The sequence below is a fragment of the Aphelocoma coerulescens genome, chromosome 1A (assembly GCF_041296385.1).
Source record: "Aphelocoma coerulescens isolate FSJ_1873_10779 chromosome 1A, UR_Acoe_1.0, whole genome shotgun sequence".
Lineage (NCBI taxonomy): Eukaryota > Metazoa > Chordata > Aves > Passeriformes > Corvidae > Aphelocoma > Aphelocoma coerulescens.
In genome coordinates, this window is record NC_091014.1 from 26,726,421 (window position 1) to 26,798,509 (window position 72,089).

The 72,089-nt window shown below is 36.9% G+C and overlaps 1 protein-coding gene across 6 annotated transcripts; it reads right to left on the minus strand.

Moving 5' to 3' along the window:
- Positions 1–1,681: 1,681 nt before the first annotated feature.
- On the minus strand, positions 1,682–53,892 carry MDFIC (MyoD family inhibitor domain containing). 6 transcript variants are annotated; one of them, XM_068997194.1, is made up of 5 exons: positions 53,876–53,892; positions 53,578–53,659; positions 51,323–51,478; positions 17,598–17,873; positions 1,682–5,172 (listed from the first exon to the last, which is right to left on the minus strand). In XM_068997194.1, the coding sequence occupies exons 3-5, from the start codon at positions 51,411–51,413 to the stop codon at positions 4,925–4,927; spliced, it is 615 nt and encodes a 204-aa protein (XP_068853295.1). In that variant the 5' UTR covers positions 51,414–51,478; positions 53,578–53,659; positions 53,876–53,892; the 3' UTR covers positions 1,682–4,924. The 6 variants fall into 6 exon arrangements, with proteins under 6 accessions (XP_068853295.1, XP_068853259.1, XP_068853286.1 ...); XM_068997158.1 differs by lacking the exon at positions 53,876–53,892 and adding an exon at positions 39,953–40,084; XM_068997185.1 differs by lacking the exons at positions 53,578–53,659; positions 53,876–53,892 and adding exons at positions 39,953–40,084; positions 53,130–53,288.
- Between the last annotated feature and the right edge of the window lie 18,197 nt (positions 53,893–72,089).

Here is a 72,089-nt window from a genome sequence, read left to right on the forward strand (position 1 = left end):
TAGTTGAAGTTGTCCCTGCCCATGGCAAGCGGGTTAAGGTCCCTCCCAACCCAAGCCATTCTATGAACCTTTGGTTAAAACCCATAAAAACATTAAGAACTTCTAATCAAATTCAACAGCTGCCTGTTTGGCAGAATGGTAATTCAGAGAACATTCTCTTTCCAACTATACCAGAAACAGCCCAGCATATTAAAGATTTCTGTGGGAGAGAAAACCCATCCTTTTATGACACTAGCACCAAATCACTGCTAAATAGCATAAGCAAGTGTTTAAGAAAAAGCTAAACTTTGTACAAGCAACCAACTTCCCATTCAAGTGCACTGAGCACACTCAGCAAGTGCTTCTTGGAAGTGAGTGCAGAGTATTATTTTTACTGAATTTCTTTCAATGTTAAAATTGAGTTAAGGTCTCCCTGCTCTCTTTGGAAGTGCGAAGAACTGACAAAAGGTTTGGAAGGTAGGGAAAAAAGTAAGGTTAATGTCTGTAGGATTCTAGAGTTACTACTGTCACCATCAACACCACGTGGGGTTTTCCAGTACATAGTGTATGCACTCAATTAAAGACTAAGAATAGGGCAGTATTTCTGTAATATTTTAATAATCTGTTTAACTTAATTTTGGTGCCAAGAGTAAGATTTCAGCTACGTGATTCATTCTATGATCTATCTGTTGCCTTTAAGAAAGTTACAAGACTGGAGACAATAGGAGCTTTATCATGGACATACATCAATACAATTGGCATTGTTCTCCAAGAACATACATCAAATATTGCAACCATTAAGATAATGTGAAAAAAGCCTAAATGTGTGAAGAGCTCAGAAAAGTTTCTCATTTAGAATATTATAAAATCAGTGATTCATCAAAGTCAACAGTTTTTAACATGAGGACTATGGCTGAAATAGAGCCATCATTCAATCCAAAAGCTCCTGAATGTTCCTGATCCTTCTTCACAGGGGCCATTTTTTCTAGAAATATGTATTATGGATACTGGCTAAACCAACTAAAATAGGTGTCAAATGGTGCTATTTGTCTGTGTTTATCAGTTCTTTACTAAAACAATTATTTTCATGCACAGTCTCAATGCAAGACTTCATGATACACACTCAAACACAATTTCTGCCGGTTTTAATATCTTTCCTCTGTAATGGCCAGAAAAGCAATTTTATTTTACCCTCTACAGGGGTATAGATGTAGAAAAATTAGTGTGAAAGACGGCAGACATGCAGTTTTGGCAGTTGTAAAGTAGTATAAGGATTCATACTTAGCTTAGGCAAACATGAAAAAAAAAAATTTGAATACTAAAAGCCAATTACACTCTTGGATCAGCTTGTTTTTAGTAAACTGAAGACTTGCTGTGGATATATTAAAATAATTTTCATATTGATAAAATTTAATCATTACTGGAATTTCACCTAATTAATCCAATTTCACCAAGGAACGGATTTGCCCTCTTAATGACAAACTTTTACTGCTGGAGGTTCATGCTAGCACAGCTTCTAGTGCCCAAACTGGCTTAGCTCTATCTGTAAGACAACCTGGTACACTGTTTCACCCTCTGTGTAAATCACCCAAAGGCCAACACCTTTCGGAATTGTTAAAGAAGAAGAAAAAACACAAAAAGACATGAAATTATTCTTCAGAGGAGTAATAGGGCAAGACTAGAAGACAATGATATCCCAAAGTTTCAAAATAAAGATCTTTATTTCAAAATAGTGTTCGCAAGTAGCACATCCAGTTGATATAAAATACAAACAGCATGTTTTTTAAATGGGCCAGTTTGCAGAACTATAAACTGAAACACTGTACAAGTTCAGAACTATTATAAAATAGACAGTTAAGCTCTAATGTTTTAATTTCATTTAAACTCTATTTTCACATTTGACTTCTAATTCTGCTTGTTTTCATTACACAAGGTGCTTACAAGATTGCTTATAGAGTGAAAATTACAAAACAGAATTTAAGAATATAAATATAAAAAGGAATTCCTTAAACTACATGCTAATATTCTCTGCTACAAAGATACATTTTTCAAAGTGCTAATATCTCTATGTCAAACAGTAGCAGATTACATTTAAATGTCAAACAAAATACACAAGTTTTTATTTTTTCAATTGTCTGTAATACTTTGATACATCTAATCAATATGAGGTTTAATAACACTATTTTCACTTCTTAGTATTTCACAAATAAAGAGGGAAAAGACATACCTGTGTGTCCATGTGTGTGAGAAAAGGTATATACACATATGCATATATGCATGAACAAAGTTCTTGTAATTATTGTTTCCATAATTTCAATAAATCAAAAACCCACTGAGTTCCAGTAAGTAGAAACAAGGGCTTGCACAGGGCAAACTGTATAGATAACTTTTACACAGGAAGAAAACTCCCTAGATCGGTTTTTTGTTTTAGTTGGTTTTTTTTAAAACCATATCAACCTGTGGCAAAAGTAATTTTTAGTAAGATCTAGCATTCACTAAAAGCATGATATATAAATGTGCAGTTTTCCAAGCACAGAACTGGAACTGTTCCAGCAGGGCGTGGATATTGGGGCAGGACAAGAGACTGAAAGTCATCTTCTCTGTCCCAAAAGCACAGTCAGATAAGAAACAGCCATAATTCACCTCTCTGTGACCAGAAGGACATGAGGAAAGACAGTTCATGGTGCTGTCTAGCCCCAGAGAACATGTTCCCACAACCATGGTGTCAACCATAGACCCACAATGGACAAAGCACTGTCTAGACTTTTTCCAAGGTGCATTGAGTCCCAATGCTCAGTGTGATGCCCCCAGTTTCCCCAGAGGCATTATGCCTTACAAAGACAAAATGCCTCCAGGCAATGCCACTCAACCAAGGCACTTCTTCCCCCTTCCCAATGTGGTTCAGCCTTTTAGGAGTCATAATTGAGCCCCATGGGCCTGATTCTGAGCACTGGGAATTTATCATTTTAACTATATGATTCCTTATTAACCTGCCTATTACCATAATATTTTTGTGCTCTCTAACTGGAAATTAACCAAAGAAAAATTCTGACATGAATGGAAACGCACTCAGTTGACGCAACACAGATCAGAATCTGGCCCAATTTATGGAAAAAAACCCCATAATAATACTTGTAGCAACTACCGAAAAACAGATTAGGAAACCCTCTGAGGGTCAATCTGCATTGCATCAGAATACACCACAATATTGCATATGTTAAAGCAAAACACTTCCCAGCTCCTATAGTTAAGTATTTGGCTTCAGTGATAACTTGCAGTAGTAGGCACTACTAATCAGTGTTCACAAGAAGAAGCTTTGGTTAATATCACACCATTTGTTGACTTAGCTTCACACTCCTGTGATCTTTAGCTTGTCACATTTGCATAAACTGAATTCACTGTAGTAGAAAGAGACATTTATGGCCAAGTCACTCAACACATGCTATTGGCTATTGATGACTTGTAACAAGGACTAGATTTAGGAGATCTACAAATGTACAATCTACAAATGGGACATCCTGTGTAAACAGGAAAGTTTAAGTATGTGAGATCAAGATGTGTAGGTGGTTTACACAGAAAAGTTCATGAGCTACAGACATGGAGGGGAGAAATTAGCACATGGTAAAGAAGAAAATGGGTACTTTGATTCCCTAAATCTGGGAATGCCATAAACCCCTATGTGTTCCACAATTACAATTACAAAAGAGAGGTATTTCTTGGAAAACCTTAATGGCGTAACAGGGAATACAGTTAGGTCCAACAGATCCTAACTGTATTTTTCAAACATTTTAAACCCCAATCCTTTTATTTTTAAAGCATATCATATACTTTTTAAATGATCTTTTTTTACATAGTTATTTAAAAATAACACTTAAAATGTATCTGAGAATAAACATTTTTTCATTTACTTTTTGCATTTAATGACAGAATTCCTTGATCAAGTCAGTTCTAATTTGGTTTTTATACCCTGTTTAAATTCTGCTACCCTCTGCAGATCTTTCTCACACTGTAAAGAAACAAATTCTAGGTTATGTGGCACTGGCTCTGCCACATAACACTGACAAGACCACTTAATGTACAGGTTTAGATTCTTGAGTAAACTTCTAATAATTTTCCTGTTATAGACAAACTTTGAAGATTTGTTAAGTCTATCAGTTTGTTACTCTAAGGATATATTTCATGTCTACACAGATTTCCAACGTCTCTTTCTGAGACAAAGCATTTCAAGTAATAATAGTACTGAAGTAAAATGCTAAGTTCTCTATTCTGTCTTGATTGATAACAAAGAAATCCTGGTACTCTTCTAGTCCAGGGCAAAACTTATATTTCACTTTAGTTTGTCAGATAATCTCAGCAATGGAATATCAGGAATTGCTCTCTAATCAATTACATATATAAAACAAAGGACATATTGCCAACATGACCACTGTAGCAAAACCAACGGTAGATTTCTGATGCTGGCTTTTGAATTAAGTTTAAAACAATAGAGCAAAGTTGCTTTCAACCCAAAGAGAGAGAAATAAAGACATTTTGATTTTCAGAATGCCTGTAAATGCGTGCAGGCATTTGAGTGTTTAAACATTAAAGTAGGTAAAGGCAAATACTTAAGGCTTTGCCTTGCAGTCTGTTCTCTGACCAAAACCTACCACTTGATTCAAACAGCAATTTTGCCTTCATACGGCCTGCAGTATCAGGCCTATAATTCACTTTCAATAAACTCTTCCATTTGCAAAGCCAAAAGGAAGGTGGAATGTAGCTTTAGTCTCACATACAAAACTATACATTTTGTGTTAGAATACAGATTTGAGGATTGCTTTTTAAAAAAATATTTATATAAAGGGAATTAACAGTGCAAGTGTGAAAATCTTACCTTGTCTTTCTTCAAATGTATTTAAAGAAAAGCTCTCCAGTTTTATAAAGAATAAAATAGAAAGGGATAAATATTTCATGATGGGAAGCAGATCCCACAGCATTCCATGCAGATCTCCAAGCAATCTGAAGATTCACAACATGCGTCCATTATGCCACAGTCCATATCACACGGGCAGTTACAGTCATCCCCCATCTCGTCCCCGCAGCAACAGCAGCAGGCTTCTGACGTGCAGATGCCACAGGATGCTTGTCCCAGAACAATGTTACAGAGGGTGAGAAATTCACAGAACAAGCAAGCCAGGATACAGTGAACACAGCAATCTTCATATGTAATAGTTCAGTAGCATGTCAGGAACAAACAAAACAAAAAAAAAAAGCAAAGAAAAAAAGAGAAAATCATTAATGTGTCATTCTAAATCCAGATATATCACAATGGCAAATAAGTACCTAGATGAAAATGGTTCAGAGTTGACATAATCTACCACAAAAAATGTGTTTCCCATCTTCACAGTCACTTCTGCAGCTTAACTCATCTCCAACTCAGTGCAAGTTTCCTGTCACCACTTCATGCAAATCCTAAGTACTAACTGTTCAGATCTGCTTAGATCAATCTCCTCAGTCATTTATTATGCAAAATATCCATATATATTATTTTCAGTTATACATTCCTACACAAACTGATTAAAAAAAAACCAAACAAACAACTAATCAGGGAAATTACCTAAAATTATTTCCAGCCTTTCCCAATTCATCTCACCTTTTTGAATCTGTTCTGTTGGCTTGATACTTATGAAGAAAAGTAAAGGAGTTGCCTCAGCATTGTTGCTTTCTTTATTGTTTTATGCACATGTTAAAACCAGCTTAACAGCATGTTATATGCATTTCTTACTTTCAACAATATGTAAGATATTCAGTCAAAACACAGATTTTTTCCACCGCTTTTCTACACAAATCTATGGGCAATCCTTTTAATGTACCACTTCAATCTTCAAGAGAGTTCGTAACTACACCTGAACATCAATATCCAGCTTTTAGAAGTACTATTAAATTATATGAGATAATTAAGGTGTCGCACAAACTATCTGCAAAAAATATGGCACCCGAAGAGTATATGGAAGTTATATGGAATAACTTCAAACAATTAATACATCCATGAGACATGACAGGAGAACAAAGATTGGAACTAAACATGTGCCAGTGAAAAGGAGGCTACAGGAGTGAGGGATATACTCAATTGTACATAATATGTATAAACATATTTAATTTGTAAGAGGCAGTGAATAGTCATTCAGAAACAAAATGAAAACTTAAAAATACAAGAAGGGTTCAGGATAGAGAAATATTTTTCTTTCCTAGCCCCAGCTTTCTTTCTTTTTACTGCTTGCAAACTTTGAACTCTTGAGCCACAGACAGGTGAAGATAGGGAAAATGTTCTGGGGAAAATATCCGCACAACCTCACCCTTTCCCTCTCGCTACAGTCTATCACAAGTATCTTCTATGAGAGGCTGCTAGGAATGACAGGATATTGAGCTATATGGACAACTGATCTGACCACCTACAGACATTATGTTCTATACATGTTATGTTCTTACAGTTCACAGGCTGAAGTCTGTTTTCATAGGGAAAAATTTGCAATTACTTGCAACAGTAATACTATTATCAGGCTTTCTAAACAAATTTATAAATGTAAAAAATTATGCAGTAGCCATGGCAAGTATCTTGATTGATTCCAAATACCTCTACCATTGCAGAAACTCTGACTGCATGATAGTGCAGCAATGACTTACACAAGCAAGAGTGAATACTTACAGCAGTGCAGTGACAGAAGCTCAGACCTGCCAAATCTGTTCCAAGAAGCCAAGGAATTACTTGAACTCTTAGCCCATTCCTACTTACTACAGTACTTAGACACAAACTTAGCATGCACATTCCTGTACTGAAATGTGGCCACAGTCATAATGTACTAATGAACCCTTATGCCTAAAAGGAAAAAATGGAAACATCAGGAAAAGTAAGATAGGGGAAAAAAATCCCCAAACCCTAACTTTAAAATTTCCCTACTACTGTGCAGGAAGCAAAACTGAGAGGAAACCACAGGTACATTTAGGGTGCTTTAAAGAAAGTTGTTTCTTGTATTAAAAGGTTTCTTTTCCCAACGACATAACGTCGCTAAATAAATGACCTTCATAGAAAACACAGAAGGTATGTGAAAAAAAGCTGGGGAGTATCAATTCACTGAAGAGGACCAAAGCCAGACTGATAGCGATTAATTAGCTGGTTGTCATGGAGATGGTGTTAAATATGCTCAGGTAAAATCTCCTTTCAGATTTTCTTTTAATATGAAGGAAAAAGATAAAGAAGCTAAGAGTTTCATCTAAGAAACCTTCATATTTGAGGAACTAAGGTTTTAGTATATTGCATCTTTAAAATACAGCTTGAAGAAGCTAATACGACAACAAATGTTGTTCTACAATTTTTTTTTAGTACAAAACATAATAAAACTTTGTGTGCATAGGTATTGTGAGTAAGATGTTCAAAAAGTCTTTCCTGCTTCATGCAGGGATATGTAAAACTGCAGGGAGAGAAATAGACATTCAGAGACATTATAATATATTTTTATTCATGGGCAAGGAACAGAGTTCATAGGTTAAAAAAAAGGAACTGTACTCAGAAAGCATTTTCTGGACCCACAAAAGAACTTTCCCCTCCTAATCTAAAAAACCCACCAAATCAAGACTTAAAAGAAGAGGCTGTGTTGGTTTAAATAAAGGTATTTCAAAGGTAAAAGCTATCAAAAATGGTCCAAGACACTGTAATAAATTTTGGCCATTAGTGTTATTATGGAAACTCTGCAGAGGGTCTTTCTTTTCATCTCTTCTTCCTTGACTGAAACACTAAAAGGATTTATTTACCTACTCTTTATTTTTATTTCCTTCTCCCCAGATGGCAAACCTAATACTAGATTCAGAAAATCTTTATATAACAAATTTACTTAACCTCCACAAACAATTAACAGAAAGTAGAGATACCCTTTAGTGCTCTGTTCATTCTTGCAATGACTCATTTGTACAATGAACACATACTTTGATCCACATTTCAAGGACAAACCTGAAATAATCATGCTTTTATGTTCTTCATGTTATTGACTTTTAATAGCTATCCAGGTAGCAATTATTCAACACATGACAAAGCATGCTGTTACCTAGTCCTACCTAACTTGCTGAATTCAGAATCATGACTCTAAAAGGCTGTAATACATTTCAATAGAACAGGTGGAAGAATAATTTCTTCCATGTATGACCCCCATTTCCTGGCTTCTTATCTACAGATGCAATTATAGGAAAAAGATAGTTACACTGTATTTTTGTAGTAATAACAAACCTACATGCCACACAAAACTCATCCTTCTCCAGCATCTACATTCCTACAGCAACCTGCCTATTCCACAGAAAACATTATACAGCTAAAACTGACTTCCTTTGACTGCTGTTACAATCAGTGGAATGCAGCCATGAAGGTGCTATACAAAGCTCACTCCAAAAGAGAGGACCACAAGTTTTTCATTACCATGTTGGAGACCACTACAATATATTTCATTGCTTGCACAAGACACCCCAGTAATTTTTTCCTGCTTATAAGATCAAGGAGACTATTTTAAGTTACATATTATTCTAAATTTCAAAACTTTTTAGTATATTAAGAATAAAGACTATACTTAACCTCCACTCTTTAACCTTACCCCATCAAAAGCCTAATTTTTTTTTTTCAGATGATTGAGGAGTGGAACACTTTAATCCAACTAGAACTAAACATATTTTATGTATTTGTAAAGTTGGTGATTTTAATGTCTGATAATGTGTTTTCTGGCAACTTTAAGTATATTCTAGTCTTTTCTAATAGGGAAATGATACGGTAATACCAGTTATGACACTGGCTCTTTTTTGTTTGTTTGTTTTTGTTTGAGAATTAGAGGTTCTCATTCTTCTTTTTCCATTAGATACATTAATGCAATCAAGAATTAGGGGCATGTCTTTATTGTGGACAAAACTCCATCAGCCTTGACGTTCATGATGCAGTACTGTTGATAGTAAGTTAACTCCCAAGTTCCTTGAGGTTTACGTTTTCACTAAACTAATTTCCCTCTCTGTGGAAGTATTTAAGTCTCATCACACAGGCAAATCATTAATGAAGATAAACTTTTTCTTAGGACTTCTATACTACTCCATACCAATCTCAAATTTCCATTGTTTTTCAATTCTTGTATTACACACTTCTCTAATTGAAAAATGCTGCAGTAGAGACTGTCACTATATAAAAGTGAGGATGTGAGGTACAAACATCCTCTAGAGGCATACTTTAAAAGAAAAAATAAATATTCCAAACCAGTACATCTACCTTAGTTCTTTTACCAAATGCTCCTGATTTCACTGAAGCACTATATCACATTTGTTGACTGGATCCAAGTTCCCATAAGCTAGGCTGAGTGGCATAAATTACAACAGTCTTGGTCTGTCAGCAGTGCTAGTACATTTTATTAGACCAACTCGCATTTGGGGAAAAAAGATGAACTTTCAGATATTCAAGCTTATCTTCAATTATTCTCTCATTTTGTCTGGGATGAAAGTTAGACCTCAAGTAAAAAGGGTCATTCCATCTGACATTTTTTAAAACCAATGTAAGTAAAGGTGTTTCCTTAATCCTTTGGCACATCCCCAAAAGGCACAGATTTGTTACGGAACTTCATCAAAACTGTTAAACAATGCCAAGGCAAATAGAACCCAACCAACACGTTCAAGTTTTTGCTGCTTTATATCACACACACCCCCCTCCCCCACTATGTGCTGATTTAACCAAAGAGTGTGTACAGTACATGTAACATCTACTTTAACTGGGTTCTAAATGTTACCACAGACAATATCCAGACAAGAAATAGGCTTAAGATCCCTTCAAACTGTTTACACACTGTTATTCAAAGCCCAGAAGGCCCCCCTTCTAACTTACCACAGTTATAACAGCTATGCTCATTAAAGGAAAAGAAACAATATCAACAATAAAACTCTTTTTAATGTTTGTCCATGTCTTTAAACATCTGCATGTGCTCACTACTTTTTACTTCTAAAAGCTCTGCATACAGATATTACCATGGTATCCAATTCCTTTCAAATACTGAAATATATATTTATTTTATTTCAATTTCCCTTGTATTATCTCCTCTTCATTTTTATGAAAAGGTGCCACTCTACTTAAGAAACAGATTTTTAAGAGAACTATAAACCATCAAAACTGTACAGGAAATGCAGAAGGTGAACTGAAAAATGTACAGAGAAATGCATGTGTAGGCTGGTATGTCCTGCTTTTATAATGTTTGACACTAACCTGTCACAAACTGACTCAAAAAGCTTTCATACCAAGCAGGCAGGTCATATATGATAAAAGTTTTTCATGTCTGCAGTGGTAAATAAGCTCACTTACAGGACGGTGACCTTGGTCAGCTTCTTACTAACTATATTCACCAAGTTCAGACAACTCGAAACACATCTCCAGGCACTCTGCTGTCTCACAGAGAGAATCAAAAAGGGCAAACCCACAATCAAAGTGACAGCTGAGGTCTTCAGCAGGGGTTTACTGCAGGCCCCCGCAGAGCCCTGAACAGAAGCCCCAGCAGGTGCTACAGGCGTCCCGCAGCCCGGCAGCGCGGGCTGGCAGCAGCAGGAATGAACACACAGCGCCAGCGGCTGAGAGCCCACAGCCAGAGCAGCACAGCACCAGCCAGAAGTCACCCCAGCACCCCAGCACAAGGTTCTTAAATGGCTGCAGAGGCAAGGAGCAAAATTCCCAAGCAGAGGCACAGACGCCATCACACCTCCCACCGCTCTGCAACGCACGGGGCCCATGGGCGGCCTCTGTGACCCATCCCCTTTCTTTTGAGAAAACCCACTGCACCCAGGAAAATGCTCACAGGAAAATAAGAAAAGGCAGAAAGAACAAACTGACATGTTGCATGGAGTATGGTTATTTCTAAATAATGGAGATAAACATTTATTTGGAGGGGGGAAAACATAGTTACAAAGCCTAGCATATGTGATATTTCACCATTTAAAAAATAAAACTATTATCTCTATTGAACAAGAAAATTAAAATGTTGCCTGCACAGGCAAATCACACTGAACACATGGAAACTTTCATCAAAGCTTATATTCTAAGCTCTCAATACCGATATAACCTCAGAGTAAAATGATCCCTTTCAAACATACAGATATACTAAGAAATATGCTAATTTCCAATACCTAAGACTTCCTTAGAATATGAAGCCTTCATTGCCACTGCTCATCATTGCAAACACGGAGACAAGTTAGCTGCTAGTTAGCCCATGTCCTTATAAAACAGATGCTGTTGGAAGGCCCTTATTTTTGTTATAGGCCCTGCTTTCCACTCAATCCAGTTAAAGAACATGTAAATTACCTGTCAAGACTTCTGTGCAGAAAACAATGTAAACCATGCTTAAAACACATCATGCTTCAAAATGCTTTCTTAAAAAGCACACATTTGACCATATGATAGTTATTTGCCCACTGCCTGATTGACAACTGTGTTCTGATACAACCTTGTCTAACAAAACCCCCTGTTTAGCACTTCATGCTCAGACACAAATCCACTTTGAACCAATTTCTAAAACATAACAAATAAAATGTTGGCTAAAGTAGAAAGATTGCAGGATATTAACAAGTAGCTGCCTAAATACTACCTAACACTAGGGGATGGATTTCAGAAGTGTATGTACGCTTAAAAAAAAACAACCCTGGTTGAGAGATGGCAAACATATTTCTGCAGTGTTAGTCTATTGATGCACACTCTTACTAAATTTCAGGAAATAATACTGATCAAGTGACTGAATAGTATACAAAAGAAAACTTACTGCTGCTCTGGTGTCCCTCAAGAGGAAAAAAACCCAACACAATCCTATTGAAAATCATGTACACTAAAGGAAAGTTTCCTGGAAACCATTTTCTATATATAAAGTTATATAAACCGAAGTAAAACACTCCTACTTTAAACAGAAGTCTGCTAGCATGCTAAGACAACTACTCACTCACTATTTTCCATGTATATATGCACCTAGTGGCTCTTAAGACCCTGGCTTAACACAAAGGCTATTTGTTGGACTTGCTTTGTCTTCAGTTAAGCCATCAGTATCACTTGGGATATTCTAATAAATTAATGTAGTCAGCAGCATGAGTTAAATAGTGTCCACCAACCCCATGCATTGACTCAAAATCTAGAACAGATGAAGTTGCATTATACTAAAAAGGGGGAGGGGAAGAGGGATATCTCATTTAAATGCACCCTGAAATGTTAAATTCAAACACTGAATTTAAAAGAACACCCACACTTTGGGTGAAATAGTTCATCGCATCTCTAAGCTCAGTACCACAAGAAGCACAGTCCAGAAAGCTGAGGAAGGTTGCTTCAGGCTTTGCTTCTGGAAAAGCATGAGTGGTAACCTAAATGTGGTGGCAAGTCTGCACTGACTGTCCTTCCCCAGAGTCTTGTCCCCATGCCGCAGGCTTTCCTTATCTAGCTCATTGCTGCATCTAGCCTTCCTACACTTCCTAAAGACCTCTCCTGAAAGAAACCCATTGAAAAAACATGCCTTTCTGGTTTAGAGAGCCTGGGAAGGAAGGAATAAAGAGTAGATCTCACTGTCCATACAGGAGGCAGGCTCATGATCTGTTCACCATATTGACTGTTTCCAAATGAATACAGCAATTGTGTATGCTCAAAGCCTTTTGAGTATGTGAAGTACCACATTAAACTCAAATTATCGAGTCATTGGAGTTGTGGGAACTTCCCTGCCAAACACAGTAACTTCTGAGGTCACAACAACTTGACCAGAAGCAAGAGCTCCATGTTAAAAATTAACTAAAACCTGTATTCCCTCTCTCCATCCTTAACTTTTCATAAATGATTGCTTTGATTCAAAAAATGCATAACATCAAGCTTCATAAGGATTTGGTAGGAAAACTTGGTTTGTATTTTAGAAAATAACAAGCACATACCTTGGCCCTTCACTCCCTTAATTAAATTCCTCTTCCACCCTTCCCCCTGTCCAACTTCTTTCCTTTCCTCCTCCAACTCTGCAGGTCATTATTATTTACCTTCCACCACTCTGATACACGTATGCATGCATGTATGTATGTATGTATGTATGTATGTATGTATTCAGTTACTCATCTGTCTTCATTTCCTGACATCTAGATCTACTGATCTGCTGCCTCACTGCTGTCTCCCTTAGACCTCCTCTCTTAAGTTGCTCTGGATAGGTACCAATGCATCTGATCACAGCAGCTAGACTGCCTTCCTTTTTACTCATTTACATTGCTTTTCCATGTTTCCAAGGTGTTTTTCTCCACTGCTCATAACAAACAGGTGCAAGACAGTAACAATTCTCTTTGCTAGTGGCCTACCAACCAGAGTTTTGGAAGTACTGTGACACCTCTGGCATAAATAATTCAAAATATTATTAAAATTTCTTTGAGCTAAAAAATTTTTTATTCCCAATATTCACTGAAACCTATCCAATCCCTTTGAAAAATCTTTAGAACTGAAACAGTGTTTAAAAACTGCTTTTTAGGAGTGACACTCCAACTATTTCATAATTCCTTTGGTTTTTTGTAGTGTAAGTTGTGGAGCTGAGTAAGATTTCTTCAGGGACAATATGGATTAATAATAGATGTGGAGGAAAAGCAGAACTGGTGAGTGCACTCACACCCTCCTAAGTCTCACTGGATGTGAAAGTATTTCTAACCAGCATATTCGGGAATGCTGACACGACTACATGTACTACAGACTCATTTAAAAAAGAAGTTTTTAAAGCTTTTATACTACTGCTACCAAAATGTCTGTTACATTTTAAGCTTTTCCTACACATATTCAGTTCCGAAAGCTCACAAGGTGTGACCCACAGAAAAAGTGAAATTTGCTGCTGGAACAATTGATAGAAGAGTTCTTAACTGTGGTGGGTGGATTTTTGAGAGGTGGAAGACTGGGAGGCTTCATAGCTTGTGTTAGGATTGCCTAGTACCTTGGAGCAGTACTGACCTTCATGGGAAGACATGTTACCCAGGGTAAAGTAACACTGAGCTTCACTTAGCTTTCTATTAAATATACTGAAATCTGCTGTATATGAAGCAGCATGCTACATTTCAAATAAGCATGAGCATGAATATATTCTGGGGCAGGATGGGGGGCAAGCCCATCATGTTTCTTGATTCTATCCTGCTTCAAGGCTTTCCAGGCTCTCTGTTCTGTCAACAGATACAATATTCTAGAGCAAATTACCAGACCTGAACAAACTTTGCATTACAACCACGTGTGGTGCTCCAAATATTCACATCTTGTCTTTTAGGAAGAATCAAGAAGAATGCAGCTTTTAGGAGGGCGTAAGAAAAAAATGAAAAATATTTTCTCTTTTCTGTAGTTTAAACTCAGCTTGACAGCCAGAATTTTCACTTCTCTTCCTTTTTTCTTTTCTCTGGCCACTTTCCTTCACTTAAATCAGCTAGTCTCCTGACTGACAAAAGAACAGAACACTTAAGGAGGAAGACAAGGCAGATGAAGTAAAAATACAAGGTGTGTATTTTCAGTCTTGAAAAAACAAACAAGGCTAGCAACTAGATTATAAAATCCAAGGTACTACATAAGGAATAGCAAAATTAAAGTGAATTGAAATATCTGAAAGTGTACAAGTTTACCTTATTTCTGTCTACTAAAACTTTCTGGATGCTATAGTAAACAAAGTAGGTGAGTTAATTCAGGTGATTCATTACTCACAGTACAAAATAAATATAGTTTGTCTCTTTCTGCATAAGGCCCTTTAAAAAACTGCCTAGAATTCATATTAGTACACTACATAGATGTGCCTAAATACAAATACACATCTTCAAGTAAATTCAAACCCAGCCATTCTCCAGCAGTAACTACTGGCTTATGAGGTTAACATGGTACAAGTTAAAGCAAAGCCAAGTAGTTGAGCAATGTTGCAAATAATTTTCAATGGTTTCATATCTTTTCCATCTTCCTGTAAGTCTTGTCAATAGCCTCTACAGAAATGTCATTGAATCAGAAGAGGCAACTGCTCAGAAAAACACCTCCTCGCCCTAAAATGTTCATTATACAAAGAAGCTGTAGAAGTTAGGTTCAAATCAAACTGTGTATACCATTTTGAAAGTGTATATGCAATCCTCAGTCACTGAACTTATTAATATACTCTTCTGACAGTATAGGTAGATGTATTTATCAAGCGCATATATATATATATATATATATATATATATGCATATATATGCATATATTCCTGATTTAAATGCAATTACAGTCCTTTGAACAAGTAACTGGGCTAATTTTATCAGGTTTTTATACTGCAGCCTTCCAGAAGCAGTCATAAGGGGTTAACATAACTTGTAGTAATAACACAATTATTTTTAAGTTATCAGCAAATCATTTTTCCCTTAAATAGAGAGCTCTTCATTGTGTTAATTTAGATATTTCAAGTGACTGTTGCCAGACTTTCTGATTGTGCATCTTCCAAAAAACTGGGCTGATAGAACAAATAAAGTATGTATTGATACTTCCTGAAAGGCAACAGCTTGATAAGAATACTACTTATAGTTTATAGTTCTGTCATGCAGCCCCATAGGGTACCTTGCTGAAATCTGAAGAAGCTGTCAGAAGGCTTGTACATGTGTGCATGTAGATGTGTTTACACAAATATAAAACATCTGTCAGAAAACTGTAAAGCAAAATAAATTTCAAAACCAGAAAATCACTTTTACAAACAAATACTCCCTTACGGGCATATTCCAATACACCAGACATACTTTAATCACTGCACGATAAAACCTGTGCTTCACTGGGACTGGGTAACAGGAAACTGCAGAGCTGCAGACATTTGCAAAACGGGACACACTCTTCAGAGCATATATCCAAGTTCTCACATTCAACATTACAATGTAGCAGATGTACAATGTTGACTATATTTAACCTTAGCTATTAGGTGACTGGAGAAACGGCATGTGACAATAGGACTAGCCTGTATTTCTGTGCTTTGAAAGAATGCAAGTTATACAATGTGACAACACTATTTAATTATCTATATTCTAATCAGACATGCATTTAAGAATAATAACATTTCTGACTGTATATAAAAATATTATATAATGGCAGTTTCAGGCTACTAACAAGTGTCTTGGATATTAAAATCAGACATTAGAATTTAAAGTTAAATCTGAAGGTATCATTAATTTTCTCCTCAATCATTTAGTCATTTGACATAATTATATTCAGTTATTAAACAAAAAAAACCTCAACAACTGTATTTATTACAGGATAATTTTAGAAGAAAAAGGAAATGTTTGCCATAATTAATGGTATAGTGGAATGAACAGGGCAGGCACTGCCTCTTTGAAACTACAATTTTTTTTTATTCAGATGTTGAATTTTTTAAAATTCAGAGGCCTGCACTTTCCTTCAGTAACATGAACAGATCTAAGACTTCAGATAGAGTCTTGCCAAAGTGCACTAAGGAGAACCATATAAGAATATTTCACGTAACAGAAGAGGGAATACAGGAAGTATGAAGTTGTGATTTTGGAAAGAAATGTTAGAGGACTAAAAGTGCAACAGAAAAGTAACAGTAGGTTCTTGAAGACAAATATGAAAATAAACAATAGCAAGGGGGACCAGCCCATGGAAGGGTCTGAGTGAAGCTGTTCTTGATATTACTACACATACTCACTGAGTAAGTTTGACTAAAGTAGTTGAAGTCAAAAGGAGTCACTCCACTGACATCAGTAGTCTTCGTTCAGGCCGCTACACGCGGTCCTTCTGATCCCTCTTCCTTTCATCTAGACTGACAATCCTCCCCATTTCATTGAACACTACTGTCTCCCATTTCTCTAAGAATCTGTCTGTCCCCTCCCTCTGGAGGTGTTTTTTTAACCAGTCACATCTATGCCTGCCTCAAACCAATAAAATTTCTGGTGCCTCTACACTCTTCTTGTTAAGGGCAGTAGCAAAATCCATTGAGTATATTAGTGCTAATGGGAAGGCCATGGAGCTGTGGAACCCTGAGTGTAAATGCAAGCAATGAGAGCGCAGAGACACAGCTAAAACATAAGAGAAATTATTTACTTTTGCTTATTTAAGCTATGCAGAAGGAGTATGAAGCTTTTTCATGCACATTATCTACATCCCAAATATAGCATAAGGCACACTGAAGCACAGGTCGATGTTTTATTATCTAGTGTCCAGACCTCACGGCTAAAAAGGATATCAGCTAACAGAACATTTCAAAAGCAAAGCCTACCCTCACAGAGCCTGCCATTACTGGATTTAAATATTTACTATGCTTTGAACTAGTAGTACTTTAATGTTTTTTTTCTGGTGCATGTGCGACAATGTTGACAGGAGTTTCTATCAGTTCAGGATACTAAGTACAGAGACTAAAACATTATCAGATCATGTTGACCAAACATTTGAAAGCAAGAACTCTCCCATTCCTTCCCTTTCCTTCAAATACTTAACATTTTTCTTTGGGAAAGAAGCTTGTCTTTTATCTTAATAACTTCTATTTGCTTCTGGAGCATGAATCATGCTTTTCAATTATTTTCAGTTGACTGTATAATTTTTACTGAGGTTTGGTTGGTCTTTATTCAGTTTGGGTTTTTTAATAAGAATATCAGCTTACCTTCTGGTGAAGTACCTGGCTTTTGAGAAAATGCAGAGCTTATTTTACTCTTCTTGCTGCTGTTGCTGTTGACAGACAAGGTGGACTGAATTTTCCTGTGCATTTTTTCTGAAACGGGAGCCGAAAGCTTTCTGTTGTCTGCAGGCATGTGCTTGACCCCGTTGTGAATTCCACTTCCATTACTCAGACCCACATGGCCATTTTGGATTTTGCCACTTTCTTCCTCACTCCTTTCCAGTGCTGAAGTATTTGGTTGAGGCAAACGCTGAGGTTGTGCTTAAAGTGCAAGAAAGAAAGAGTTAATTTAAATTGTAAATTGATAACTGAACACTTTAGGCTAGACTGGGAATGCAACTTTCCTGGCTCTTATTGATCTAAAAACAGACTGACAATTTAACCTTCCCTTATTAAGACGACAAAGAAAAAAAATATCTCTAGATTAACAAGAACTATTAGGTATTCAAAAAGCACCTCACGTCTGCATGAGGCCTAGATTGCCCATTCAGCGGTGCAAGGAAAGGCTTGCAAGGCTCTGTGAACTACACAGAGTGAATAATGCAAGCAATTTTAAGAAAGGGAAAAAGTCAAGAGTGGGAACAAATGTAACAAAACTGAGATAAACTTGTATTGAGGGAATCAAATGAATACTGTGTGAAAAATACTCAAATGAGAGAAAAAGTGTAGGAGTAAACATGCATACCAGTAACAGGCTAAGATGCAGGCTGGCCAACCTTCCAGCCTTCAGAAAATAACCCAAGTGATGTGGTAGGGGTCCCCCTGACACTCAGCAGTCACAGACCAGTATATTAGAGAAGAAGAGGAATATCTAATAATAAACTAACAAGTTTGAGCTTAAATTCATAAAGATCATGGATTACTGAGAAGTACAAAACCAATCAAAATGTGGTTTTGTGGAGGAAGTAACCAGAAGGAACATGCATTCAAACACCACGGAGCTATGGCAAGCCAGAGTCCCCCCTCCATATTCTTCAACTCAGAACCACAGTTTTAGAAATGGCTGTAATGGGCAAGTTAGGGATTAATGGCAATGCTAAAATGGTCAAACGAAAAAGAAAACCCAACCCCATCAAGGTAAGAATCTGCAGTGATCTGACTAAGTCCCTGAGAGCACATGTTATAAACTCATTCTAATGAGTAAGCATGAAACTTGACCATTGTGTTGAGCTACTGTATCATAAAGGAGAATATTAGTAACAACATGGAAAAGGGATTTCCCATGTATTCTTTAGTCTGTAACTAAAGAAAAGATGCATGATTTTTTAATGTAAAGCTTTGTAATAAAAAAGTGGTCTCAATTTAACAATTCTTATTTAGAAAAAAAAAATGCAGATTTTGTGGGGGAAAGCTAATTAAACTGTACACACAGTAACACAACAGGATTTCACAATCAAAAAGCATCAGCCCAATCACCTCTCCTAATCAAAACACTACTGCATCATGCTTGGACAAAAAGAGGTTTTCAGACAGTCCAATCTTCAACTGTTTGTAAATTTTATGTCAAAGAAAAAGTTCAGATTCTATTAGATACTCAATGGACAAGAAATTAGCCCCAGCAGTAAGGAAAAACAATGCTGCAGTTCATTCTCTTTTCAGATGGCTCATATCAATTTTCTGATGATTTCACAGTATAGATTCACATATAGATTACACTGTTTACAAGGTAAAAATACACATAGATAATTATGGTTAGCTTGCTCTAAAAGAAACATCTCCTCTGATCACTTCAGGTGCAAGTTAACAAATTTTCCAATAAATACTACTGGGACACACAGACCAACATGGTCTCTAAAAGGACTCAGTTTTAAATTTGCCTAACGAATCCTCAATGCTTTCCTTTTATTCAGAACACTAACACCATTCTCAGACTGCTTTCTCCACTATCATAAACTTTTCCAGATTAAACTTCACACAAATCTTAAACTTTATATCCTGGTCACGCTCACAGGCAACAAAGGATTCTTCTTCGTAATAGTTTAAATGTGAACTGGTTCATGCTTTTCTTGCCACTTGATATTTTAGTCACTGCCACTAAGGTTTTTGGAAGACAGCCTTGACTGCCCACACCTATCTAGGTCAGAGTAACCCTGCTTGAACCTACTTGACCAAAGTGGTAATTTTCTGTTGCAGGAAAGAAAGGACAGGTTGGGGGAAACATTTGTTTTAGACTCCCCAAAGATGTTACAGGGAAGAGAAAGATCAAAGATCATTCCCTTCCATTACCAGTAGTAACTGCTCAGAAACCTCCAAGCCAAGAAAATGGGAGCAAATTATCTGAGACCTGAAAAACTAACTGTTGCCCAAAGACTTTTTTATTGACAATGCTGAAACTGCTTCTCCTTCAATTTTGTATTAGTGTTTGCAAAATCTGAGAACAGAAGCATAAGCAAGGCCCTTTCTTCACTTTGGAATTCAATTTGTGCTATGCATTTCGTTAACATTTCCAAACTCTCATAAAGGTCTCAAAACAAATTTTTAGTGAACTCTCTCCTATCTGAATAAGTATTATTAAAAGTATATTACCAGGAACCCTTTGCGTAGATTTGCTTTCCATGTATGTGCAAAATTAATTTCATTAAAAATCAAGAAATTCCTTCCATTTTAAAAATAGTCAATGTAGACGTAACCACAGTCAAAAATCTTTGCCACTGTCAGAAATTAAAATTTACTCTCTAAAAATTCAGTGTTTATGTCCACAGCACCCCATAGTTTTATCTTCATTAGCCCACTTAAATGTACATTTTGTAATTAAGGAACAGTGTTTTTCACGTTTCATGTAATAAAGTTTCCTCACTCTGCACTGCCTATGATTCCCTGATGTGGAGTAGTGCAGTTGTACCAATGAACTAGAATTGCTGGGGAGCAGTTAACCTTCCTCAATAAACACAAGCAATAGACTATTAAAAAATTCTCTATGTCTGGATGCCAGTTTATAAAATTGACAGTTATGACCTTTTCTAAGCCAGTTAAATTGGTGGTGGCAGATTACAAATTGTTTGTATATTTTTGGGGCTTTGCTACAATAGAGTAACTTGATAAAATATCCAAAATTCAGTTTTCAAAATTAGGTGTGTTTCTGTCAAACTAGGGGTAAATGGAAAGTCTTGGAAATCTAAACAAGATGTTTATGTTTTTGCTTTTATTATTATTTTTACTAAGCGTTTAGGGACTTTTCTATGGTTTTTTAATTTTAATTTTTTATTAAGTAATCCTGTTCCCAAAGTACTCTTACTTGAGTCTTTTAGCATTAACATACAACTTTTTAGCTGACTGGCTTTACAGTATTCACATGTGATACCCAGGTCAAATCAAAATGGAATAAAACCCCAAATGGATTAGTTATCTCAATTTAAATTTATTTTAACTTTATTGATAATATTGCACTAGGGAGACTTGAATCTTATAGTTAAAACACACTTGAAACCAATTAGGAACCATATGACCGCATTCTAGCATAAAGAACAAAAGCAATTGACAGTTACAAGATTAAACCACAACCACTCAGTTTGTAACAGAAATATTTTTACCTTATTTTTTAAAGGTTGTGTATATCTTAAAAAAAAAAAAAAAAAAAGGTGTAATATGGAGAACGACACAATGCTTCTTAAAACACAGTGATACCCAGGGACTCTCACTCTCTCTTTAATGATCCACTGCTCTCATTCAGCTGTCTTTCTTTTTTCAAATCTTTACATATGTGACAGCTCTCAAAAGTAGACCATAGACCATCTGGCATTTTCCGAGGTGTAACTTGTGCAAATTCAGCTCTACTGGGAACACAATGCTATCTTCTGCCTGCGTTATAAAAGATACAATAGAATGTAGAACTTATGAGTTGTTTTGAATTATTCATTTTTTGCCTGTATATTCAAGAAATTTTACAAACTCTGCATTTTGTACTACATAATCACATGCGTTAAAGGTACAAAGAAACTTTTTGACACCTCTTTTCTACAGAAAGATGGCATTTTGTTTGATATGTGAACATTCAGCGCCTGTTATATCATTCTAAACAGGCCATGTGCTGCTACAAAAGATCCCATTTTACACTCTATGTATGAGCAAAAATGTTATTCTTGATATTCACTAACTAATGCAATGCACATCAAAATTTCAAATGTGTGTTGGATGAACATTCAGCATCATCAAATCAGGATGGTACTGGTCACTTACTATATGTTAAAGATTTAAGAAAAAAATCATTCCTCAGACAACATAGAAAAACTGTCATTTCAAACATCTACAATGAGTAGTTTCAAAATGTCCTAAGAAATACCATGCTTTTCAGGTTAATATGTTTTTAATCTTTAGCAAAACCAGTAGATTTAAGTCAATATTTTATACAGTGCTAACACTAGTGGATTTTCAATAAGAATGATAAATATTAGATTAATGATTCAATAGACTGAATCTTTTTTGATAGAAAACTAGCAGATAATATAGGTAGTAATAACTGCACATGAATCTGCTGCCTGTGGAAAAGCAATAAAAAGGCAATATATTGCTATAGCATATAATCTATTAGTGTGTTTCACACTTCCTTGTAGTTGGTTTCCCTGCAAAGTGGGCCTTAATACAATAACTTCTGCTGCTATTTAACTGACTTTACACAATAATTTAATTGTAAGGTTACTATCTGGTGAATTCAAGTAGTAAATATTTATTATGGTTTTTGATGGTTTTGAAGTAACTATGCACATTCTCTTTCAGGCTGTAAAAGCCTTAGCACACTTTAAACGAATATGCACGTATACATGCACTCCGACCATACACTGTTTTTACACCTTGCAAAGTCCTAGCTATTCTTAAAAGAAAAATCCTGACGCATGCATTTAGCAGAAAAATGTATGTCAACAGAGGGAAACTCTCAACCAAAAGAGGACAGTCTAAGCTATCATTAGGGATTTTAGACAAAACACAAAACCAAACATACACTGAATGCAGACTCCTCTGAGTCAAAGTGAATCAAAAGAAAACATCAGGAGGGAGAGAAGAATTGAGACAGTTAATTAGTAGCCTAATCACATCAAAAGCAATTCCAAGGCAGCTGATACAGACACCCGTGGAGTTCGCTAGTTTGGCCAATGAGAGTGATGGAAAAAATACTTTCCAGTTTACAGCCTGGGTTATCTGACTACACACCCAGAGAGGAAAGAACTATTTTTTTCTTTATGTACGACACAATAGTTTATGATGACACAGGCCACAGTAACAGTATTTTTGCAGGTGGATGTGGGAAGAATAAAATGCAGAACTCCTGGTAGTAAAAACTGTAATGGTATTTTCAAATATTGAGAAAATGCAACATATTGTTTCACTTGACAGTATTCTTAACACTTCTCTCTTCCCAAAACAGTTGCAAATACAATAAGATGAGCTTTTTCGGAAATACAGAGGTCCTGATCAGGTCCTCTAACACTGAAAGCCAAGATTTACACGGTGATTTGAGCAGGAAGAACTGTTTGATCTCAGTGGTCGCTGCTCCTACTCCCTCTGCATGGATCACATGGACCATATCTAAGGAGGGTAAGAATCAGGTCTCCGGTTCGTAACAACGATTTAAGCTTAAGGGAGAAGATAAAGCAGATGACAGTCAAGAATTGCACAGTAAAGCCAGGGGCTGCCTGAATTCTAGAGTAAAATTAAGGCAATTCTAAATTACTTCTGGAGAAAACATAAATTCTTTAGATATAAAAGGCAACATTTCCCACTGACTAGCAAAAAATCTTAACTTTTCAAAGATATTATATATTGTATGTGTTATACCCTCAATAAGAGTAACATTTTAGTGAAACTGGGAGAACTCAAGTATCTCAATCCTCCTCCATCCCCACTTTCTAACTAAAATCCTGACTAGTCTCTAATACGATCTTACAACTACATCAATCGTTTTCTCTGTCTAGCTATCCAGAATATTAACATTCAGATTACAAGGTGTACCTCTGAGTCAACCTGTGAAGTGGCTTTTGTCAGCAATTATTTTTGAATATTTTCTGGGACATAAATAGCATATACTGCAGCTACCATATCACAGAAGGCATACATTAACTAAATAACAAGGTACCATCAAGACACCATCTATCTTTTAAAATCATTTTTTTACACTGAATTTTTTATACCATGCTGACTTTACAAGGAAAACAAAGTATCAACTAACAGCATCAACCACCTTTTTAGAATTGCTTCTTGTAAGAAGTGAGGACATCTTCAAAATGAATACAATACATTATTATGAAACAGGATGTCCTTTGTAATGAAAATACTGTAGTGAAATTGCTGGTACGAGTTTTACAGGATCCACACTGAGAACACTTTGTTAGAATACATCTGCGAGCACATCCAGGGAACACCTGGTATAACAGAAATGAGGCTGCCAGGGGACAAAAGGAAAAGACATTTTATCCTGTCAGCTTTTACTTGGTGAAGGGTGGACAAGAATGGCAAACACATGTGTGCATGTGTGGTAATGGGTTGAGAAGCAACAAAAGTGAACAAGACAGTGCCCAAAGTACTCTTACACTTGTGCAAAGACACCTGCAGTGCCTTCCTTCGGAAGCACTGCAGGGCTTTACACACTGTTTGAAGGGTTGCAGGAATTGTACAAAGATGTCTTTGACATACCCAGAAAGACGCAGTTACCACAGGGAAGCATGAAAACGGCTGGTAGCCAGGGTTTACAGAGTTGATAACCATTCCATCTGAAAATATGGAGTGAATTTCTCTATTTACAAATCCTTTTTCCTGATATGATTTTGGAAAATGAACAAATGCCCACTGATTTTCTTTAACAATCACAACAGCAAGTTTTAAGTCTTTGCTAAACTGAGTAAATCCCTAACATTTTTAGTTACCTATCTTGTAACAATTATCTCGGAATCAAAATACCCTTTGGCTTCTAATTACCATTAGACTGTCTGTAAATTATTCTTCTTTATCAAACACACATCTTGTGACATTAGCGATGTTTTTTCTGAGAATGCAAACATTGTCATCTATGATAAACTTTGCAGATGATCTGGGAATTCTTGGTAGATCACAATATAATTAAAAATAAAGATAATTCACATAATGCAATGATTGTTCAACTACACCTACATAAAGTTGAATATAGTTCTTACTGTAGCATAGTTTGTCACTTCTTGAGAATGGACACTTCTTGGTACACTAAATACCAAGAGCCAAACACAAACCAGGGCATTCTAGGTAACAGACACCCATACACCTGGGGAATAAATCCCTACATAAAATTGCATTCAAAAGCAGGAAATTTTACTGCAAGCTTTCCACTTACAACATTTCTGTATCCATTTTTCTTCTCACACATTCTGCTAGGACGAGAATTGTACTGTATTTGCTCTTATGTTTCATAGCGTTACAACTATGTAATGCAGTGGCAACAGTGGCACAGACATGGAACGGCAGGTTTCCTCATGGTCATCATTCCAACACTCCTAGGGCATATTTATGGAATTTAATAGATTCATTAATTACTACTGCAGCTAGTTTGTTGTTTGGTGGGTCAGTGGTTTTTTTGGTTGTTTTTGGTTGCTTGTTCAGTTTTTGGGTTTTTTTTAAGATTTTTTTTTTTACTTAAGGTGAGATGTTTAGTTATTTTGTCCTGTGTTTTCTACAGAGGTAATTTATTAAGAGGCATCTTCATCTACTTGGGTTTTTTTTTTGTTTGATTGATTGTTTATTGTTAATTTTTCCTTTATAAGGCACAGTGGCTTGTAAAAATTGGGTCTGAGAACTAAACAATCAATGCATTAAGAATCAGAGAATTCGCTTTTTAATCATTCTTTAAGTAATGAAACCAATCTATTTCTTCAATACAAATAATTAGCAATTTCCTAAATGTGAAGACAGTCCCTGAAACGATGAAGGGCACTAGGAGTGCAATACAGTCCATCTCACTGAGGAACAGAATGCTTTGCTTCTGGAGCTCCAATTTCAAAAGGAAGTTTATCAACCACTAAAGATAATTCAAGCTGCTGGCATGACATTACAGTAGTTATGCTATTCATACCTGCTACAACATATAGTTATACCAATGCATAAAGACACACTGGTGTCCCATGGAATTTGAGACATTAAGTTTCAAATATTTGAAACAGTTTTGATGCCCCTCACCATTGTGTTACTTGCTCCCAAATAAAATAAAAAAACATCAAAGAGAAGCTACAAACAACAGGACATCGCTTGCTGGGTATCGCCTCATAAGCGGCACAGCAGGATGCACCAGACAGGAGAGATAACCTCAATGTCATTAAAAGCCGTAACCTGAGCAAGTGCACAAACAGGTCCTCCTGCCTCCAGCACCTCCCGCCCCCTTCCTCAAAACCCCAGCAACCACTGACAAACTAGACTCTTGTTTCACTGCAGGAAAGAATGTGGGATGGTGAGGCAACAGCTTCTCAGCCAAGCCAATTCAGCATTCACCTCTCAGTGAGAAGATATTCGGAGGTCAGGTTTATTTTCCACTGATCATATATAACAAGTGTCCAGATGTCAAGATTACAGTGGTGTCTTGGGGTAACTTTATGATGTATATCTCATATCGCTGCCCTGTGCCCAGAAATTAAACTAAACTCAGCTAAACTCATACAAAAAAATGTATACAAACTGGCTGTACTTGGTTTTAAAAAGAACTTGAAGGGAAATGCTTGGAATGAGCAATTCCATTAATGTTCACTGCTCCCTTGATTTCTAGCCCTCAACTCATGTGACAGAATTTCAGAAGCTTCTAGAAAGTATTCCACCTCAAATGTGATTGCCTGCTGTCAGTGCACTATCTTTTGTAATCTCTACCATTTTAAGTAATAACCAATTACTTAACTACTATTAACAATACTAACTAATTGCAGAAATCAAAAATAGGAGTGAAAACATAGTAACAGCAATAAAGAGGATTATTTAAAAAGATGGCTGGGAAACAGAGAACATGAGCATAAATATAGTAATATATACATTGATAACCCAAGTTTTTGATTCCATTGCTGCACTTACTTTCTCTCTGCTATTCTTTCTCGCAACCTATAGCTGATGCTAAGTTTGGCATCAGCTGATATGAAGTACCCCAGAAAACCAAAGAAAAAAAGAAAAAAAGCACAGCTGCTGCAAGAAAAATGTAACAGAGGAAGCAAACGGACAGTAACTACAAATAACAAGCTAAAACTTGGGATTTTACATTATTAAAACAATAGCAGGGCAAAAACATCAAAAGAAAAAGGAGCAGATAGGAACCGCCCAGAAGAAGACAGCACTGGAGGGGAAGGAGACAAAGAGAAAAAATACATAGTGAGCTGAGCCACTTCACTTCTGTGAGGGCAGAAAAGAGTATGGGAGAAGAAACAAAAAAATTCACAAGTAAAATCCCAGTAGATCTGAAGTATTTGCTACAGATTTTACAAGTAAGAAAAGGATTAAATGATAGATTATTAGTTGAAAATCAGTGAAATATAACAAAGATAAACACTTCATACTTATACAGTGATCTAGCACTGAAGCAATAGCTCCCCTTCTGCTCTAGGTCAGAGACGATCCTGGAGCCCAGGCCAAAAATCAGCCATTTCAGTAACAGCAGCATAATGGAAAATGGAAATTCTGTGTCAGAAAGCAGGGTGAGGGCTTGAGGTCCACAACAATAACTCTTCATGACCCAGCTTTTCATAACTGCAGACTGCATAGTTAACAGAGAGATTGCCAGTAGGAGAACAAAGATGTGTAAACGTGGTAGAGAGAGCAGCAAATGTCCACCTATTTCCTGATCCTGAAAAAGCAAGGCGTGAGGAGAAAGAGAAGCAGCATCTATCTGCACAGACAACACTAAACACACTGAGAAGACTTAGTCTCTGTTATGGATGTTCTTCAGCTGCAAGAATTCCCTTATAGCAGGCAGGGTCTAGCAGATGGGTACAGGACCAATCCACCTGGCTCCCATGCCCATGGGCTGGATGAGTGGGGCTTCCCCACCCCAAAGCACTCTAGGTACCCCAGGTCACTCCAGGTCACACACAGAACGTCCAGGCAGAGCTACCATCACCAGTGCTGTCTCATGGGCTGCTGTATGCCACTAATGGACCAGCTTGACATCAGGACGACCCAGAAATAAGAGCTCTTTTTCCTCTTTTGAACTAACTGTTTTGCTGTGCCTTGAAGTGATAAGGCACCATCTGACCCAAAATGTTTTTGTGCAAGCTGTACAAGTAACATTCTTGAGCATATGCTTTGAAAAGTGTTCTTATCAGAGTCCTTGAAAAAGCTAAATTCTCTTTTTTTCTTCGCTAGATTCAAAGCCACAAGGAACCATGGACTAAAAGGCTGAACCTCTGTATTAGAACTGTCTTTTCCCTTCCTCACCCCACCCCACCAGCAGTTTAACTTTGACTCAAAAATGGTTGTTTTATATGCTAAGGGAAAAGGAATATTTCAGAATATAAATCTTTTTCAACCGAGAAGTTTGTGTGTTAAATTCAAAACTGAATGTACTCAACATGCAATCATTGTCACCAATACTAAGCAAAAAAGGCAAATATTTTTTACTTAACTGCTTATTTACCATATTCTACCAAAATTATCTAGGAAGACCTCTTTCTGACTTGGCTGGAAAAACCCACACACCCTGGCCAAGTTTTCATAATGACCTCCATTACATGAATTCAACATAGTTATAAAAAAAAAGCTACATGAACTTTTGCCTGTTGCTCATGGGTACATCCCATAGAGTAGCACAAAAGTCAGACTGCTGACCATGCCCTGAAGACCGAACTTCCTGTAAAAATGGTGCACTTGGTTTCCTGAAAGGAAGCAAAGCATAAGCTGCTCAAACAATAGACAAGAAAGCTCTGATATCTGAGTGACACAGTTACAAATCTGTCCTGTTAGAAAAATACAGTGCCACATCATTGACCAACAACTACAGGCACAAAAATTCAGAAAAACAAATGCACTAACTCAAAGGAGAAAGCACCAGATTAGCTGAAGAAATAGATAAATTGTCTTAATGGGATGAAATTACCTGTAAAACATTTTTCTTTCATTCCACAACTGAGCTAAAATTCTGATTCTCCACTTTGTTCATGAAGCAAGATATAATTCCCTATGAAACTGTTGCATCCAAACGATATTAACAGTAAAATACTAGTTTTTATCTCTAACATGCAGATAGGGATTATTCTCATTCCAACATGTTTAAAAGCATTCAACATTACCTATGGAATTACTTTCATTCTCTATTAAAAATATTTCTTTCAACTTACAAAACTATGCAATTTGACCCACTGAAGCTTATTTGGTTCACCTTTTGTTTAAAAATATTTTTAAGTAGCATTTAAATTAGAATTAGCTCCATGCTTTGAACTGGTGCTTCTTGCAACACAGATTTTTTTTTTTAAAAAAACCATTTGTTTTGTCTTATTTAGAAGGCATACTTCTCTTTATTCACAGAAAAAAAAAATCCTTCTGCCCACTAATAACAGTTACTTTTTTAATGGAGTGCAGAGACAGCAGTGAAATCTGTGCTATGTCAGTATTATTCACAATACTGAAAAATGCCCATTTATTCATTTTAAAAACATTTTGTTACAAGGTTTTGCAACAAGCTGAAGGATTTCACAGAAAAGAAACAGCATTTTAAGTGAAATCATTAGAATTTATCTACTTTTTTTTGCCCTTTTACAGTTCAGGAGATTAAAAAGTCACAGCTGAGACAGCAAGCTTCTTTTACCCAAAAAGATCCACCATACAGCATAGCACAGATAGCAACTACATCAAACACAATCCTTGCTGCTTATGCAAGCCTTCAGCCACACAAAAGCACTCATGGCATCGGCAGCAACAGCAGCACCTGACCAGGCTGGTGATGGGTGAGCCACACTGCTGCCTCCACCCCTCTGTGCTGTGCAGCTACTCCCTGCAGGATAAACATCTTGGCCTCACTTCTTACATTTCTTGGCCCCAAACAAAAACACTTAGGAAACCTAACCACTCAAACAACAGCTACAGGGACAGAACCACACTGTTTTTAATACTACCTTATCCACTCTGCTGAAAAGTCTGCCAATCTGCCATTTTATTTGCCATTTGGAGTTAATTCCAGCACCCTCTTCTGTCATGTTCCTTCAGTATAACTAGCTACATTTTACTGTGCCATAATGTTTTCTGAGGCTGCTAGAACTAACAACTCACAATGGGAATATTTCCCTACCACCTTTTATTTAATTAGCATTATGATAATCTAGTCAGAATTCCCTGTTTCTGTACAGTGAGGTACTGAGTAGCCAGACTACTTGAAAATCATCAATATTTTATTTTTAAATACATCCTTTTTATTGGCATTCCCAATTTTCAGTCTTTAACTTTTTGCTTTTGTCAGTAGCTACAAACTAACACAGGTTAATTTTTTTTATTTTATGAAAATTTAAATCACATAATCACATGGCTCTAGAAGCTGATTTTCATAGTGTGTTGTAAAATTTAACAGCTGGGGTTTTTCCCTGAATTGCACAGTATCTTTACAAAATGCTTAATTCACTGTTAATTCTCCAATAGTCAGATTACTCATGCTAACAAGAAGGTTCATTGCTACTTAAAAACCAGCTTAAATGTTGATGTTAACACATGGATGCTGAAACAGGCTTTTGTACTGAAGCACTTTAAAATATTTCCTGTCAGCCTCTAAGCACAACCTTACTCATTGCTTGCAGGTATGTCATTGTAACTGAGAAAAAAGGACTGTTCAACAAACATAAGAAAAATAGGAAAAGGGGGCACCAGAGAAAATGATGCAAACAGAAAAAATAAAAATGGCTTGGCATCAGAATTATTATAGGGATGGGTCAGTCTTTTCTTTAGTCAGTCTTTTTGCTTTATAAGACAAATATGGGAAAGAAGATGCAGAATAATTTATTAAAAATGGGAACAAACCTTCAGCGTTCTTTCAACTTTGACTCCACCATATCACTGATACACACCCTTTACTTTCTTCCAAAATTACCCTAAATTCTAAAGAAATTTTTTTAAATCAATACTTTGAAGTGCCATTCCATTATAGCCATCATGAAATGCACTTCTAAGTTTTGAAAGCAAAGCGTATTATTCTATCAAAACCTTCCCTATTCTATCAAACATGCCTTCTCTCCTTTTCCATAAGGACCTGTTCCAGAAATATTCAACCAAATATTAATAATGAGACCTGAACTTCTAGCCCTATTCCAGCTATCACAGCAGAATCCCTGGTGTGGATGCAGATGTGATAACAAACAAAAGCTTTTGCCAGGCTGTTTTCTCTTGTTCAAGGAGGGAGCATAGCACAGCAAATGGGATCTTGCTGTTCTTCTCAAAATGTTAAAGAGTAGCAGATGCTCAGTAATAATGCAAACAGTCAAAACCAAATAGTGATTTACTTAAAATTGAGTCTGTCAACTAAATTGTAAGTAAAAGATTCCTCAGGCAAAACACTATGCTACAAATGAGAATCAGAAAAATCAAGTGGACAGAGATAGGGACATCAAGAAGACAGTCAGAAGTACATCAAGAAGTACATCAAGTAACAGTCAAAGGAGCGGAACAAGAGAAGTAACAGATAAAAAAATGGTATCTTTTACTAGAATTCCTCCTTTAAGAAGTGTTGTCTTTTTTCCCCTTCCATATTTCCGAAGTTAAACATTGTCTTATTTGTTGTAAATACAAAACTCACACTAGTTCCAAGTTTCCAGGATTTAATCCAGCACAGAACAGCTTACAGAAGGGCTGTACAGAGGAGTCTCATGAAGCACGGAGATCTTTACAGCTACTTCAGCTGCCTTAATGTACACTGCCAGCTACTTCATAGTGTGATTAGCTGAATGATCTATTACTATACAAAAATATTTACCAATACTGATTTTACATTATAAATATGATAGTGACTTATCACTAAAAAGTCATCACACATTAAAAAGAATATATATTGAGGTAGGGAAATACTTCACAAAGTCATAGTTGCAAAGTGACATGGGAAATACTAAATGAGATGGTGTAATTTGATAAAATCACCTGTAAGAAAACTAAATGTACATTATTCAAAATTAGCTCTGTATCCCACCTCACCATCCAAATACTGTTCTGCATCACCTCTGTGAAAAACTGAGTTTGATCCCTCAGAAAAGCTTTTCCAGGCAGGTTAATCCCAAATTCTCCACCAAAACTTGATTTCCTTCATTTTGAAATTTTAGCAAAAAGAGAATTGTTCACTGATCTCCTGTATTCCTGAATTGTACAGACCTAAAAGATGTTCTATTCTGGTTTTACACTGCCCTTACAGCCAATTCTGGTCAGCATAATCTTTCGCTGCTCTTCTGTCAAAACGTGAATTTTATTTCAACTCGCAACTTATGGAATACAGTCAAAATATGCACCTGTCCTACAAAAGGAGATGGGAAAACATAGATGTCTTCTAACTGGCTAAGAGGTTTGATTTTTGAAGCTGTATTTCAGAGTTACCCATACCTGAAGACAGGCTTGCCCATGATCTGCCAAAGAATGGGCAAATAGTTTATGCTGTCTCTCAGTAGCAAAAACTTGCCCTGAAGGTCAAATCTGACTCATAGGCCATTTTTTATAGGTTTGCCTAACAGTTTGCTCTACTTGGCTTGTCTCAAAAGCAAACTTCTTAACATTTTATGCAAACATTATACAACCTTAAGTCTGAGCTATAAATCAATAAAACTCACTTAAACTTGAGGAATCTCTGCAAGAGGAAATAGCCTCTTAGTTGAAATTCTTCTGTAATTAACACTAGCATTGCTAAATTTTCTCCAAACAAGTGTCATAATATTTATAGTTCAAAGTGAAAACATGATAATTGAGATACTGCATAGCACTTGAGGGAAGATAGTTTAGAAGCAAAATTTAAGCCTCTAAAATTCATGGGTCCAGACAAACTCAGAATTTGAAAAGTTGTTGTGTTAGAATGCACGAGTTTGCATTTTATAATCACAAACTTCAAGAGCAGTCTCCACCCAAAAATATGTTTCTCACATGCCATAACACTACAGTTCATTCAAAAAGAGTTAAGGCTCAGGTAGCAAATAATTAATCATTCTCTTAAATCAAGCTTCAATATATCTGGAGGCCTACTTCATCAGTAAAATGATTTAACAAAATTGGTATTAGAAGTAGCCTGAGTGACCACAGCTGTTTGACATTTTAATGTTTTTCAAAAGGGTCCTCTGGGTTTGGATTATGAATAATTTTTTAGGGGAAAACAGAAAACCACACTACGCAACATACCAATAGGTCATAAGCTCCTGTCTTTCCTTGTCTTTTATAAAAATTCCTTCAGGGAAAGGTACTTGTGGGTACTTTTGCACTATAGATATCATATTGTCAGAATGCGTAAGAAGGAAGCAGTATTCAGACCTCTCTTTCCTCCTGTGTAGCAATATAAAGAAGAAAAATGTTTAACTATGATTACTTAGCTAAGGCTGCTCCTGTGACCATGAGTCCCGCCTCCTCTTTCATTTTTTTATCAGTAAATAAAAAATTCAAAAAGATTTTAAAACTATTTTGACTCTTAAATTTTGAAGAATTCATTCAATTGTTTTGATGTAAACACAATATACAGTACTACTTTTGAGCTGTATAAACCTACTCCGTGCTTTTCACACCCATGACAGTAAATACAAAATTAAATCTAAAATGGGAAAAAGAGAACTTTTGCCATGGTTTAAGTTCATGACATTTTTGCCAGCGAACAGGTTCCTAAAAGTATGTCTTAGATGATGATACTTTCTCACACTTTGTAATTTAGTGTTTTCTTTGCTAAATAACACTAACTATATCCTGTTAGTACTGAAAACAGAAGACTGAAACAATACTGACTCATTGGTTTGGTAGTTCACATACAATGCAGTCAAGAGGTTTATTATTCTTCCTCTTTAAGGAATTACTACAAGCAAATTCCACTTTTCCCCCTATATGAGGAACTAATCAGAAAAAGAATATAACTGTTCTTTCCCATATAGGCATAACAGCATGATTAATTCTGAGACAGTACCAATACAACACAGGAAAATATTCTGAAATTAAGATACAATTTACTTCAGGCCCAAACACAGCAAGCAGAGCAATCTTCACATTACTTAAAGAATTTCACCTTTGTCTGGTACTGATGATTACTGCCATCCAAACTTCCTCAGCCTCAGACCATAAATTCAGATAATGTTTTGAGAGTCAGAAGTAAAATAAAACAGAAACTAAAAGGCTGCAAGTAATTCTGACTATTAGTGATATGCAGAATACATACATCTATCTTATGGCCATCTGGAACAGTTTAAAGTTCTCACTGAAGTTTGACTACCTTTCTGTAAATGGATCAACAACAGCAAGAAGTTCATTTCTTGAAATGGAGTGACAACAGAGTATACAAATTCCTGATCTGTTTCAGTCCATCATTAGCTGCATTTCCTTAGAGCAATCAACGTAGAGTTGAAGGGAAGACGCTACACAGAAAACATTTACACCTCGCACCAGCTCTGTTTACAAGGGACTACTAATTTCAGCAACACCACCATCATTTCACAGTGACTTCTGTAAACACAGAATCACAGGACCAATTAGGTCAGAAAAGACTTGAGACAACGAGTCCAACATATGACAGAACACCACCATATCAACTAGATCATGGCACTAAGTGCCCTGTCCAGTCTTTCCTTAAATATCTCCAGGGATGGTGATTCCACCATCTCCCTGGGCAGTCCATTCCAACATCAGATCATAGTTTCTGTGAAGAAATTCTTCCTGATGATCAGTCTAAACCTGCCCTGGTGCAGCTTGAGACTCTGCCCTGTTATCCTGGGAGAAGAGACCAACCCCCACTTGGCCACCACCTCCTTTCAGGTAGTTGCAGAGAGTGATAAGGTCTCCCCTGAGCCTCCTTTTCTCCAGGCTAACACCAAAGACTCAGTCAGACTCCGAAGACTGTACTGTAATGGTACAGGTATCTGTGAAAATCCCTCTCTGCCCAGGACAGGGTAAAACGAAAATCAAAGGGAAAGGCTTTGGTTGTGCAACTCACCAGGCCCCTAAATAGGCCTGAGAAATTTTTCAAAGACTTTTGGAACAGCTGTAGTAAGAGAACTGCCAGGTCAGGGGAGAAACCGAAGCAACACAGGCTAGTTCTCTGCTGGGGAGAGGATTAGAAAATCTCTGGGACAGGAGTTCTCAGGGAAGACCTCTACTCCTCCATTACTTCTACTAGCCAGATTTCTCAAAGATTAATCTTTTTTAAAAGAAGGTTCTAAATATCAAATACTGTGCTGCTGTATAAATATTGAACTGATTAAGTTTTGTTCATTCATAGGTTAACAGATTTTTATACTTGGGTGTGTTTGGAACACTGTGCATAAATCACTTCTTTAAGTAATAGAATACACTTTTCAAACTTGGTAATATATTTTGCATAATTTCCATTAATCTATTCTGCACAATTTCTGTAGTCACACACTGTTATGCTGCAAGAAGACTGTATTTGTCATACTTTCTAGCTTTGAAAAGAACCACTGCAGTTAACTCAAGCACTTTGCACTATTTTATAGACAGAATAAACAGGACCATTTGAAATCACAGCAATTGTAAGATGACTGTGCATCATAGAACACACAAGAAAAGGTATCTGGATTAATATAAATCAAAACAAAGAATTCTAACAGCAGATTATCTACTTCTTGTTGGGAAAAAAAACAGTCCCAAACACAAACAGCGTAACTTAAACTACAGAAATCACTCACTTAGCCAGACAAAGAAAGGAATCTCCAAACCTTAAAATTAAATAAATAATACTGTAAAGTGAAAAGGTCAACATAAAAATACAGAAAACAAAAAGATAAAAAATCTAGATTTATATTTCAGAAGAATATAGTAAATAAAATAGTTGCCACAAGAACACATAAAATTGTTTGATCCCCACAGAGCTGAAAGAAGCATCCCTTTCTCTGAAGAACCACTCTTATCAGGAGGGTATTCCATGGACAAGAAAGAGGCAATTGAAGATAGAAAATGATGGATAGCAATGACCTTTCTATCTGTAAAACATGGGCATATTTTAGGTATTTAATCTTGAGAATTGGATTATTATTAATCAATTATTCATGACAATTTGAATCTATGGTAGATGTTTTTTGTTTTCTTAAATATCACATAACTAAGGTTCTGCTTGAGAACCAGAAAGGAGATTAAATCCTCACAAGCAAATAGTGTTGAAGACTGGCATTTTATTCCCTCCTAAACATTCCTTTCTCTGCATAGCAACACACATTGAAGATAACCTAGTACTCCCTGCAAAAATCCTGCCTAAATATTCTAAAATCCATCTTTACAGCCTTTTTTTCTCTAAGAGGGAAAAAAATTCCCATACCTCTTCCAGAGAAGAAAGCAGAGCATTGTAGTAACACAGAGCAGCAAAAACTGCTATGGCTTCATTCCCACAGCTACAGGTTACCCTGATGCATGTTTTAACATGCACTCCTCCTCTCACTTGCCAACAGTGAGTGATAACAGAAGCAGAACCACTCCATTATGGGCCACCAGACCATACAATGAAGATAAGCAGAAGGTGTTTGCAGATATTTAAAATGCACTGCCAAAAAAGACAGCAGATGGGGTTATTCTAAAGCTCTTTTGAAAAGCAGAACCTCTGCAGTCAGAAATAAAATAAAAAATATGTGTGCATCTGTGAAGGGAAGGGAACAGGTCTCAACATTTTCTTGAAGAATAACTGTACTGAAAAATAGATGTATTTCCAACTGGGGCAACCACTATGGAAAGACTCTCACTCAGATCCTAAAACTGAAGGATATGGATAGCAGTTGCCACCTTGTGATGACTAAAACCAATTTAACACACATAAAACCACCAAGTAATTGGCATTTTTTTCTGTTCTCAAATACTCTGTTAAAAAATGTACACCTTATTCCTAGTCTAACTGAACTTCCAGACATTATATTGAGTTCTCCCTTTGTCTTGCTATAGTTGAATAACTGTCTTACCACATTTCTGTTTGTTGTGGTATGCTTCTTAGGGACTAGGCAAAGCCCCTCTTTATTCCCCTTGTTAACACTAAACAGATTGAATTCCAGGAGGTTTTCCACAATAAGGCATGTTTTCAACTACTCCAGTCATTCCTGAGATATTTGTGGTTCTCCCCTGACCCTTCTCCAACTGAACAGTCTTCCAGTTAACAGTTATGCAAGTGTATTCACAATTACTACAGAAAGGTAATACAACTGCTTCCTTCTTCCTTGTTTATATGTCAGTATACAGTAATCTTTTGATTCTCAAGCTGTCTTCAAAAACAATAAATTCCTTGGTTGAGGCTTCCCGTAAGATTAACCACTTAGCCAGGATATTATGAACATTTTCATTAATGAAGAGAAGGGATGCTCCAAAGGAGGTGGGGAAAAGGCTAATTTGGAGAAAATCTCTGGAGGTTAAAAAAGGGAGCTTGAAAAAAGGACTGAAAGGGCAAAGCAAGGTGAATGTAAAACATCTTACTGTGGAAAACAGGGGCAGTGTTTTAGTTTATTGATGTTGCCTGGTAAACTGAGTTCACAAGTGCAAATGAGAAATCATACATAATGAAGTCATTACAGGGGCTCTAACAGTGGACTTCGTTGTTAGTGTGCCAGTAGAACTGACTGATTAATCTAATTCCATATAACAGCAGGATAAAACAGCTGCAAACAAGGAAAACCTTGGAAATTAAATGCTGGAAACATTTATAAAGTAAAAGCTAATGGTAAGACAAATGGAGTATGTATCAGCTGTGGGGATGGAAAACAATCTGTATGGGAAAAAAAGAAACTGAATCACTAGGATAGTGGTGAACAGTTGTGAAGTATGCGCTAAAACAATTTTAAGAAAGAGTTTTAAAATATAGTGTAATATCAAAACACTGTTTATTCCAACCTCAAACTTCTTTCACTATGCAACAGTCTGCGAACTTTAGTTTGGTGGGGTAACAGATCTGGTTGAATCAAGACCATTCTGAGCTACAATACTTATTTTCTACATGAAATACCTAAGTAATCTGGTAAGAAAGCTTCTCTTTGCTGCACTTGTTCTAGTTTTCAAACTTACGTTAGTATGTATATTGCGTTGTAAAACGTCTGCAAACTACAAGACGCATAACTGAGTCAAGCACTGTTCCTCAATTTTTAAAAGAACGAATTTCCCTACTCATAACCCCCCCAACAAAAAAAAGCCAAAAAAACCCAAACAAACAAACAAAAAAAACCAACAACAACAACAACAAAAACCTGCTTTGATTTCATAATTTTTGTTTCTTCCATCTGGAAAACTTTATACTATATATATACATATAAATATATATATATATATATATATGTAAAAGTTACCTGAAGCAAAGAGAGGTTTGCATCATAGCATCTAATCAAATATGACTCATAATAAAGCCTCTACTACACACTTATTAAGACTAAGTGTTTAAGAAACTTACAGCTTTCAGCTAAACTTGCTTTTCACAAACTCAGAGGTAAAGATACTCGTGGCTCCAGGATAAGGATAGTCATGCACACTGGAACAGTACCTTTTACCTCTACATTTTATCCGATCTTTGCCCTGTTCCCTGTTCCTTTTTTTTTTTTATAATTCAGCAGCAAATAACCCTCCCATCAGAGAGATATAACTACACACAATCATCAAGTCACTTTACCGGGGGTTTCCACTATCTGCTGCAATTTCTACTATATTTTGAAAAAAAGATGTCATTTCCTCACGCTCCCCAGTGCAGCCACTGCAGTATGTCTTGGTGAGGAACAGATTAGAGGATGTACAGCATCACTCTGCAGCCCTTGGTCCTTTCCTCCATAGCTCAGGCATGCTGCTAACTGCTATGAAATAAATCTGCTTTCTCATGGGTTTGGGAACAAAGAAGCTTCTAGGAAGAAGGAATGAGAAGGAGGCCATTCCAGAAGCAGAAGATGCCATACACACCTTTCCATATCGTCAACATAAACACAAAGCAATTGTTTGTCCAGGGACAGTTAGGTCTAAAATAATAATCTTTTGGGACTAAGTAAACTCTCAAGGTGTGCAGGACAATTCTCCCTGTTTTTAGCCCTTTAAAAATTATTTTTAATTGTCAGATAAATATCTGACATGTTAAATTCAAGTTTGCTGTAAAGGATCTAGGTAAGTATTCAATACATTAGAGGTGTAAGTATTTACTGGGATTAATTACTTAGAAAAAATAGGATTAACGAAGATTTGAAAAGAATTTTAAATGCCAACACAAAGTTCCAGAGAAGTTGAATGTAAAGATAAGACTAAAAAACGACTAAAAAACAACTATGCAAACTAATAAAACTAACGAAAAAACAACCTGAAAAGAAACAGATAACTGCAGCAAAAAATCACCAGTTTTGACAACAGCAGGCTCAGAAATATGAATTTCCCCCACTTTCTACAGTATAGTGTGCATTGTAAAGAGAGACTAACCCTGAAATGTGTGATCAGATGCCCTCAAGAGAGCTGGAGCACCACTCTGCATTTAGTCCATTTTCTTTCTGAATACACCCTATAATTAGAGAACAGTTCCTCATGCTGCCCTTCCCTTGAGCAACTAATGTTCACGCACTCACAGAATTTTAGAGCAATATTACCTCTGGCAGTGGACAGAAATATTTTTGCCTTAGGAGGGTGCAGTGGATAGCATATGATCTTCAGTCCAACACAGGACAATAGGAATAATCTTGCATACCTTTTTATGTTTTAAAGCATACAGGACATACACTAGGAATGTGGACCCATAAAAACTAATTAAAAAACTCCACAGTTCTACAGCATAGGTCTAAAACCTATCTTACAGCATTCTTCTAGTTTTGAAAAGAATAACTACTTTAGGATTCAAAACTCTTAAAAAACCTACACCTGACCAGTACTCAGTGCATCTGGAAGCAATGCTTTCAGCACAGTTTAGTCTACTGCTTATATATATGTATAATCTGGGAAACTGAGGGTGATGCCACCTAGCACAGCTGCATACATGCAGTACTAACTATAGTACTATTAATGATAAGAGAAGAATGCAAGACTAAGGCTTTGAAAGCGTAGATGCTACAGAGGTCTTTACCATACTGCACCACTCGAATCACACCTTTCTTTATACTCGTTGCTTATGCATCCTGACAGGAGTCAATCTGGGAAATAAATTCAGTAGATGTGCATTACGGTTGCAACACAATTGCATTTGACACACATTTAACAGAGTCAACAGGCAGTATCCCGTTACACTGTGAAAGCAAGCCTCAATGGCAGCAATTTGCTCTGGAAATACTTACTTCTGATGAGGTCACCATCAGTGCGATTTCCCCAGATGGACTGCTCTTGTATCTCTGCTTGTATACTTTGATTACTGCAAGGCTGGTTTATGTCTTTATCTCCTGCCACAGTAGTCTCTTGGTCAGTTTTTTCTAAGTCAAAAGAAATTTCAAGATATTAGTTTCTACAGTACTCTTTCTTTATGCCAGCAAAATGAATTTTTGAAAATTAAAAGTAAGAGGGCATAAAATATAACTTGTCCTAGCATCCCCTTTGGTTTCCTTTGAATTAACTTCCAATAAAGTTGATTTTCCATTTGTTTTCTGGCCTAGATCTATATAATTTCTCTTTAAGAAAGACTTTAAGTCATATTGTACCCAACTGTGCAAAATCATACTCAGCAGCTTCTGTAAGGAATTATAGTGGGGGGGGGAGGGTGTTTTCTTATTTAGTTAGCTTCCACGAAATTTTCATATAAAAATTTACATAGCTTTGTCACACACAAAAAAACCATTATTTTTTACCCACATAGTAATTTTACGAAATTTTGTTCTCTATTTTTTTACAATTATACACATAATCAAAGACAAATATAGTTGAATCTTCAAAAGTGATTAGTACAAAAAATCAGAAAAATTATTATAACACAATTACCTATTTTTCATTAAAAAAATAGTTTTTAAAAGCCACTGCTGATTAAAAGTCAACATTTAGCCAATAATGAAAAGAAAAAGTATTTCTTCTCTCCAAGTATACATAAGATGCAGGGAAAATTCCATAGTATGGTTATTTGAGGGATTCTTCAGCTTATTTCACAATGTAACAGATATTGTTTTGATGATTTTGCCAGTTATCACAAGCAGACCAGAATTTCCTCAAACCAAGGTGACAGTTTACATCTTCACTGTCATTAATGTTTTAATAATCAAAGCCACACACAGAGATCTTTTTGTTCTTGATTGCCACAGATTTTTCCTAGTGGCATTCAAGGAAACATTTTCAAATCTGGCATTACTTTGTTCATTATTCACAGCAACAGATTATCAGTTTATATTATCTTACTCAAGGGATCTGTAAAACACTAAATGTTTTCAGTCTCGTGTATTTCTTTTTAGTATACCTACATTTATTATTTACAGTAAATCTAAATGAGCAACTGCTGAAAAGTCTGTTAGCTCTATTTATTTGTTTCAAACAAGAACATGTTTATAAATCCCATATTACAATGAATTATACTGTATCCTCCAGTAAAGCAATTATTCCAGTCCTGAGACACAGAAAAATCACTTTTTGCTACTATGACATAGTAAAGGTTAGTTTTTCATGTAACCCACAGCACTTTGATTTTAAATCCTAACTTTCTGCCTTTGTTATCCACCCTATTAAACTGAGGCACTGAACATCACTCAAAATAATATATGCCATCTTGTGTGTATAGTAGCATATGCCTTCAAGCACTGCTGCTCCCCTTCTATCAGTTTCCACCTCTGAAATGTCTGACCTAGCTACCTCCGTGGTATGTCGCCCTCAGTCCTCCCTCCCAACAACTTGTCCATATTTCCTCAAGCCCATCCTGAGAGGAACTGTTTCTCTGGGATTGTCATAGTTATTGAAATGAATGGGAAGATATTGACTTTAATGAGTTTTGCCCCTTGCACTGATGACTTAATCTTACCTAGATACTCATCCTATTAACATTAAAAAAACAAAACCAAAAACACAAAACCCCCAACAAAAAAAACCCAACCCCTCCCCCCCCAAAAAAGCTCAAAAAAACAACACCAAACCAAACCAAAAACAACAACAAAAAACAATCCAAAACACAGTTTTTCAACCTCTTTGACAGACATCAGATACAAATAATTTCTGCCTGGTATCTATCAAATACAAATTGACCATATTGAAGTATGATGATTTAGCCTCTGCAGTTAAGTATTAGGTGCAAATGTGTTTCAAAAGTGTTTGAAAAGTGTTCTGGAAGGGACTGAATAAAAATAAGTTGTGTCCTGACAGAGCTAGTGTAAAAGCAGTCTGCTTTCCACAAACACTAAGCTTAAATGACCTATTTCAGGAGATTTTGCTCTTAAATTACTTTACTACAGCAATGACACCAAAATTACAATATGTACCCAGCAGTGCTAGTACAGACCCACAGAGTAGCTGTATACAATTCTCTTGTATAGGATATGACTTTGCAGAACCCTATTATTTCATGTAGTAAACAATGAACGGCTATAAGGAAACAATAATGCTAATATTATGGGGCCCTCAGTGTTCCAGATTACATTTTTATCTAAGAAATCTGAAGGAGTGCAGAATACAATCAGTCATCATTATTCATACGAATTTATTTTTCATCCCTCTGCTTGTTTTCAGTTCAGTATTTTTTTCTTTTTTTCTCACTATGTAGGCTGTACGTGTATTTTTCATGTGCACTTCTATTATTCTAACTGGATATAGTAAATGGCCAGTCAAGACCATGTAAACAATAGTAGCAGTTAACAAGAAAGAAGAAGCAATATTAAAAAGTTTAAAAGAAACAATGTTGCAATTAAACACCAAACAATTTTTATAGGACGTTCAAAACAATTAACATTAATTATCTCTTCTTTGATCTATTGAATTCACATGAAGACTTCCCTGTAAATGTGCACAACAGAAACCTACATCATTATTCATGTGTTTGGTATCCTTCTTTGCATGCCAGGATTGCCCACTGGAGCAGCTGATCCAGGTAGATGCTGCTCTGTGGTGCAGTGAGCTCACCCTGGGCACCAACTAAGGACCACCCAGCCTCTCCTTCCTTCCCCAGCCCCCAGCAGGACAAGGGGAGAGAACAGAAAGACCCAAGGGAGGAAACTCATGCATCAAGATACAGTTTGTAAGTGAAGAAAAGAGGAAGGAAAAGTAAAACAGGAGATGCAAAGGCAATCACCCACCATCTCCCACAAGTAGACCGATGCCCAAGCTAGTCTCTAAGCAATGGCTACCTCCCCATAAACCTCCTCCTCTGATTTTATTCCAGAGCATGACATTCTATGCCATGAAATAGCCCTCTTGTCAACCTGAGCCAGCTGCCTGGATTGTGTCCCCTCCCAACCCCATGCCTACCCACAATCTAGTCACTGTAGAGAAAAGTGGGAAAAGAGAGAACCTTGACTGATGCTGTGCAACTGCTGCTCAGCAATAGCCAACCCACTGCTGTGCTATCAACCTTGTTTGATTCACTGATCCCAAACACAGCACCACAGAGGTTGCATTGAAGAAAATTAAACCCATCACACCCAGACATAGTACAATGGGGCTTTAGAAATAGTAGATCTTATGATCTCTTTATTTGACCATTTTTTCATAAATCGTTTCTGATGCATCAGACCACTGAAAACAGACAAACACTGGTGTCTTGATTCAGTTGCTTTTTCTTGAATACGTACCACACCTCAGTTTTTGTACAAAGGAATTTACTGGTTATTCCCTTATAATACACAGTTGATAATGGGATCGTATTTTCTTTAATACTGGAGGTACCCCTAAAACATACCAATTACACCCAGTCACACACGAAGACAGCCTCAAGAACATTCCCATTTTTTGTTGATGCCATTACTTTTACATTAGGTGCCTAAGAATAGTCACAACAGTAGTTTATGAAGAATCAACACAAAGACCTTAGTCTGACAGAAATACTAATGGATCTGGCCATAGACAAGTATGACTTTTTTCCACTGCATCTTCAAGTAAATTTGTAACACTTTTCTGTTTCAATCAAGCTTACCCTTAAGAATTCTTTTTGTAAAACTTCCTTAGTATTTCAGCTTCTGCTTCCTTTAGCACACCCTTCCACTCTCATGTGGCTAACCTCCAATACTGACAGCTAAGAAGAAAAAGAGATGCTCCTCTTAACAGTTCAAATAATGGAAAGAAAAGACTCATTATGTTCTGAGTCTGGCAGTGCTAAAGTATAAATCCAATCTCTCTTCAAAACCACAGTAAGTTACTCTAGGTCATGCCACAAAAGAAACACAGACTTCTTACCTACCACAGTTCAGCCCCAAATCAGCAACTTGTGTGGCTCTGTACTTCCCCTAAACTAACAGCAGTTCCAGGGCTGAAGAGCTTCTAGTCAAAAGCCCAAGGGAGTGGCACCCACACAAAACACCCTGTGGTTTATCCTGAAGGTAAGCATAGACAGAAACTCTACTTGTCCAGAGATTAATGCAAGTTTAAGATTTAAATAAGTAAGAGATATGACACGCTAACAAAGTATAGAATTGAGATGACTAACAGCCAAATAATATCTATGATACAGACAACTGGTAAGCCACTTAGTGAAAAAAAATTAAAATTTTAATCACATCTCAAAATTATTGCTTAATTAAATAAGAGAATAAAGTGAATTATTGCTTTTTCTCTATGGAATTACTTAAGTATACATAAATCATTTTTATAATACATACATTCATTTTACCATAATTGTGTTATATTTATTTTTAAAATACACAGCAATATATATATTCCCTAGAGTAGAAACTTGTTTTCACCTTTGAGACTATTGTAATATTGATTGTTAACTTTTGTTTGAGTTTGGATAATATGCTTCTGGTTACACACACTTCTTTGCAACGTGACAAATACATTCTGCAAGACTCCACCAACTGAATGTCAGCAGTCTGGATTAGCAACAAGGCTACTATTACAACAGCCCTACCAAAAAGAAAACTTAACAAATAGTCAAAGCTGTCAAGAAAGACCTATGTAAATTAGGCAAAAAGGGTATACTGGGCAATCTCCCCCAATTCCTTCCAATTCTATGTCTTTGGGAAGTTGCTGGAACATACGTCAAACTAATTCCTGAAAAATTCTTAGACCATCCCAGTGACTTATCTCTCTTTTCAGAGCTGTATTTATGTATCTTTCTCTATAATGTAGAGGATATAAAGTGGATGTGAAACTAATACACAAAACTGATAGAAATTACAAAAAAGATAGGTAATGGATGCATATTTGCAAGACACACTTCAAAGAGCTCAAGTCTTTGACAAATAACCAATTCCTGTTCTCCAAGTGCTCATCCATTTGTACATCCATACTCCAGCTGCCCCCAAGAGTTCCACCACACCTTCTTATTCAGAAATGGGTCTCTGTGTGTTCATACACATGGTATCATGTATCTATCATGAAGTAACATACACAAAACAAAAATGAAAACAAGTGCCCACATTAAGTGGATTGCATGTCCCCAGAGTGTGATTGGCAGCTGATTTCTGTTCTTTAGATGACACATAACCCTATACGTTGACTCAGTCATCACTTCCAAGAATGTGAATCATAAGAGTGCATGACTAGCAAAATGACAAACTGGACTTGAGAAACAGGTTTAGAGCTTGTCTATAAAATGTATGAGTTTGTACATAAAATGAATTTAATGAATTCTGCTGCAACAACTGAAGGCTTTGCTGCTATGACACATCCATTTTCTGTTCACCAGCAATATGGTGGACTGCATTTGGACTCCAAATAGCGAGTAAAGAAAAAACAACTGCTGAGAAAAGTTTCTGGAAACCTGAGTGCATCATTCTCATCAAGGAGAGAGAAATAAGCAAAATGGACTGGCACAGTGGTCACTGTGATCTCGAAAACTGCAGTCACAAACAGTTCAACAGTTCTACGGCTTAGGGGAGGAGGAAAAATTTGGAAGCATGGGGCAAAGTTTACTTCGGCACCTAAAGCTGACCCAGTTGTTGAGATGAATCCTCAGAAGGCCTGAGTTTATCCTGTAACAAGCAGATGCAGATTTAAAAATACATGTGCGAAGTTCAAATCATCCCAAATGAAATTTTGTCCTTCAAAGAAAAGAAAAATTACAAAAGAAAAACAATTGTCACAAAACATAAACACAAATGCATAAGAAGATCTATGAGGAATAAAAAAGTCAAAGAATGTTTCCAAAAGGAAATGTAACAATCAGTTCTCTGTCTCAAGCCTACTATTGTTGGGAGGGATTGAAGAGCATGTGGCAAACACGGCACTTCTAACACTTCCTCTGTTCAATAATAACCTTGCTGGCAAGGAATGCTACTTCCTGCTGAATTCCACTGCTCACAACAATAACACAAAGAAATCCTGATAATATCACATTTTACAATGTAATCATTAACAGTAACACCTACCATCTACTTCATGAAATGCCTAAAAGTTTTAGGCATTTTACATAACAAATAAGTTCAACAGTTTGTAACAGAATGCCTATTCCAGCATTTGCCTGAAACAATCTCACTTCATTAAGAACATCTAATTAATACTGATAATCCACAATTTATGGAGTTGGAAGCATCCAATTAGATGTTTGATTGTTTTAAAACTAAAAAAAAAATTACTTGGATTCAATTTAATTTCAGTGGCTTTCCCTTAAATGTCTCGTTGCAACTTTCAATGGCTCCAGAAGTGCCACAGAAAAAATTAGTTTCTCAAAATTAGAGCAATTTAACTGAGCAATTTTTTGGAAAACTTACAAAGAATTTTGCAGGTGCAAGCTATGGTATAACTATGAAAGTACTAGAAGTTTGACAGCTCTGAACAAATTTGAGTCATGATAAATTAAAAATGAACAGCAATGTGAAAATAGGTATTCTGCATTATTTTAAGTGTTACAAAGGTCAAACACATAAGTGAAAACTTTTCAAAAATAATCACACTAATTATGCAGTCAGTTATGAATGTATGTCATTCATCCAAAAAAGTTTCACATTTATACAAAACGAGTTTCATGGAAGTGCTAAGCAATACTTGGCAGCTATGGCTGTATTAGCAAAAGCATGGGCCAATAAAACTGGGCCTGTACAGCAAGAGTTAACTTTAAGGATATTCCATATTATACATGTTCCAGGGGCTTTCTACTTTGAACTAGTTCTCAGATTTAATCTCAAAGATTGAAGGCTTACTAGTGGCTGGAGTGTATTGGGCACATTCCTGCAGCTTTCAGATTATTTTGAGCAAAAGGAATCCCCTCCAGGTCACACCCTAGGATCACTCCACAATGCAAATCAAAGTAGAGGCGAACAGATTTACCTCAAAACTGCATGGCTGATCCAAATAAAAACAGAAGGATAACACACTCATTGCTGGATGTTACTTATTAGGAAAAAAAAAAAAAGTGTATGAAGCAAAGAGAAATCTAACTTCTGAGAGCCCGGAGCTGAACTGAAGAAGAATAACTGTGATATAAAATAAACCTGTGATACAAGATGGAACAAAAATATTTCAAACTTGACACAAGACCTTTACAGTCAACTCTATGAAATACAAGTCTATCACACCCATGTGGGCATGAATCACTTCACTAGAACGGTATGCACATGAAACTGAAAGCAGACGTATACTTTCATGACAAACTACCAAATTCTTAGATATTTTAGCCAGTAATATTAAATAAATGCCTCAGTATTGCCACACAGCAATGAAACAACACAGATTCTCTCAAATCTTGTCAAATAGCAAGAGACAACACAATTACAGAGGAAATTTTTGGTAAGTTTGAGCAATCTGAGCACACGTTAAACGTTAAAATAAAAATACATTACTCATAACACTGAGGCGTTGCTGGTAAAGTGGAATAATTATTGTGATAGCAATCATTGTTGCCCCAAGAACGTCCAAACATTCCCTGCATTAAGTCTTTTGTCACCCAATCTCATGTAGCCATCAGATTCCTATAGCGCTCCTCATCATGAAAACAGTTAAGCACAGAAAACATGATGAGATTAGAATCACATTCTTGAAGAGGAGTACTTTGTACATTTTCTGAATGGAAGTATTAGTTGCTGCATATGGTTTCTTGAGATAGCAAATCAGAACTGCATCTCCATCCAGCAACAGTGAGATGATTTGCACCAGAGAGAACAACCACTTATGGAATCTGACCCTTGATATTTCTACTAGATTTCTCCATCCTCCCCACCCCACTAAAATAAAAAATTGTTGTGGATTTCCATCATGTAAAGAGTAATCATAGTGAAATTATCAGTCTCAATTTCATAATAAGTTAATTATCATAATAATTATTGTTTTGATTTTCTTTCTTAATTGAGAAAGCTAAATATTATTCCTTTGTTATTCTAGGTTACAGTTAGTTACCAAAAAGCAAAGATAAAAGCATTCCAAATAATTTATAGATGACAGTCCTGCATTTTCTAAAATGTGGCCTGATTCTCTAAATGTAGTTCCATGTCCACTGAATTTCTCTCTTGTATTCCATAGTTTATTCAAATGCAGAGGATTTAATAAAAAAAGTCTACCATGGTCCAGGCAATAATCACACCATAGCCTCTGATATACGAAATATTTTCCTTAAAGCGAACAGTCCAATGGTCACGAATTGCCACATTCCTTCCTCAGGGACATTATTTTGGTAGCTACCAGTTGAGAAATACCTGATCACAACCAAATTAAAGTGGTCTGAGCAGAGGCATGACACTATTTACTGACTACATAATACAAGTAGATGTAATCATAATTTGGTTCCAAGGTCCATGAGCTACAGGACAAGAAAGAGGGCATCACCAGGATCTTGAACAAGGCTGCACAAGTAGAGCTACACTTTTGGAAGGATGTGGCAGAAATTAACATAATCGCAGAAATGGTTAAACCTTCCACCCTGCAGTGTCTCTTAGAGCAGCAGACCCCACTGACACAGATAATGGTTTAAAGACTGAAGTTGAATTTTGACATTGTCAAAAAAGAAAGTGCTAGGATTTCATCTGCTCTCTCTCACAGCACGCTAATTGTATAGGGGTGGTGTCTAGATTCTCACTAATATTTATGCATTTATTCAAAAATGAACTAACAAGGAAGAACAGTGATGGGGGAGATGTTGAGAGAACATATTGGTCAAAGTAACACAGAAAAATTCTTTTAAATCATGAAAGCCAGAGCATACAACATCTGTAGGCCAAATTATGCCTCAACCCAGTTTTCACCATGTCCACAACTGATGAATATCCCTGCATACTGCCTAAGCTTTATTGAGTTTGTCTGGTCTTTAACTAAGTTGTAGGATAGCCATTTTTGAATATTCAAAATCCAACTGAAGTTTCTTTTCCTTTCATGGAAAAATACAATTAATCTTCAGCATCTGCATGTATATGATAGCAAGCAAAAGGAGCACTTTGTATATCTGGATTTCTTGATGGTACCTCACAGAACTACAGAAGAGTGAAAGTTTGTTCCCAGGGTATAAGGTATCTGTATCAGTTAAACAAATATACAAAGCACATTAAAGTATGCTGTTAAAAATGAGAAATTCCTTCTCATTAGAATGCACTTAATACTTTATTTTACATAGAAGATAAGCCATCTTTTCCTGATTAAGGAATCTTTAATTCTAGGTCAACCCAGATTTCAAGTATCTCACTGTAAATAGATGAAGTCATTTATAGGTCAATAACATGAACTTCAATCAAAGCTTTTAAAATTATCACCAAATTCTAGAGAAGTCAATGTAATTTTGGATGTCCTGGGGGTAGAATAGAAGGATAGGGGCTGTTGAAAGTCCCAGACATACTATCTTAGTTCCTCAGCCCTGGAATATCTGAATTACCTTACCCTGTAACCACACACTGCAAAGCTGACAACAGAAATGCTGGAATATAGACTGGAAATGTTATGAACTCACCTTTTCCTCTTTCCACCCCCACTTCCCCAACAGACTTAGACTAGAAAAAAGCAACAAATATCCACATTAAGAATCCATATTATCCTTAAATCTAAGTTTATTAGAATAAAATTATGTATTTGGATGCTGACTTCTGTTACAAACCAGCTTTGTCTATATGTGAACTGTATATAAGCTTTAAAACCATGTGCCTTGATAGGTGTGGCCAGTGCGCAAACTATAATCATAATGCTTGTTTGTACCTTACTGATGCCTAAGAAAGCTGTGAGGTTTAATTGTGTCATTCGGATTTTCTGTGCATTACTTGTCAGGGACAGATCAGTATTTCTCTGCTTTTCATTAAAAAAAAGAACATGTATTTACAATCATACATAGGACTTTCACTTCACAGTGAAAATTCAGTTTGAAGTGGCACTGTGAGAACGAGACCCCTTTCCATGCTAGTTAGTTCACTGACTTAAAACTTCAGCAACTTTGATGTATGGCCTACACGCAGAATTTAACCAGTGTGGCCAGCTGACCACCTAAAAGATAAAAACACCACACTGAAAATAAACACATATCACAGGTACTGATGGTTCTGGCAAAAATGTGATTCCAGCAGTTCAGTTCCGCATGCTTGATCTTCTGCATTTAATCTTTTTTATTATTATTTTTTACTGTTTAGAAGTAATGAGTCATTCTCTAGGACAAAAAAAAACATCCAACAATAAGATAAGTATAAGCCAACTTGCTATATCTCCCTGCCAAAACATTTTTTTACTTAGCTACGGATACTTTCTGGTTTCTGAAAGGAGTCTTCAACTCTGATTACACATAGCTATTGATTTTCCTAGTTACAAAAACAAGGCTGCATCTTTAATCCACAGTTGCACAACTGTGTTGCCAGGCTCTGCTCCAGTTAACCAGTTATGAATAAAGTTACAGTTCTTGAACAAGATTATTTGTCTGTTTTTCAGAGACTGTTTAAACTCCTGTGAGTATTCTGGAAAACCGCGGCTGTAAATGAATAAACAAAAAAAGTCTCATATTCACAGACCAGGACTTGACAGGTAAACAGACTTCTCAGTTTTCAGGATAATCTGTAATATACCTTGTCAAACTTCCCTACATGAAGGTGATCAGAGTATCAATGTATTTTGTTCAAGTAAGACATAACTTAAATAATTTATCTTTAAGATGAAAGTACTTTTAAACAACCTTCTGAACAGCTGATAGGAAACAAGTTATATTCTGAGAAACTGGTTTTAGCTGCAGCGTCACAGAGTAATCTAAGAAAAAACCAGCAAAGTGACCTCCAACCTCAACAATGCTCTTGCTATTGGATCAACCCTCCATAATTTACTTCAAGACCTGGAAGGACAGCTTTACAGGAAAGAATTTCTAAACACAAACACAAAGCTGAGAAAAACAAAAGCAATTTTTAAGGAGCAGCATCTGCCTCTGAATCACTGCAGTTTTTCAAGTACTGAAAATCAGTGCTGAGAGTAGCGCATTTTTTCCATCTTTTGTTTTGTTTTGTTTTGTTTTCGTTTTGTTTTTTCATTTTTTATGGGAATTTCAGATTAAAACAATAAAGTGGTGAAGTGAAAGTGCTACAGAGATACCCTAAAGAGGGGAGGGGAAAGAAAAGAGGGGTTAAAACCCACAAATCAAGTCAGTAAATGTATCATTCAAATATACGGCGTAACAATTACAGAGAAACTTTAAAGCAACTTACCTCGAGGGAGAGAGATCAAAGAGCTGTTTTCAGTCGTTGCTTGCTCTGGCCCTCCAGGCCCCGGAGGAAGAGGCTCTCTCACTTGGGACATCTGCCAGCTCTCTCGCCGAGTAACAGAGTGCCTGCACCCCCCTCCAACAAAACTAACACGCGACCCTGAAGGAACAAGCAAATGAAAGGACTCGTTAATGTATTTTAAGCAGAAAACTCACGGCTCGGAGCGAGGGACTGAAGAGGGACAGTAGGGAAGCGGCGGCAACTTTGCGGCGCGGCGGCGGGCGCGCCCCCCGCCCCCTGCAGCGAGCACCCGCAGGGCCGGGGGGCGGCGGCCGCGGGGCGGGAACGGCCGCGGGGGTTGTCCGGGGGGGTGGCCGGGGGGGCCCGTCCGCCGCGGCGGAGCCGGCTGGCAGCGCGGCGCGCCTACCTCCGCATTTCCTCCCGCTCCGCCGCGCCGCCCGGCCCTGCGCCGCGCCCCGGCCGCGGGAGCCTTCGCGCCGCTCCCGCTCTGCCGCCGCCGCTCCGCCTGTCCCGGCAGCCGCCTCCTCTCGGGCCGCGCCGCCCGCCCCGCGCCCGCGGGCCTTCCCCCGGCAGTGGCGCGCACAACCTGGCACTCACACCCGCTGTCCCACCGCCGCCACAGTCACTCCTTCTCCATCATTTCCGGACGACGAAACGTCCCACTCCGGCTGGCGGCGGCTGCGGCTCGGGGCGGCGGTTGTGCAGGTCCTGCCGCCCGCCAGCGACGGGCCCGCGGGCTGGGCAGGGCTGGGCTGCGCGGGGCCGGGTCTGCGGGGTCGGCCGGCCGCGGGACGCCTCGCTGCCCGCAGCTGGGCCTCCAGCCATGGAAATTCCCCCAGGAGACCGTAACCCGTCAGACAGAAAGGGGAAAAAACCCCAGGAGGATGTGAAAGTGAGGCTTTCCCGCCTGGGCAGGGTTTGCAGCTGCAGCGCTGGCAGCGGTGCGGGGCACGCTGCATGGCGCAGCCGCCGGCTCCCAAGTTGGCCGCGGTGCTCTGGATCGCCCGCCACCAGTTGCGCCTCGCAGTGCGGAGCGGCACGTGGGGCGCCGCAGGCCCCCGCTGCCCTCCGGCCTTTCCACGCTCCGCCGGGCCCTGCTGGCGCGGCCGACCTTGATACCCCTGCCCCTGGCTGGTAACATGCAGATATATCCATTAAAAGGACTTCACAGCGGGCACATAGAAATACTCAACACGAAGAATAATAGAACAAGCAGTTTTTAAAAGTAGAACCCTAAAGTGCAAACTACTTCCTCTGCTACCGTCCGCCAAGCAGTGTTATCTGGACTTTCTCCATATAGGAAATACATTTCTTTCCCATGGCACAGTCTGATGTGATCATCAGTCTCATGCTCTGTTCTTGCCCACGACATGGGGTACTGCAATTATTGCTTGCACATGTGCTGGTGTCCATAAGCTACATGCTTTGCCTTGCTTAACGCTATCACAGTATGTCACCTTTCTTGACTGAAGTGTGCCCAGGCTTAAAATGCATTTTCCTTAAAATTTACAAGCAGATTTTTTTATTATGGTTTAGTAAATATGCCAGCTTTACTGGTATGTCTCATTACAGTGAGATATTTAGATATATTTTTTGGGAAACAAAAGTAGGAAGATAAAATATGCAACTTGCAGACTATCAGCATCCTAGCATAAGAGACTATAATTGATAGGTATTCATTTTGATATCACACATGCTAAGGAATATGCTCAGGTATTAAAAGTTAACTTCTTAAAGTTTAGCCTTTCCCTGACATGCCTGCAAAACAACCAGGATAAAGTGTAAATACCTGACTAGGAGCCAGTTCTGTGTGAACTCCACACCCTTCAGGGCTAACTTATTTCAGAAGTCATCAGTAATTTTGCACCACTGTACAGCTTTATTGTTGTCATTGCTGGTGCAGAAGAGAAGTGTGGTGAAAGGTGCATATGCTTTACTCTGAAAAATACTATAATTTTAAAGTATTTTAGTAACCTAAGGTGTTCTTTGATGCAGCACAGTCTTTGTTTAAACATGTATTAGGGAAAATGGGAAAAAATATATGTTTTATGTAGGAAAGCAGCTGTGTAAAAAAAAAATCCATTTGGGCCACACAAAGCTATTATTTTACTGTGTAATAATAATATTGTTCTCAATATCTGCACTTTTCATCTGTGCAAACATTGCATAACTTTCCATAGTCCCCTCCTTGCTGTCCTGGGAGCAGAGTGATCAAGACATAAGGTAGCATGACTTACCTCAAACTCCCAAGTGAGTCAGTGGCAGAAGAAAGGTTGTGACTCACTCTCAACGTGCAAGCTTGTGTTTTTCTCTCTGAAACTGGAAACACAGCAGAGAGCTGTGGGAGGAGCAATAATTTAGCCAACCACACCCTGCTTCCAAAATATTTCATTGGATAATAAATGCCTTTGAAGAGTTCATACCACCCAGGGTTGGCATTTTGGTGGGTTTTTTTAACCTTATCTGTGAAACCCACATGGTAACCTCCATGACGTTCAGTTTATCTTCCTTAAAAAGATGATGGGATGAGCTCACCCTGACATGGCTGAGTTGTAGAGTTAAAAGCAACTAAGTGAGTTTACAGGATCTTCAGCAGACATTACAACTGATGCAGTCAGAGGTAGTCCTAAACAAAATCAGATTAAGAAAAGGTAAGAGAATTCAATACACCAAAAGCACAATTCCATGAAATAGTACATTAAAAATATTGTGCAATACGCAACACACTACATACCAAAGGCTGTGATTGTCAAAAGATGAGTCCAGATGTGGTGCTTCTTAATGAGATACCACAGATAGGCAAAGCTCATTGGCATAAGCACTTCCTGACAGTACAACATACTTCTAACAAATACTCAGCAAATCTAAAATAAATGATGTATTACTTTCCTGTAAAATACGTGTCATTCTAAAATATTATTGAAAATTCTTAGGAAGTGGGCAGTTCAGATACTAACACCAGCAGCCTTTCAAGCAGGCTTCAAATTTGAGATACACTGTATCTTACTATAGCAACTGAGTTATAGGCTGTTGCAGATATGTGTTCCAATATAGTGTTCCATTGCTAAACCATAAAATTCAGGTCTTGTAGGCAATTAATGGCAGATTTTGGGATTGATGTGAAGAGAAATTCAAAAACCTTGTAAATAGAAAATAAATACAGTTTGTAGGCAAGTTAAAATTTCATGGAAGAAAAAAAAAACACCAAAAAAAGCCTTAACTAAAACAACCTAAAAAAAAAAATCCACAAACAAACCCAACCAAAAAAAAAAAAAAAAACCCCAAAAAAACCAAAACAGAACCACAAAACCACACCCCGTAAAAAAACCCATACACCACCGTCACCATGAAAAAGCCCTCCAAGTTTCTTTCTTTATTAAAAAAGATTCTTTAAAACACACATATAAAAAGTGCACAAAATGTAGAATATAATCATATTTCTTCAGGACAGAATTGTTTATCACCATTTCCTAGACTGAGCTCCTACACAAGCCATACAAAAGATATTACCTGCAGTCAAAATAGACTTGTCACTGAACAAAATAAAGTGTTCTAGACAGATGCAAGTTGTTTTTATAAAGTAAACCCACATCATTCCAAAATTAACAGCTGCAGAGTTTGTTTACTCACATTATTAAAAACTGGAGCTATATTTCTAGCTTGAATTTTCCAAGGCAAACTTTTAATGTTTGTAGGTTTCTGAATTTCAGATAGTTTGTGTTGGAGGAAGTTGTGGATAGCAGAGATGCCCATCTCAGAAATGCTGTAGTAAATTGTGCATAACTCTTCAAATTAAAGTCAGTAGCTATTACTTAAGGATCAATTAAAGTCTAGGTAGTCAAATTTTCCTCCATCCTAACTCTACCCTTTCCTTCCCCAGGCTATTTTTTAACTGATGCTGATTTCCTTCTGTCAGGAGGAACAGAGGAAACTGAAAACATTTTACTTCCCTCTTAACACCCTTAAATAGTTCTGAATAATGGACAATAATGTTATTGAATCTTTTTGTGATTGATTGCTTGTACCTTAGTACCTGTGAGTTCAAGTTATTCTTCTTCTATGTCTGACAACATGAACTTTGTGATATGTAATTCTACATATGTGTATTAATCTAAACTTCACCAGTCTTTCCAGTATTAGGATCATGGCAGGATCTCTCTCCTAAATATTTTATAGTGCAGCAATGCTGAAATGGAAAGACAGTTATAGTTGAAAGGACTAAATAATAATAAACTAAATTTGGGGTTAAAACCAAATTATATTGTAAAATAACATAATTACAAGTGACACAATTTGGGGGGTTTTAATTTTTTTTTTTTTTTTTTTTAATATAGATTAAAAGCAGAATTACCCACAATGTATGTATAAAAGGACAGTAAAAGAGAATTTGAAGATCACTATCTTGCTTGGTTTGGAGTACTTTCGGTCTCTGGTGTTCACGACCTAGCTTGTACATTACCCCTCTGCAAAGCACCCCGTATAAAGCCATGTAAATTGTCAGGTGCCAGGGCAAAGCTGGTTGCAGCTGTGCTGTAGATAAGGATTTGTACTTCATAAAGCATGAAGTGCTGTGGGATTGATGGTGCCTTAGACACCAGCTGGTCTTAACAGAGCAACCAACCCCTTTTAGGCCAAGGAAATCCACCTCGAATGAGCACTAACATAGAAACAAATAAACAGTTGAATGTCTAAAACGAAACTAGAGACATGCCGGTTCAACTCCTTCCGTAACCATAACTGGAATAAAGATATACATTATTTTTTAGAGAAGCAACTCATTCCAGTAGTACTGTGCCTGGCAGCAAGGTGTTTTTCTACCATAAACAATCCTTATCCAGGTTTGATGTTTTTCTGCCATGGGATGGACTCCACAGTGGGGGGAAAGGAAATATGAGGCTTAATGCTTTCTGCTGGCTCGAGGTATTTTTCTCCATTTTGTTTTCTGTTTATACTAAGTATAAGAAATATACTAGTATAAGAAATAGTTTGTTTCTGTAAAAAGTTGTCTACCACAGGTGGTAAAGATTTCAGTAAAACTGATAAATTATTAACTAAAACAAAGAAAATTCTCTGTGGTGAATTATTTCTGATGTAACTCTAATAAAGTTCAAGGAGTTGCATGGAGATGAATTCAGCTGAACAAGCTTTGTCCTGCTTAGGGTGAAGCACGTCATGGCCTGGCTTATGGTAGTTTCAGCTATTGCTTAGCAAGCTCAAGCAAGTAGCTCACTCAAGCAGGTAATAGATCTCGTGAAAAATAACAGATAATATATTGAGGCATGCAAAATGATGTTTTATCACAATAAAATGTCAACTAGTCATTCATTACATTCCTACAAATAAGCCAAGAAGTGTTCAGTTTACAATTACAGCTATACTGGATTGCAACAGTTAATTAATTTGCATATATTCCTTCAGTTATTCAGCTTTTCACTTTACAGTTAATAATTGCACCTGCATTAATAAAAAACTTATTTAGGGCATCAGAAGAAACTTAAAATTCAGAAAAAATTAATTTTTCAAATTCTGCACTGATTTTTAAGGCATTGAAGATTATTTGGAACTTGTCTTGACATAAAAGATCATTGCAGCAAAGGCAAGTGATGGACAGCAGCATCTTTTGAGTTAACCAGGCAGGAATTTTAAGGGAATAGTGATTAAAAAGTGTAGCTATCTTAACACAGAATATTGTAAAAGGAGCTATATAGAGACTTAGTAAATTTATAATCACATAATGAATTTACCTGAAACATTTAGTCCTAATAATCCTAGAGGCTGTATTTATAGCATCCAAAAAAAAATTAAAATATTTCTGATGCTTTTCAGGCTAATGAGGCTTCTTATGCTTTTGCAGCCTGAGAAGTATCTGGATCTGGCAATATTCTACATTAGTATTTCATGCACATTCCTTACAATTGTGAGTATTCATGAAATTTACATTACCTTTTCTCAGCAGTATCAAACTAATCGCCAATATCAAATGATGTTTAAAAAAATACCTTTTCTAGAATTCTACGAAACCAAAAGTATTTCCATGTGAAAAGAATAACTAATCATCTGTTCCCAAAAATTTAAAAACTGAAAATACTAAACCAAATATGTTTTACAAATAGAATAAATAATGCAGTGGAACAGAATAGTGTATGTTATATTGCTGTATGAGATCACAATAACACATTCTGAGGTCTATAAAAATTTAGTTAATTCTGGACATCTTTAATAGGAGTTCATAATACGGACTACAGATGCTCGTTTTGAGCTGCAAGAGAGTACGTTGTGAATGGGTATTAAAAATATTGTGCATTCTATCTTATATTTTCATAATATAGAATGCTCTTACTTACATATTGTGTATTACTCCTCATACATATTCAGAGCATATATTGTAACAGCTCCTTTGGAATCACTAACATGTAAGCTGTGAACGTGTATTAACAGCCAAATGCATTTGCACATTATGAGTCCATAATACTGAATGCACAACCAAATCATTGACAAAAAGTCATTGCTATACATAGAAACAGAATTTATTTTCTCATGCTTCTCACTCACAACTGTGCTGTCTTGCACAGTCATTTCTCACCTATATCTTAACAACTGAAAAAAGAAAAAAAATACCAGTACCACAACAATTCTGGGAGTTATAGTTTTCTTGAAGTAAAATATTTCATGAAGGTTTTTGCTCTGTATCATAATCAATATTTCCCTTAATTGCCTGAATACATATGCTCCTGGTTTTTCATTTTGGTATCCATATAAATGACTGGACTAAAGTCTTAGCATCAAGTGCTCATTCAGATAGTATATGTAAAATGCAGATCATAAGAAAAACAAACATAAACAAAAAAAACCCAAACCTCTGTCAGTTCCACTAGTACTTTTAACCATCATGATTTTGTTTATTTGTATATTTGCCTAAAATAATGGGAGGTTTTTGCAGCTAGGAACATGCAATTCTCTAGATTGAGCAGAACTACATTGACGAAATAATATTGCACAACATAATTACAAAACTTCATTTGGATCAAAAAGTTATTGTTTGTCTAGGTTGACAGATGAGCACTGTGGCAACCCATGCAAGTAAGGATTTAAAAAGACACCCTTTTACTTTTCTAAGACAGGGAATGAGGGAAAATACTCTTCTGCCTCAGTTTCTTACTTAGAAAAATGAAAGTTACACAAATCTTAGGTCCAGGTCTGCACTAATTCTGTGACTATGCTGCTAGGATGGGGATTTTCCCCAGGAAGAAAAAGAAAAGCTAAAGACCAATTGATTTTGCCCGGTTCCCTTCCTCATCCCATAGAGTAGCTGGAATAACTGGAAAGACACAAGAAGAAATTACCTATACCATTTCAAGGACTTCATAGTCATCACACTGGCAATTAGTTTTAGAATAATTTCAGGTGTATTCTTTTAATAAGCAATACTGAAAGTTACTTTATAGTTCTGATATTGGAGATATTAGATAGTTCTGATTTTGTATTGGATGTTGGATAGTTCTGATTTTGGAAATATTAACTCCAAAAAGTATTCAGTTATGCTTTCTGGCAATTAGTGGCAATTCTAAACTACCTACCATTCAAAAACAAAATATTTACACAAGACTATAATAATACCTCAGCTAAAATACTGACAAAATCAGAAAACACAAACTAGATTTAAAGTGAATCCCATATAGCTGGTATTTTTGGATCCCATCTATGGACATGCAGTCCTGCCCAGTGAATTATGGCACAATGATATTGCTCATTAATATGTGTAATATCTGCCACATATCATTGAGAGAGAAAGAATGTATGTATGTATGTTTGTATGTGGACATAAAATCACTGGAATTTTAGTGTTTTACCTTTAAAAGAAGTTATTACATTTAAGTTTACTGTAGAAGCCTATCACAGTGTAAAGATTCCTATATTTCCCTTTTACTTTTTCTGTGGTTTGTTTCAGGCATTTTTAAGTATTAATGAAAATGCTGTTAAAAGTCATAACGTTGGAGTGTAATTTTATTTAACATTGTTTTATATTTATAAGATCAATAAACAGGCTCTTGTAAACTTATAAAATCAGTTGTTTTGAGGTCAGAGATGTGGGGTTTTTTCTTTTATTATTTTAAATAAAATAAGATAGTTTGTACTCAGTTGTATTATACTTCTAACATAATAGCTGCTCTCTCAGAGAATGTTTCAAGATATAAATGCCAGCAGACTAAATTACCTCGATAATCAGTGATCAACATAAGCAAGTGAAATATTTTTCTGTAGTTTTCCAAAGTGAGATTTATATTTCCTCAATAAATTTTTTGAATTTTTGATGTAATGCAATTTATTATAGTTCAAGTAAAATTCTGATAACCATGAACTACAGCCAAGGAAAATTTAAGCAATTGTGGCATGGGTGCTTTCACTGTTAACTCTCTGGTGTTCCAGTCCTGGATCTCTGACCAGTTCCCTAGTTTTTTTGCCCAATTTTGTTATGTCAGTAAAATATATATATTATTTTTTTTTTAAAGTAAGATTTGATTATATAATAGTGGTAACCAATCCTGACCTGATCTAATGCTCTCCAGTAGTTAGTTAAGCTTTCAAGCACTTTTACTCTGCTCTTCAAGGCGATTTGACACCTGGATTTTAGAATAAAAGGTATGTTTTTAATCAGTTTACACCATAAATATAATTAAGAAGTAAATTAAGTGAGTAGTATAAATGCTAGTGCCATTCTCTCTCATGATTTTGTCACTTGCAGTGGTGACAGGAGATTCCCCCCCACTCCACTTTTTCCTCACCTCAGCATCTGTCTGTTCTGAAACTAGGAGTGGGAATGCTCCTCCTGTGATCATCCCACATTGTCAGCCCAAAACAATAAACACTTCTCGCCAGAATTGTAAATTTCTTCTTCAAATTGCCATTTGTGAGTAATGCTGAAGAGAATTATATAAAATTTAGAAAAGGGCCATTGAAGTGCTCTCTCAAAATGCCATATTATTAACAAGGTCTTATATTCTTGAAGAAAAAAAAAAAAATGCACCCAGAAATTTATGTGAAGGAGTACTCAAGGCATATATTCAATACATATCTCTTTCTGCCTGCCATTGTATATGGGATCAAGTATGCTAGGAATTAAAAAAAAATGAAATAATTTGTTACAATGGGGAAAATATGGAAGTTAATCTTCAGAAACATAGAAGTTATCAGCCATTTAATTTTCTTGTTATAAAACTGTAGTTGGAAAAGACAAAACATGAGGGTAAGCAAAAACACTAAAAATGCTGATTTTCCCCTTTTAATATCAAAAAATAACTCTCTTTTAAGGCATCCAAAGCTTCTAACATCTTACCACATATTAAGTTCTCCTCCTGTATAAGATTTGTTATTGAATGAGAACTGATGAATAGCACCAAGGTGTCATGACACAGGAGAACAGTATAATACTTCTTAAAATAAAGCAGAAGATATTTTGTCTTTTTCTCAGTGTAAATGGTTGAACTTGGGAACAATAGAGTGATTTAGGCCTCACATTGATGAAAAAAAAAATCAGATTCTAGACCCATGGATAGAGCAATTTGAAAACTACTACAGTAATTTCCTCTATAGTTTGCAGGGAAGTACACGATTTGGAAATTTGGTAAAACAAAGTGAAGAAAATACACAACAGATTTCTATGCATACCCATTAATGTTTGTGAAAGTATCTGTCTAGACACCCATAGTTAACTACACTCACAATGTGCATGCATAAAGGATATGCTACACTAGACCATGAGATTATACATTTATCCTCATTTGTGATGGTGGATGCCTAGAACTCATGAATGGAAAAAGATATGTTATCAAGTATTTAATCCTAATCAATTTTTATTAAAGGAGACAAAGTAACAGTAGCACAAACCTACTTTACTAAAAAACCCAGCAAGTTGGACTTCGTATTATGCAATAATTAATGAAGTTTTATGATTTATTTTAACCCTGAAGTGGTTTTTTTTTAAAACTCTAATTATATTAATGTACTAAAAGAAATGCCATTGTTACTTAGTTTCATTAAGCATGACAGGTAACAGTTTCAAAGACAAATGCTGAAACTTATGAAAATTGCAAGTTCAGGTTGAAGTGACGATATGGTATCAATGGGATGGAATTGTGCTTCTCACTGCATTATTCGATACTAAAATTTATTTTTTAATATGTGAAGGATGTTTAGATTCATTAATTTATGACTAGATTCTTTCTGCTTAAGTCTTTCTGTCTTTGGATTTCTGTCTCTCATTTTAAAATATTCTGTCTGTTTATAAATCCACAGCCAATCTCATAAAATATTACTGTCGGAAAAGAATCCATTCTCTGCATACCATGTGCAGTTTGTGATATTGATCATATAACTAAGTTGATTAAAGGAGACATGGCTCTGTTAAAACTGGAAAAGTTTTACTGTTGTCACCTGTGCTGTACTCTGTGCAAAATCAGAAGATTTACATTTGTTCAGTTCAGTTCTCACTCATCTTTGCAAACCACAGGCTACACCTGTAATCCCCTGGCATAACCTAGATTTTTAATTTTCAATTGTGAATACATAAACTACTGAACCAAGCCAGCATTATATTTAGCTTAGCAGAGCCTGTATCATAGGTCACAGATCTGAAGCTCTTGAGCTGGAACTGAGAGGATCCTGCCATAAAATATTTTCATTACAGCTTTATGGTTCAAAACATAAACATGCACACTCCATACTGTTGTCCATAGATGGAGTTTGCTTATGTTGTGCTTTGTAATAGCCCATATAGTAGAATTTTAGTACTTTGGGATAAGTGAGCAGTTAAAAACTTTAATTTCCAATGCAGTTAATGAGCAGTGGTAAGGTGTGTGTACAGTAGACTTTTATGGACAGCAATCAGAAAGAATGCTTACAGCACCTGAACAGAATAAACAAATACTTGGACTATTTGTTCTAAGTGTGGTTAAATAACATATAGATGGTAATTGATACATAAATTTCAATTTCAGAAATGACAAGAATAAAATCATTTAATCAATCTCTTTCACAGTACTGTAAAGTCAATACATGAAGGGTATCTAGAGCAAACCATTAGCTCTGTGTTGGGATAGAAGGCCTTTTCCAAGTAAAAATATAGTTAGTACTAAGTATCAGACAGTACTGAAACCTACCCCTGTCAACAGGTCTAAGCTTGCTAGGGGCAAGACATAATGTAAACATTTGCATGTTGAATGTAAATGACTATGAACCCATTGGTAGCTTTCTCTGCTAACATCATCTACTTTCTGCTCTCTGCAGGCTGTGTAAGCTGTAGGTTATGGCCTGGGAATTTATATTGCTCTTTACATCTGTACATCTGGCTCATTATTCTGCTAACCTGCCAAATTTCACATGTAAGTGGGTACTATCTTTTAAACTTATGAATCCAGTATGATTAAGAGACAGCGTTCATAGTGGAGGAGTATATGGGGCAATTTATTGCTTTTGAGAATGATTAAATGCTGAAATGGAGCCAAGGCATTTGATAATCACAACAGCTATTTATTGTTGGAGTATTCCAGCCACATGATGGTTTTCCCATCAGCCAGTAAGAGAAGCACATTTAACAAACAACATTAAAAAGACAGATTTTTCTGGGTAAATGAAGGTTTGAGAGCCCCAGCTCATCTTCCATGAAGGGCAGGCATAGGTAAAATTTGTATAGAATTCAGGAGTATGTTCCTCTCCCTGAGAGCAGAGCTAACGACAAATAATTGCCCAAGGGAGTTACCTGTATAGAAAATGAGGACTGAGACTGAGGTGTGAACATATGTGATTCGAGTTAGGATTTATGAATCATTTTCATATTGCCACTGTAAAAGGGTAGCAATTATCATCTGCCAGACTGGCCTTTTAGCACATGTTGGAAACAAGTCCAGAGTGGCAGCAATTGTCCAGTCTCATGGGAACAAGCCTGTTTCGTTTATATCCCCAAAAGTATTGATGAAGTAAGGATCGACACCTTAGGAAGAGGCCACTACAGAATTAGAAGGGAGGTTCTAGTGGAAAAATCTCCTAAGAGCTTGGGGAGGAAGTTGAAGTTGAGTTTGGGTTTGGTTTTTTTTTTCAGTTAGTTAATGTTGTGAGTTATAAGTAAAAGGCCAATGCAAGGATATTAGTTCATATTTATTTAGACAGTGAATACTAAGAAACTCAAAACGTTCCCACACAGTAGCGTGCTATATACAAAACAGCCATGTTTGGTTAATGTGGGGGTTTTTACAAAGAAGGCATTACTGGTACTCAGGTCAAAAGGAGGTGGCGTCTTGTGCAACTGAACTACTAAACCCAGGAATGTTAGTCTGTAACCTGGTGATTTCCAGAACAGGGTAAACTAATCTGAACACGCCTGGTGACATTTCTGATCCTCATTCTCCCTATTCCTCTGAACTCATATGCATCAGTCTAAAGCTGTATAAAATTCGACCCTCTTAATTTAATGGAAATGAAGAAGGAAAGTGGAAGACACTGGAGAGTTGTGCGGGCAGGTTTGGAGAGTCTCTCTAAGCAGGAAGCAGGTACCTTCGCTTCCCCTGTCAAGCTGGTACTTCCTTGAGTATTAGTCAGAAAATAAATATGTTTGTCCTTTCCATTGACCATTACGGAAAAAAAGAATAGAAGGCCTCATTTACCCCAACAGTTTTCTGTCTTCAGCTTTCTGATATTCTCATTTCAAATGATTCGCAGAGATAACAGAGGAAGTCTGAATTGCTGAACATACTTAATAGTGTTTTTCAGACAGCATCCTGGCAAGGACAGGAGATGGCCTATGACTGCACAGTAAAATACATGAGTACTTTTATTTGCAGTTGCTAGTTGTCTGATTTCAGTGTCTAGTTTCTTCTCCCTAGTTAATTTCAGAAGGAGGAGAAGGAGGGAGGAAGACTGAGGAAGACAGCATTCCAGAGGGCACTGATTTTCACTCGTCTTTGCTCATAGATTTTTCACTCCTCTTTGCTCTATAATTCCCATTACTCACATGGTCTCATGTGGTGAAAGGGTACATCTGAGGAACTGCCACTCTGGAGATTCTCCTAGAGCAGCCTGTTTTAGAGAGCAGGCAACACCAGTGATTTCAGAGAAAGGTGCAAGAAAAATTCCATAGTAAAAGTGTGGAATAATTCCTTCACATCTACATGTGATGAGATATTATACTAATTTGCAAAGAGCTGCTTTTCTTTACCTTAGACATCAGACTTGGTCCATACAAGAGACTGTCCCTACACATAAACAGTTTATCATGGCATTCTGTTTTGCACAAATAAATGCATAAAATTTCACTCTAATGTGATGAGGGATTCAATTTTTGTTTTCTAAAAGTGACTCAAATCCAAAACTGATCTCAGTCCATAAAAAATCTGAGTCCCAGCTGCATTTCTTTAAACATAATTTCTTCTGCATCTTTTTTTTTCTTTTTTAATGCAGGAAACCTCAACTCTTCTAAAATCTACCACAAACTTTCGCTGCATCTATAAGCAAAGCACTCAATCTTTGCATGTCTCCTTTTAACTACCTATAAAATAAGAATGGCAGTATTTGCTTCCCAGGAAGGTTATATTCGCCTGGGATGCTGCGATGCCAGGTACCAGTGAATTCCAAGCAGTTATTATTTGTTAAAACTCTCAAGACAAGAATTTGCAAAATCAGCAAATACACCTGTAAATAATCTTCAGCAGGACCATGTCAGGGGTCTCCATTAGGAGGCACCATTACCAGATTTTTAGTCTTGCCTGACTGTCAGCGTTCCGGTTTGGCCATTCGCACGTGTGGTATTATTGACAGAGAAGGCTTTACCCACTTTCTCTTTCTCAGGCAGTCAGAAAGGATGTGATGACAAAATCAGAGCTACCACCAAGATAGCACGGTAGTTATCTCTGAAAGCATACTGGGCCACGGTTTCAGAACAATCCCACAACACGATTTAGAAGTTGACGGGCTTCTTGTCAAAGACATAACAAATCAGCTTGTTCATTTTTGGGATGATAATGCCATTTCAGTGAAGTACAGCTGAGTTCCTTTTACATTTTCTGTGTGCAGCAAAAAACTCCATAACAATACTGTTGAGCCTTCTGAAATGAATACCTCTTGAAGCAATAAATCTCTTAAAGAAAATAAAGGGTTTCTGGGCACCTGGGCTATGTGTTTAAGGATTTGAACTTTCTTAATGCCTAAAATCTGGGGAAAAAGTCCAGAAAGGACACCCAATTAGAAGGATATTGACTCATCCTGACAAAGAGGTGGGGGGAGGGAGAAAGGGAGGAAGGAGGGAAGAGATCAAGGCTCAGAACAAAAGGCCTATTCATTTATAACAGCTTGGCTGTGGAACCATTCCATCATGCTTAAAAATACTTTATCCATTAGTTGGGAGCTCTTTCTAAATGACAACTTGCTGCCCACATCTGACCACAACCAGCTCCCTTTTCACACTGAACATAGTAAGGTTCACGTTGTCAAAAGCAGCTTGCCACCTCTTCTGGACGTTGTAAGGAGGTGAGACAGAGTAAAGCAAAGGTGCCCTGTGAGAAACAAAAATCCCTGACCTCCAGTATATAGCAAGGGGAAGAACAATGGCGTTTAGTTCCTCCCAGACTATTTGTAAAAAAGAGAACAAGTGAATACAGCATTTAACTAGAGTTCTCCTCACACGAAAAACAGGAAGAGCATTTTAGGTCAATCAAGTTATTAAAAATAAGATAATTTAATGCCTCAGTATATGAGCTCAACAATAGTCCTTTGCAATTTTTTATGAAGCTCTTTATGCTCAGCTCTGATCACACACCTGAATAAAATCATCAAACATATTTCACAAATGTTCCTACATATTAGCCAAGAGATATACATTTTTAATTACAAATACTAAATACTTGTTGAACAGCAGGATTTTTTAAATCAAATTATTCTCTCCTAGGAACACTTCCTCCTCAGTTATAAAGCAGCATAGCTGGAACTATTAATATTTTATGCTGGGGACTGTGGATACAACTTCATACAAAAGCTTTTCTTTATCTGAAACGTGACTGTTGCTGTAAAATTGGTATTCCTATCTTTTCCCAGTATTTTGTTGCATATGCTTTCAGAGTGCAGTTTGAGGAAAATGAATGTCTGGTTTAATGTGTATTTATTTCTCTTGACACATATGTTGCGTCCTTATGTTAGTTTGCATTGAGACTCTGGAGAAGATTCTGGGAGAATACTGTGCAGTTGATCTTCTCATCAAAGTATCAGCTTTTCTAAACGTGTCATTCAGCTACAGCAAAAAGTACTCTATATTACAGTATATGCTATCTGATTCACCTTCTTACAAGGATCATCTTTGTAACCTTCTCTCATGTGGATATTCTTAATAACAGCAGCTTTATGTAAATGCAAAAAGACTACATCTGTATCTACATCATCTGTTTAAAGTAAAAATATGGGTAAAAATACTTAGGTTCTTATAACAAAGTATTCAATAATTTATATTTGGGGTTTAGATTTTAGATATAGAACAACAAGGTTTGTGAGAATTCCTTGCTTTCTTTTCTTTGTTTAGTTGATTACTTTCAAGCTGGCATGCAGAAGCAGTGGTGAAAGTTGGCATTGTAAATAAATATTCATATGTGTCCAGTTAGTTACTCCTGAACATGGCTGTAATGTAAAGAACTAAATGAGTGTACAGTAGCTGTCTTTTTAGTTTCCTGAGACAAGACAGCGCTTAACCTAGGTTTGCTGGTACCTTGAAATATTTATGAGCAATACAATATGGATTCTAAAATATATTTCCTTTAATGAATACTGGCGTGTTTAACCCACGTCTGCAGAAGGCCTAAGAAAAATGGCAGGGCAAGATCAAGCATTTGTTTACATCTCACCTCCAACAAAATATTTTACTTTGGCTGGCCTTTAAGTGGATGTAAAGTTCCATAATGCAGTAAACCACAAGCCAAATAGAAAAGAGAAACCAGAGGTCACACTATCCAAAATGAAGAAACAAAGTCTGGATATAGTTTTATCATGAGAAGTGCTATCTATGTTTTATGTGCAATACTGGGCTCGTAAATGTTTCTAATTTAATGGGGCAATGTATCCAGATGTTAATAGCTCATTTCATTTTCTAGACTACATCAAAGAGCAAGATGACCTCTACACAATAGCAGGAATGAAAAGACTTCCTAAATTCTGAGCCCAGATGCAAGGCAATTTCAGAAGCCTTCCTGTCACTGCCTGTCTCCTGTCTTCTGATGGGTTGGCTGGTTGGGTTTTTTTATTTAACAACAACTTCTACTTACTGCATAGGAATGCTCTGAAGATTAATTCATTTCCATGCCATGTGAAATATGAAATGTGATAGGAAACAGATTTCAGTTATGGAAGTTAGGGTGCTGCTATCAAGCTGTGCGGGAGAAACTACGTGGTGGTGTCTGTTGACTTTAAGGTTCTTGCTCTGTCACTGCTCAGAAAACACATCGGGGCAGAAGGAAGGGGTCTCAGGGACAGCCTCATCTTTCCCATCCCCACTGGGAAATGCCCTGTGGCCCTCAGCCAGCGAGCACCTGTGCAGACTGCTTCCATGTCCTTATAACAGGTGTCTGTTGAGCCTTGCATAGAGTTCTCATTCCCACCTGGGCTTCTCTGTCAAATGTACTTTTAGCTGAAGTTGGATCTTAATGCATATGCATTTGTTAATCAGACAAATTGGACCCTCAAGCAAAACAGAGGATGATCAGCTTGTCTATATGGGTGTAGCTCATATATCATGTTCCACTTCATTATTGAATCCTAATTTGTGGGGCTAGTGGACTCCTTAAAACAAACACTAAGAAATCCCTGCCTCATCAAACATAAGCAGTCTTAAGCCAGATCTTAGTACCAAAAAAGGCTGGGTATGAGAAAAAGTTTCTTCACACAGAGAGTGGATGGGCACTTCCCCAGGGAAATGGTCACAGCACCAAGCCTGATGGAATTCAAGATACATTTGGGCAATACTTTCAGGCACTTAGTGTGACTCTTGGGGATGGTCCTGTGCTGGACTGAGAGTTGGACTCAATAATCCTTTTGGGTATCTTCTAACTCAGCTTGCTTTGTGATTCTGTGATTCTGTGATTTGTACCCATCATTTTTTGTTCTATCACTAAAGTTTCTGATAAAGCATCCCTTTCCAGTTTTCCCTTTAGGCCCCCTTCAGACACTGGAAGGTTGCTATGAGGTCTGCACACAAACTTCTCCAGGCTGAACAGTCCCAGCTTTTTCAGCCTGTCTTCATAGGGAAAGTGCTCCAGTCCTCTTATCAGCCTTGTGGCCCTCCTCTGGACTTGCTCCAACAGTTCTGTGTTCTTATGTAGGGATGCCAGAATTGTATGCAGTACTCCAGGGGGGGTGTCACAAGAGCAGAGTAGAGCAGGAGAATCACCTCTGATCTACCAGCCATGATGCTTTTAAAGCTGCCCAGGATTTGGTTGGCTTTCTGTGCTGCAACTACACACTGCCAGCTCATGTTGATTTTTTCATCAACCATCACCCCCAAGTCTTCCTCAGCAGACTGTGGAGAACGTTATTAATTTATATTTCCTAAGTCTATTCTACCAGGCCACACATATTTGCAGTTCATAACTAGCTGAACTTGGTAGTTGTTATTCAGTAGCTTTTCTGAGTAGCTCATTCTTCCAATTATTTTTCAAACCTATATCAACTTTTAATACCACAAATGTCCTGTATAAACTTAATTACGTGAAGAGGATTTCTTGTTGTTCCAAACCTTCCTTATTCAGATTTCATCTGATAGCTGCTTTTTCTCTCTGGAAAAGACAGTATACAATCAGACAGTATGACTCAGTGCAAGGGACCTTCACATCAGCTCCAGCCAGTGGCAGTGGGACAATGTCCCATGCACATTGCTGAGCTGAGGACCATTGTCAGCATCAGTTTTCAATTCTCTGGCCCAGGGATGAACAGATGATTGCTTCCAGAGCAACCACTTGGATATTGCCTCACGTGACAACACATTCAGCTCTTTCCCAGAACTCCACTTGTTTTTGACACCTTCCTCTGATCTATATTGTCTTGCCACACTGTACTGGGGCAGTCAGGTCACTGTGGTGGTGAAGATCAGTGACAGGCAGAGGCCCTGTACAGAGCTGCTTGCTGACGTGGTGGTTGCACACAGTGCAGAAAATACAGCTACTAAAGAGAAATAAAGAACAGCATGTTAGGGCTGCAACTGTTGCATTGGGCCTTTCATAAGCACAGCCAACCTGCAGTCCAGATGTCAACATGATCCTAGAAGAATCTGTATGTGGTCTCTGACCCCCACAGATGGGACAATGAATAACCCCCAAAGATTAAACTCTGTGAAAAAGCCCAAAATATTAAACTAGATACAGTAGGCAACACTGACTGTGAAGAGGAAATTTGGATTACACTGGCAAAACTAATGGTCAGAGATGGCCATTGACTTTTATTCAGAAAGGTTAAATAAAACTAAGGGGTGCTGCAATATGATTAGTACCTGACAAGGTGATAAATTTTACTCACCTTATAGGTACGCCAGAATTTGGACACAGATGTTTGGCTGATGTGATAGCATTCAATGCTCACTGCTACAGTGTCACTCCCTATTTAGGAGGACTGCCAAAGTGAAGTTTAGAATTTAGTCGGTCATGGAGTGTGTTTAACATTAACATTGGTTTACCATTTGAAGAATTCCAGCCAGGTCTGCAACAGTGGACTCTCGATGACTCATCCTTGTGGCTGTTACCTGCATCATTTGTAGTCTCAATCAGCTGCTAATGCTTCTCCTGTAAGATTATAAAATAATTGCAAATAGCTCAGATTAGGAGGTGTAAATGTCACTTAAAGCTCATTTCTGTTTCATGTTCTATCCAGCAATCTCTGTAGGCAGCAGATGAGGATCCACAGAAAAACAGGATCCTAGAAACAAACAACAATAACAAGACCTAATCAGAGTGTAATAATCTTTTGAATTGCACTTATGTTAGAAGGTAATCACTGATATTCACACGACGCTGAATAAGTAGCATTTCATATGGACTTCATAGTTACAGAAAGAAAATAAAGAATTTGATTTCCTAAAGAGCATCAGGAACAAAATATGAAGAAAACACAGGTCTGAAGTTTTAGCACTGGCTTTCAGGAGAGCTGTATTTTCTCAGTTACGGTATAAGATTCTGTGCATACTTGAGCAAATGTTGTGTCCATTCTTTACAAATGCTGTGCTTGAACACATTTTTCAGTTGCAATATTGCAGCAGTGGGGTGTCCACTGGGTCAACAGTATAGAGACAAGCTTATGTGAAAACAGGCATCTAGGTAACTTAGCTGGTGGAAACTTCTGTTAGACAGTATAAGCAACACTCAGATTAGATGGCAAATGAGGGATTGACGTGATAGGTTTCATGAAAAAGGGTCCTAAGAGACACCACCAACGTAAGGAGTTGCTGCCCTGTCTGTCTTGTTCCAGTGCCATCCAGAGGAGAGCTGCTACTGCCACAGCCTCCATATGTGAGCATTAAGAGGGCTTTCAACACAGGCATGCAGTTAGACCCCTAGATCTGGGAGTATTACAGCATCGCCCTACAGTCTCACCTCCTGTGTTTTTAAAATACAGTAATACCTACTTCACCAGTGAGTGCAAAAATAAGTTGGGAAAGAATTACTTTTTTGTTTATTTACCAAATGTAAGAAAGATGTCATTCACTATTAAGATTTCTTCACGAAATTGAGATGCTTGAATAAAGTTAGACAGTAATAGCAGAAAATTTAACACTAATTCCAGATAAAGAAGACCAGTGTTTTTCACAATATAAATACAGAAACAAAATAAGATTTCAAACCTCTGCTTTATCTTTATACACATACACTAAAACAAGAAATCTACATTATGTAGATGCACAGACATAATGCACATGTCCTAGCCACTTGGAAGCTTTTTATCTGCTTAAAAAAAAATGTGTCTGCAACATGATACTGAATGTATACATTTTGTACAGGTTTATTTTTTTCTTTGATCAGGCTTATTTCTTTTATAAAATTAAGATAAAAGAATTGTGCTTTGGGGTCTAAAATGTAGCAATTAAATATCTGAAAGGAAAAAAGTATCCAGTATATTATTTATATATTTATCATATTCCGTCACATAATCTTTGCATTCATAAATATGGTAATCAAGGACTGTGGACTTTAAAATCAACCATATAGCAGAATGTGAAAAGTAGTATTTTAGTGGTTCATGATAACAACCATAGTGTGATATGAGATTCTTTATATACACAAATATGATCTTTAAAATGGCCTCTATCAGCTTAAAAATGGACAATATCATGAAACTTGTTAAAGCCAAGGTGAACTGTGGCACCATATCCAAATGCAGAAAAAGACAATCACATTTTTCGACATTTCTACTGCTGATGGCATTGAAATGTCAGCAAAGCTCAAAGCAAAAGTACACAATAAATTTGATATTACACCACATGTTTGATTAAGCCCAAGGGTGAAATTGTAACCTGCAATTTTATTCTGAGTCAGTAGATTTCTGACACATTTTGATTTTTAACAAAGGGAAGCTCAGTCTTAAGGCTTCACAGAATTCAGCAGGACTGTCATTGTTTTATTCAGACTCTGCTAGAAATTGGTCTTTACAAGCCCAGTGGACACAAGTACATTAATAAATTTTATTATTGTAAAAACTGCTTCCAAGGAATTGTTTCGAATAGCAAGGCTATGACTATACT

What these genes read in the sequence shown, in the direction of transcription:
- MDFIC (XM_068997158.1), bottom strand. Translation starts at nt 51,413, where the DNA reads ATGTCCCAAGTGAGAGAGCCTCTTCCTCCGGGGCCTGGAGGGCCAGAG. An exon ending in TTTGATCTCTCTCCCTCGAG is followed by an intron (nt 40,085 to 51,322) that starts GTAAGTTGCTTT and finishes CTTTTGACTTAG; the next exon opens with AAAAAACTGACCAAGAGACT. An exon ending in GCCAGGTACTTCACCAGAAG is followed by an intron (nt 5,173 to 17,597) that starts GTAAGCTGATAT and finishes TTACATATGAAG; the next exon opens with ATTGCTGTGTTCACTGTATC.